The sequence below is a fragment of the Thalia democratica genome, chromosome 2 (genome assembly GCF_965202585.1).
Source record: "Thalia democratica chromosome 2, ktThaDemo2.hap1.1, whole genome shotgun sequence".
Classification (NCBI taxonomy): Eukaryota; Metazoa; Chordata; class Thaliacea; order Salpida; family Salpidae; genus Thalia; species Thalia democratica.
This window is the reverse complement of record NC_139166.1, coordinates 67285006-67357094: the sequence shown is the minus strand read 5'-3', so window position 1 is coordinate 67357094 and position 72089 is coordinate 67285006. Positions and strand designations below refer to the sequence as shown.

General features: G+C 26.6%; 1 protein-coding gene across 1 annotated transcript; it reads right to left on the bottom strand.

Annotated features, from left to right (window-relative positions):
* Window positions 1-20315: 20315 nt before the first annotated feature.
* On the bottom strand, window positions 20316-56642 carry LOC145849738 (sarcoplasmic/endoplasmic reticulum calcium ATPase 2-like). Its single transcript, XM_082954780.1, has 23 exons — window positions 56460-56642; window positions 55969-55986; window positions 55396-55478; window positions 53042-53143; window positions 52281-52419; window positions 49290-49370; window positions 47335-47420; window positions 46481-46636; window positions 45616-45720; window positions 45188-45391; window positions 42616-42801; window positions 41243-41374; window positions 38965-39097; window positions 36635-36840; window positions 35979-36162; window positions 32352-32503; window positions 28522-28742; window positions 27884-28086; window positions 25205-25290; window positions 24685-24818; window positions 23511-23628; window positions 22730-22847; window positions 20316-21524 (listed from the first exon to the last, which is right to left on the bottom strand). Exons 1-23 carry the CDS (start codon window positions 56575-56577, stop codon window positions 21484-21486), a joined length of 3006 nt encoding a protein of 1001 aa, XP_082810906.1. The 5' UTR covers window positions 56578-56642; the 3' UTR covers window positions 20316-21483.
* Between the last annotated feature and the right edge of the window lie 15447 nt (window positions 56643-72089).

Below are 72089 nucleotides of genomic sequence, written 5' to 3'. Positions count from 1 at the left end.
AGTATGCGCAGAAAATTTTATTTTTTCTAAATTACATGATCGTATTGTTCACGGTTGTTGGTGAACCGCTTTAAATTTTGGCACAAAGACCTGAGTTTATAACTGAAATTGCGTCGTTATATTGCAGTCTGAAACTATATATAGCGTTTTTTTGCGCATATTCTGTGTCAAAACTTATGTTGCGTCACTAGGTGATTTTGAAGTCGCTTATCAATTGGGTGTTATTGTTATACTTTGTAATCGGTAGGTTGTAAGTTTAAGTCTCAATGGGAGCATATTTTTTACAGCCAGATTCTAAAGTTTTGTGTTTGATTTTTTTAGAAGTGCTTTAAAACTAGTGATGTACCGGAAAAAAGTCCGGATCCGGTTCCGGCCGGATCCTAACAGATATCCGGCCGGACCCAGATCTAGTTAGTAAAAAAGAGCATACTGAAAAGTATTTTTTCAAAAACAAACCCTGTGTAAATTAATAAGAGTCATTTTCATCAGTTAAAATTAAACACCTACCGTGATTGGCTCATTTTGTACACGTGACTAATTTACATTTGTTTACATTTAAACTATGAAATAAACAATTCAGAAGTGCAACTCTTTACATATGTTGTAAAATGAAAACTTTGGACTGAATACTTGCATTATTTACTGTTTAAAGTTGAGCTCAGAGAATATTTAGAGTTAATACGGTTGAATGTACGAGCCAATGAGAATCATATGACGAAATGTTTCAAACTAAATACTGATGCAACAAAACATCAGAACATGACAGGCAGTTTATATGTAAGCAGTTAGTTAGTTTGGTGTGCAGCTTGAAGCAACAAAATATCTTGAACTTTTTTTTGAATGCTTATTGTAAGTAGTGTTTTGTTTTAAAAGTGAATATTTCAACGGGTGTTTAATTGTTTAAATATTTAAGCCAGGTTTATAGTTTGATGGTTTATTAAAAATTTTACAGTTTCTTTTTTACTAAAAGTTTTATTTAATTTTTAGTTTATTGTTTTAAGTCTTTTGATATACATTTAAATAGCTTCCAGTTTTTAAAGTGTTACCAAAGTAATTAATAATTTTGTATATGCTAGTATTTCTTGTTGTGTTTTATATAAAAGATTCATCACTCAAAACTGTCGTGTCTGATTTTAGAAAGTAGTCTCAGTTAGAATATAGTATTTGTTAGATATTAATTAAATAAGGTAGGATTTGATTATGATGGGTAGTACTAATAAGTTTAGTGTACCACAATCAGTCCACAACTTTACTACCAAATTGTCAATCTTTGCTAGCTGTTCTACTGATTATTAGATTAAAGTAATTTATTCAGTTTTTAAAAACCTCATTCTGACTGAGGCTTTTTTATACTCACTCTAGCTAGTTTTATTGACTTAAACAGTGGAAACCCTGCTAGTTAGAAAATTTTTGGGAATTTTAGAAAATATTGGACTGCCTCAGGCTAGTTTAGTTTTTTATAAAAACTCAGGCTAGTTTTCTTTTAGATTTTGAATGAGTTTGAGCTGATCCAGTTTTCAATATTTTGTAACTTTCTAGTGTATTTTCTTCAAAAACTTGATTTCAGATTTTTACTTGGAAATAACACCTAAATTTGTAAACCTTGTGGCTAGCTGTTCTACTTATTATTAGATTAAAGTTCTTTTTTTTCAGATTAAAAAACCTCATTCTGACTCAGGCTAGTTTATACTAGTGATGTACCGGACTCACTATCTGGGTCCGGGTCCGGCCGGATATTGCATTTTTGTCTGATATCCGGATCCGGCCGGAATCTAGTTTGAAAAAAAAGTCCGGATCCGGTTCCGGCCGGATTCTAATTTGAAAAAAAAGTCCGGATCCGGTTCCGGCCGGATTCCAATTTGAAAAAAAAAGTCCGGATCCGGTTCCGGCCGGATTCTAATTTGAAAAAAAAGTCCGGATCCGGGTCCGGTACATCACTATTTAAAACTTAAACATTAGATAATTCGTTTGATATATCAGCTTGTATTTTAATATTTAGTTTAACTAGTTTTAAAAAATTTCTGACTTAATGTTTAAAATTTTTCTACTTTATAACTTGTTCTTAAACATTGATTTACGTTTTACAATATACTGAGATTGCTTATAAAAAAATTTTAAAAATTTATTCTGTTTTTTTTACTTACTTTACTTTAACTTTTAAAGTCACAATAACAGTACTTTTCCAATGCTTTATTTTAAACTATAAAACAATCAAGGTATATTTTTTGAATATATATATATATATATATATATCTTAGTAGGAACGTAGTAGGAATTATATTTTAATATCAAAGTAAGTTTGTAATTTAGACGAATCAATAAATTTTTAAAACAAAAAATGGTGTTTTTATAACTACTAGCCAACAAAGTTTTATATTTAAGTAAATCTAAAGCGTTTTACTTAATGTTTTTGTAACATAATTAAAAGATTTATAACAAGTTTTGAAATGTAAAGTTAATATCAAAGTTTCTGTACTTTTGTCTTAGCTAGATAAAAGTGTTAATTTATGTAATTATAAACAAAACTGCAGGCAAATTTACATTGAAATACAGATATAGAACTAAAAATTAGTTTTGAAAACTAATTTGGTTTAATTCGGTCTCAGTTTAGTGAAAGTTTAAGTTAAGTCTTTAAACTTAGATGTTTTAAAATAAAACGTAAGTAATGTTAAGAACTTTTATTGAAGTAACTTCTTAAATATCAGTTATAACTATCTTATTCTTAAAAGTATACTTTACAACTAAACATTTGAAACATGAGTTCTTATAAGGTAAAAATAAAAGAAAAGTCTAATTATGTTTAAAGTTTTATTTACCACATCGTAACAGGCTCTATAGAAATATATACAAGTAGTTACAGTAGATCAAACAACAAAAATTAGATTTATAATAAAACTTATAAATCAATTAATAACAAAATTAAAATTTGAAAGTAACTCAACGCAATATAAAGTTTTTATTTTTTTTAAAGTATACTTTACTATTCAAAAACCAAAACAAACTGAAAACAAAGTACCTATAAAACGAAATTTTAACATTTATTACTTTTAACAAATTTCTAATAGCGTGACATTATCAGAAAAAAAAATTTTAGCTTTCCTTAAACTTTTTTTTACGATAATGAAAATAGATTATAAATAAGGTAAAGTGTTTCCAGATATATTGAAACTTTTATAAAGAGTTTTATAAAGAGCATCAAAGTCGAAACGAAAGTTCTACAAATCTAATAACAGCCATTACAAACAATGCAACCAAGATCATATCTTCTACGCATATAGCATAGCATTATCGATAAAAGCAAAAAATTTTGAACTTAATTGTATATAAATTAGATTTTTATATCATAAAAGTGTAATCTAAAATAACAGTATCTAACAAATTTTGTTTTTGTTTTAGTTTTAAACAAATTCGAAAAAATGTTCGCTCTAGTTAAACAATACCAGCCAAGCTAAAGTATTACAAACAGTAACAACGAAGCTCACTCCCTTTATGACGTCATAGCCGTTGAAAAAACTCCCTTCGCAGCACTCAATTTCGCGCGTTTCAAAATCTGGTAAAAACTCGAAATATTTTTTCAAAGTGGGGCTGGGAAGCATTGGAAGATAAGCGGAAAATTCTTACTGTTCAGTGATGTGCCGCATAATATCTTTGAAAAATACCCGTAAACGATAAAGTTTAGACCGTTTGAATTATTTAGAACGCTTTGTCAAATCAAAAATTTACTATTTGAGGTCTGCTTAAAAGACCCGAAATTTTCGAAAGAAACTGTTTCATTGCCCTGTTTGATTCGCAAGAGACAGTTTAGGGTGGAAGCTCTTTTTATCAGGAACAACATATTAGTCTCTCATAAATTGGTGTTGAAAGCTTTATTATAAACGCTGTTTTATGCTGAATTCATATATGTATTTTAGAAGTGAAAAAAAATTTCCCAATTTTTAATTTTCTATATCTTTCCAAATTTTATAACTCACACGGTGGTAAAAAAACCGGGAAAACCTTGTGTTCAAAACGAAAAAAGCCGGGAAAACAGAAAGCAAAATGTTCAAAACGAAAACCGTCACGTTTCAGAAACACTTCATCCATTTCTTTTGCAAAGTAAGGTATATTTGTTGAAAATTCGCTAGCTTACACATTAACTTTACAAACCTTGAACTTTAGCATGTGTTTTGGTGAATTAAATGGTTTCAAATTTAATGGCATTATTACTTTGATTTTTTTTGCTTTTTAATTGTTTATAGTTTTAAACAAAGTTTTCACCAAAAGAACTTTTTGCCTTAAGGCATCTGGTAATTACACTAAACTATATAACGAAAAAAATCCTACGTGTTAAATAAATGGTTTATAAGTTTAAAATTTGGTAAATTACTGATAGTTTCTAATAAAAGTATCTTATCTTAATCAAGTAAACTTAAATCAAAGTTTTTCAATTTTTTGCAAAGATTAGTATAGTTTGAAAGCTAATTTTACATTTAAACTTAAAGATAATTATGACTGCATGTACTCTTTTAAAAGTTATAGGTTTCCAAAAACACAAAATCTTTAAACAATTTAGCGATCATTAAATATGAGTTATAAATATAAGTTATTAGCTTAATTTATATAACTTACATAAAAACAATAAAACCTATAATAAAATAATAAAAATGGTTTGTATAGTAAAACCTACTATATAGGTTTAAGTTTCTAAAGAAGAAAAAACTCAAACATTTATAGAAATTTAGAGGTGTAAAAAACACCGAGAATAAAGTCAAAAGACTTCAAGCTGGCTTTACTGTAATGTATAAAAAGTAAATATGTTGCGAGTAATAATCGTTTAAAAAAATAGTTGATTAAAGGAAACAAAGAACTTAATGGAGTTTTTATAAGTTCTACTCCTAGATATACTCAATTTAACTATAAATAAATTATTTTTCTATTTCAAAATGATTTTTTTTTAGTTTTTTTTTTGTTTTTACTTACGTTGTTTCAACTCTTCATAATACAGTAAATTTTAAAGAAATATTTGTTAACTAAAGTACTAATTTAAGTCGTAATTGAAAAATTTTACATAATATATAAATTTAAATGAAAGTTTTAACGAAGATTACCTAGGCGAGATTTAATTACCTTCGGACTTGTTATACAAATTAACATGTCTTTTTAATTACAAGTGACTTTTTTTACTCTAAGACTATGTAGGGAATTTATTAATGATATGAAATCAAGACGGTCAATCGACGTAACATACTTTTGCGGTTTGATATATGACATAATTGTTGTAATAGCTAGGTTATATTTAAAATCCTGTTTTTCTACTTAATACAATAAAAATATTTAAATTCTTCTAATATTTATTTGAATTCCATTGTCTTGATAGGCCTATGCAAGTTCTAGAACAACTTGTATAAGTTATTAAGATAAAAATTAAAACTAACCTTCTATAAAACGTTAATATATTAGTCAGCAATAATACAACATTTACGTCAGACTAACAATATATTTTTTAGACCGCAATGTAAAAGTTTTCGGTAATATAAAAGTTTTGTATCTAAATATTACAACTGTAATGTTTACTTTTTAAAGTTTGCCTATGTTAAAAATATTATAATTACGTGGATTACAATAAAATCCAATTTTTACATAACTATAACTGCTAACTTTAAAATCCTACAAAAAATAGTTCAAAGTATTGTAAAGTAAACACTTTAGTGTATTGTATATGATTAATGATAACCGTCTGTTAAAGCAGGTTGAAAAACCAAAAATATGATAATAATGAAAACAAATTGAAATTATTGGTAGGATAAAAAATCAAAAAATGAGGTTATAAAAATAAACTAAAATTATATTAAGTTAATACTAAAACTAAAATTTTTACTAATAATATTTTTTACGTAACACATTAAAACCATAATGTTTTATAGTAACTAAAAATTTAAAATTCTTTTATTATTTTAGTAACTTTATTAAGACTAGTTTGTTTTTGCGAGAAATCCAGATTAAAATATAAAAATAAAATAAACAAGTAAAATGAGTCAGAAACGATCAGGCTAGAAGTGATTGGGTTAGAAATGATCGGGTTAGAAGGGTTCGGGTTAGAAATGATCGGGTTAGAAGTTATTGGGTTAGAAAATATTGGTTTAGAAGTGATCGGGTTAGAAATGATCGGGTTAGAATGATAGCGGACTAAAATTAATCTGTTTAGAAGTGATCTGGTTAAGTGATCGGCTTAGAAATGATCGTGTTAGAAGTGATCGGGTTAGAAATGATCGGATTAAAAGTGATCGGGATAGAAATGATCGGTTAGAAAATAGCGGGTTAGAAATAATCGAGTTAGAAATGATTGGGGTAGATGTGATTGGGTTATAAATGATCGGGTTAGAAATGATTGAGTTAGAAGTGGTCGGGTTAGAATTTAGAAATGATAGCGGGTTAGAAATAATCGGGTTAGAAATGATCGGGGTAGAAGTGATGGGTTAGAAATGATCGGGTTAGAAATGATTGAGTTAGAAATGATCGGGTTAGAAATGATCGGGTTAGAAATGATTGCAAATTAAAAATGATCGGCTCCCTTTATTTTTACTTGTCTACAGTTAATTTTATCAGCGAAAGAAGAATAGATAATGACAAATCTCATGAATATTTATTAAAAACGTTATACAAAAACTTTATTGCTACAGAAAAGAACAACACTAAGTCATCTAAAAGACCAATCTAAACTTAAGTTGTTTGCTAAGCTGAATGATTTATTTGAAGCACTTGTCAAAGTCAAACAAAAGAAATAAAACTTTCACGCATGTTCCTGAACAAATAGTACGTTCAAAATTTCCAGTTAAAGTAAACAACAAGGAAAACAAAAACGAAAGCAGATATCTTAAAGCTTGAGAACTTTATAAAATGAAAATAAGTTTTGTGCATAAAAGTAAAATTAATTTTTTTTTTTTCTTATGTATTTGATATAGTTACTTATAATTACTATTTACCAATTCAAGATTGCTACTTGTTTTATATGATTTTGCTTGACTACTGATTACATTAATTTTTACTGAAAATATTATCTTAAAAACATGATGAAAGTCTGTTGTTTTTTATAAAATTTTTAAAATTGAAGTTTATAGTTTTTTCAAATAAAGGCAAGACTTTATTTAGTTGTTTATCTAATGTTATTAAAGACTATTTAACACACATGCTTTATTTTTACTCGTTTCTTGTTGATTTTATTAGCGGATCAAGAATATCAAAATTTAAAGCACATATATGAATACTTATTACAAACATTATACAGAAAGTTTTCAAATACATAAAAGGAGAACACTAAGTCATATAAAAGACCAATCTAAACTGAGTTGTTTGCTAAGCTAAATGATGTATTTGAGACATTTTTTAAAGTTAAACAAAATAAAGTTGATAAAATTTTCACTTATTTTCTTAAACAAATAGTAAGTTCAAAATTTTTAGCTAAAGTAAACATCAAAGAAAAAGAAATCGAAAGTAGATATCATAAAGCTAAAAAAATTATAAAATAGAAAGAAGTTTTAAAACTGAAAAACGCTTCGCGGGCCGCATTTTCAGCTTTGAGGGAAGCATTTTTTCAACAAGCTGTCCTAAAGCTAGAAAATGTAGTGGTGTTGACTATCCAGTATAAAATTTTTCTTTAGACTCTATTTTTCGCCTGCAAAAGGGACAATCGTTGAAATTTTCTGCGCACTCTGCGCAGGAAACAGCGTGCCAGCAAGGTAAAAATACAATTTCGACCTCGGCGCACATGCATATCTTGCACTCTTTCTGCTTTTCGAATTCGCGAATCGTTTTTTCCGATTCGCGAATTTTATTTCGAAGCTCACAAAGTTTGTTTTCGTATTCGAGAATATTGCTTTCGCACTCGCGAATTTTACTTTCGCATTCGCGAATTCTGGTGTTGGCGTCACTGATTTTGTTTTCGTATACACGAGTTTTGGTCTTGCATTCACAAGTTTTATTTTCCGGTTCGGTAAGTTTATTTTCACGAAGTTTGTTTTCAAGCTCACAGATTTTATTTTCGTATTCAATAATTTTAAAAGTGGCTTGACATATTTTGTTTTCGTATTCATGAGTTTTATTTTCGTACTCGCCAATTTTGTTTTGGTACTCACGGACTTTGATGTCTGATTCACGAAGTTTGTTTTCATATTCGAAAATTTCATTTTCCTGCTTTTTAATTATCAACAAGTTTTCTATTTGTCTCCTCTCAGCTTCTTCAACTTTTTTCTGCATCCTTCTTTTTTCCTTTTCAAACTTTTCTGTTAACTCAGCAATATTCATTACGTCTATCTGTTCTGAGTTTGTACTGCTTTGTTGTTGTATTGAGTTTGTACTGTTTTGTTGTTGACTCGAGTTTCTACTGTTTTGTTGTTGTCTCGAGTTTGTACTGCTTAGTTGTTGACTCGAGTTTGTACTGTTTTGTTGTTGACTTGAGTTTGTACTGTTTTGTTGTTGTATTGAGTTTGTACTGTTTTGTTGTTGACTCGAGTTTGTACTGTTTTGTTGTTGACTTGAGTTTGTACTGTTTTGCTGTTGTATTGAGTTTCTACTGTTTTGTTGTTGTCTCGAGTTTGTACTGCTTAGTTGTTGACTCGAGTTTGTACTGTTTTGTTGTTGACTTGAGTTTGTACTGTTTTGCTGTTGTATTGAGTTTCTACTGTTTTGTTGTTGTCTCGAGTTTGTACTGCTTAGTTGTTGACTCGAGTTTGTACTGCTTAGTTGTTGTATTGAGTTTGTAATGTTTTGCCGTTGTATTGAGTTTGTAATGTTTTGCCGTTGTATTGAGTTTGTAATGTTTTGCCGTTGTATTGAGTTTGTAATGTTTTGCCGAGACACATTTATTTTATTTTTTTTAAACTTTGTGCAAACTTCATAAAATAAATCCTTCATTCCTATACACGATTGTTCATCTTTTAAGTCGGAAAAAAGTATCAACAAACCGTTAAAAATGAGGTAAATGATGGCAAAAGGCAACAAATATAATGATATTATTGAAACAACAACAACATAAATTATACCTACCATTGCATAACAGAAAAAGTCTAACACAAGCTTAAAAAAGTCCTTCACTGGGTTACAGTTATTTTTCTGTAAATATTGGCAACCGTTCAAGCAAGAACCAATTATTATTACGTAAATAATCAGCGTACCAACAAAAATAAATAAAGTTTCCCACCATGAAAGACCTTCTGTAAAAAAAAAACTCTATTAGCGGTAAGATACTGAGTTTACATTAAAAAACTTAATCTTAGCCAAACGACAAAAGTATTATTTAAAAAAAAACAAATTATATGCACATTTAAACGTTTTTTAGAACGAATTGTTTTATCAATTTAATATTCAAAAAAGTAAAGTTAGAAATTAAATACCTATAAAACAGTTGTAACTAAAAGAAAAACTACATAACATTTTAAGTAGTTAAAAGTTAAACTTTTGTTGTTTACTAGAAACTTTAGTATAAGAAAATTATCGTCTAAGTATTTATTATTAAAAAACAAAAAAAAATTCACCTTTTTCGTCTTCTGAATAAAAGGGTACTTGCATGGGATAGTCAGCAGATGACAGTTTAAGCTCGTTTTTTCCAACTTCATCTTCTATTTAATTTTTTTTTTATCATTGTTTTATTGTTTAAGTAATTTTTATATACCTTCGCCCGCGGTAGCTTTTCTGTATTTCTTCTTTTTATTTGCTGTTGTTGTATACAAGATAAATTGATTTAGTTTTTCTGATTCGGGGATTTTAATATAAACCTTAGTTGGAGTAGTAAAGGGACTAATGTGGTATTTTTTGTAAATGTCTCCCGGATTTTCTGTGACGAACACCCGTTCAATGTTGAAACATTGGCAGGTTTCTGTTAAAAAGAAGGTTAGATTAAGTTATTTTGTTTGTAAAGTTGAAACGGTACTTTTGCTTTGAAAAAAACATGTGAACGAAGTTTACATGAAAGTAATAAGTTTGTTTAAAAAAATAAAGTTTAGACTTAGCCGGCTCTCTTTGATTAGAAAAAAAAATTAAGTTAGTAGTTACTTTTATTTTACAGTATTAACTAAATAAAGTAATTTAGGTCATTGTAATCAAAAAAAAAAACTCAATTCGTGTATAAGGTTTAATAAGATTGTGAGTCTAAGATTTTTTTTGACATGACAATACTATTTTTTGAATTGAAATTACTACTATCTGTACAAAAGTATAACTAATTTAATTTAGACGCATCAAGCTATAGCTTACAATATGTTTAATAAACTAGCCGTACAATATACTTAACTTAGTTACTTTAAAAAAAATAATTTGTAGTCTGGTAGTTACGAGAAATAGTTTATTACATTTGTAAAATAAAATTTTAAACTAATTAGCACAAGTGTTTAAACAGAGATATAAAATCCTTTAGCTAAAGTCTTTAAACAAAATATTGAGATGTTTTTTTTTTATTTGCATTTATATAAAGTTATAAAATTATAAAAACAAAATAAAAGTTACTCTATAATATTTAACCTAATCTTTTAAAAAATGCTAGTTTCACAAAAGTCAGCTATTTTAAGCAACTTGAAAAAACAAATTAACCAAAAGAAATCATTAATCTACATTATCATTTTCGATAGATACCTTGTTCAAGATATACTCAATATTATTTGTTTAAGATGTGTTTAGATATATTTATTTTAAATTTATCGAACTAAAGCTTACAAACGTCAAATTTTGAACATTGTATTTACAAAGCACTCGATCAAAGTAAAGATAAGAATAAAAGGTTGAAAAATTCTTTTCATTTCTTTCAATCAAAAATCATTTCTTTTAAGTAATTTAAAATCGATATTTACAATAAATTTGGTTTTTTAGATCTAAGTTGTGAAAGTTTTGTATATTTTTTTTCATAAATGTATTAAATCTTGGAATTTCTAACTACTTATTTGATGAAATTCTTTAACTATTGCACAATTAAGTACCAATGTATTTTAGCTTTTATGTAAAAATTTCGATAATTTTTTTAAATGAATTTGCTTAAGTATTTGCTTCTAAACATAAAAAAAAGACTCTTAAAACAGTTCTTGTTTAAATGCTTCGTCCTTAAACGTTCAGGCATCTAAAATATTTAATTAGAATAAAACGTTTAAGTATTGTTTCAAAAATTTATTTACTAAAATTCGCTTCATTTATTAATGTTATATAGTTTAAATTAAAGGTAATTAATTTAAGGGATTACATAAAATAAGCTGTTAATATTAACATTTTATACAAGTTAAACTACAGTCTAAGCAATAAACAAATTTGTTTAGCGTTTATAAGATGCATGTTAAAAACATTTACTCACCTGAAATAAAAAAAGTTGCTGGTATAATGAAATAGTACAGCTTCATGAATCAAATCACTTTATTATCTTAAATATTATTAAAAAAATTGCAATACTTAAATCAACTGTAAGCATTTAGAACTTTTTTATAAACATATAGAACAAATAAAAGTATAGTACTAATAGCATAATCTTAAGATTTTTATTTAAAAAAATCTGAAAAATTCTTGTTATTGTTTAGGATGTTTTCAACAGTTTTAAAAATTATTTAAAATTTTACTAATGAACTAAAAGTAATTTTTAAATATTTAGACCTTATTTATTTTAACTATAAAATGTGTTAGCAATTCTCTTATAGTATTGTATATATATCCAAAAGTATAAAAATTAACATAGTTGTTTAAAATTAGATTTTTGCAAAAATGGAATAGTTTGTTGTAAAAAGTTATACGCTAGTTTTTATTTGCTGAAAATAAAAACAGGTATCAACCTAATAATAATAATCTAGTAGTTTAGGCAACTCTTCGAAAAAACATAAAAGTTTTTTGATTATGAAAATAAGTTAGCAAATGTAACAAAATTATTAACAAGTTACCTCTACTGACTATATTTTGGTAGATTTAAATTATGATATTATTGAAAAAAAGTTTCTAAGCTTCACAAAATAAAACTACTTAGCTGAAGATATACTAGTAATGTAAAAAAAATTCAAGTTAGTGTTTTATAACACTTAAGTAAACTGTTTCAAATGTAAAATAATTTAGCTAAAAAATATTTTGTTTTAAGTTTTTGAACACAAAAGTAACAGTTAAAATTTTTCTACATAACCAAGCATATTCAAATTTCCAATGAGTTTAAAATGTTTTCAATCATCTTAGTTATTTTAAAACCTTTACATAAATATCTATCGAACCTACATAACTGTAAAAATTATAACTAATAGTGAAAAAGTTTTTAAACTGAGATTAAAAAGATTAAAGTTGTTGGTGTTTTTTCCTTGATTGGTTTATCTAAATTACTTCTTTAGAAATGTTCAGTATTTACAAAAATACAAAAAATCTCGTCTAATAAATATTTGTTTTAAACTCTATCTTCTGAATTCGAGAGTTAAACAAATAAAGGAAAGTATAAGTTTATTTTAAGTACTTAGATATTAAAAAAATGACGGTAATACAAATATTAAACAAGTATAGTTAAGGTAACAAAATTGCTGTCACATAATAAGTTTTGTTATGACTTTATAATCAAATATTGTATTTTTTGTTAGATAAAAATAAAACATTTTTCTAATAATATATAGCTGCTGTAATAGCGATGAGATTATCGCTATTTAGAAAATAAATTTTCGTAGCAGTGCCGATATAAGCAAGGTTTTCTTAAATCTAGCGTTTGTGAAACTCAGTTTTTCGCACTTACTTGGTTAACGCTGAATGCTCAACAGTCTAAGTGTAAGCAAGTGAATTGATACAACCGCTAGATTTATAATAACTCTGATCATGGCATCCCTGCCAAAAGGTAGTTGCTCCCCAACCTACACATTGCTATTCAGGTTTACAGTAGAGGTAAAAACATCACCTTAGATTATTTGTAGTTTAGTTTAAGATATATTTTATAATTGAAAATAACTTTAAACTTTCAATGTTCTAGATTTCTTATTACTTTATTTGTCACCTCATTAAACGCTTTAACACAACCAAAGCAAACAATGTTTATCTAGTTTATTCATATCATAAAAGTAATGTAACTTTTAATTTATTGAATTATGCTTCAAGTTTGAAAACATTACTTTTTGCATTATCTTAATTAAAATTCTATTCTATGTAACAGCTCATAGTTAAAAACTAATTCTTACTAACCAAGTTTTAGTACTAAATTAAGTATTTAAAATTTACCTGCTTTTTATAAACATATACATGTTTTTCCATAAAATTAAAAATATTAAAATTTTTACCAGTTTTTAGAATATTTTTTTTCCATTTTTTCCTTATGCTACGTTACATAATTCAACTGATTGTGTTATAAACTAAACTGATTTTGTTTTACTTTTTTTTCATATAAAGCATAAAAAAAGACACACGATTTTACACATAGATTTATTCAACTGTAACACCAGCAAAAGTTAACAGACATCAGCTACCAGCTCGCAAAGAGCATAGTAACCGTAGTCGCAAGGCCAATCATCAATAGTTTCACCGTTAGTTATAGCAGCGCAATTGTATGTCCCTGCTCCAACCACACTACCCGATCTCCAAGCTGCTTATGCACTCTCATAGTCCTCATGACCAGTATTTGAATTGTCCATCAGTATATAGTCCATTTGAATTGTCCATCAGTATACAAGTCTGTCAAACCCACCCAGACATTACCGAGTCCACTGTTGTATGCTGACGTGGCAGTTTGCTGTGAAAATAATACAATTAAGACAAACACAACTGCTTACAATTAAAATAGAAACTTGAAATTCTCTTGAAAGTAAATTTTACTTTCTCATCTAAATTCCAATGACTAAAACTGCTTAAATCTCAATTTAACTAAAAATTTTAGATGACATTCAAGCTTTATATACCTAAAATTAATATAAAAAAACTTTAACAAAAGTGTTGTTAAAAAGTTTTAATTTTTAGATTAAGCAAACTGTTTAACATTTAGGCTTATGCTGTTGTGGACTAGCTAATAAAAAAATTCGTTTTCAAACTGTAAAAATACTTTTTAAACGTTTTTCAAATAATTAAGTAAATTATAAGACTTTTTTTTATGAAACTTCACATCTTAATATACATATTTGTAATAAACGAGAAGCTAAAATTTGCAAGTTGCAATCACAAAGTAAGAAGTTTCTTTTCGTGAAACCTCAAGTAACAAAAAGAATTTTGATGAAGTTAACAGCAAATTAACAAATTTCTTACCTGTGAAACTTGACATCGGTCTGCCCAATCACTTCCTGTACCACGTCCCCGCCCAGGGCCAGGCAGAGACCGCGCACCTCGAAAAACGGGGCCTTGTAGGGCGTCAAGATGAACATCTTGCCGACGCAGTTTTCTGTTGCAAGTATTTTTATTTTACTTTGAAAAAAAAAAAAATTTAAAAAAAACTGTCTCATTTCTACTCATCACAGTCAAAGATTTTGTTTCATTTAACACAACAAATTTTTTGGTCAAAGGTCCTGGTGTACAAAAAGACCTTTCGGTCATCAAGCTACACACAAATTTTTTTTGGGCTATAAAACAACTATCTGCAGCAAGTAATTTTAAAATTTTGAGAATTTTCATACAGCTCTAACGATTAGGGATTGTACTCTCTCTGTGTTTGAAGAGTAAAACTTAATGTCTTTTTTCTCAGTTCTTATTATCAAGTATGTATACTTTTCAAGTATTTGCAATAACAGTTTCTACTCTTTGAAGTAAAAATCACGAAACCTAATTCTACTACTTAAAGAATTGAAAGTTGTAAATATTCAAAATAAATTAACGTTTTTTGAAGGTTACTCAAATTAAAATTAGATTATTTTAACTTTGTTACTAACTTTACTTTAAAACAAAAATGAAACAAAACAATAATCACTTTGAACACATGATTCGGTGCAAACACCCAAACCAAAAGTTGAAGCTGCACTAATTGCAACACAAAAATTGAAATAAGTAAAATTTGACATAGTATAGCTTAACTATTATTATCTGTAATATATTTTTTGTTAAGATTTGCTAACTTAATTGAAACTATTGAGTCTAAGCTATATTAATTTCAAACTTTGAATTGTTTCAAATTATCACTTCTATCAATGAAAAAATAACTCAAATTTACTTGCAAATTTACAAAATCTACATAAATTTATTATTTTAGAAAAATCATAAACAGTTGTTTATATTTACAAATTTTCAAATTTTAAACTAAGTTATTTTTAGCCTACAAAATCTTGACTGTGCAACTAAAGTTGTGAAAAACTTTATTTTAACTAAATATATACGTTTAAGATTACTTATGGGAAAATAGCATATGTTGTATTTTAACTCAAACAAACGATAAATTTAGCTACAATTATTGCAAAAACATAAAATTTTGAAATACAACTTCTGTCGTTTGAGTTTTATTATTTAACAGAGTTAAATTTAGATAAAACAAACAAAAAATTATCGCAAGCGAATTGTTTTTCAAGGCTTAACACTTTGTTTGTTTAACGCGCGATACATTTTATTTACTTCTTAGTTTCAATAACTTCTTATGTTTCGATGATCTAAACGACTTAATAGCTTTGAACAATTATAATTTTATGTTTTTAATTGCTTTGTTTATATATTAATAAACTACAGTCTGTTTAGAAAATGTTTTTACCAAAGATTTAGTTAGGTTATTTATACTAATACCTAAAGTTTTATTTCACAGTGGAAGAAAGTTTGCTTTATTTATTATTTGTCATACTTAAGTTTAAAAACATACAACGTATAAAAAATATATTGAATATACAATTTTTTTTTATTTACTTTTTTTATGTTCACAAACCAAGTTTGAAGTTTTAATGTTTAATTGTTTTTTTTAAATAAGATTAAACGCTTAAATTTCAAACAACTCTATACTGTACTTTATAATATTAAAATTGTTTATATTTAAAAAGTGAACCTTATGTTAACACATAGAAATAAAATGAATGAGTACATGAAATGTTTAAAACTATAGCTTGATATGATTCACAGTAATTCATACCTTAATAATTTTCTTACTTTATCAGTAATGAATTAACTTATATGCGCCTATATTACGGACCTGGAAACGAAAATAAACTGTATCAGTGGAATATGTCTCGAAAACAAAAAGTTTATTTCGTACACTAGGTCCTTTGACCAAACTTTTTTATTTAGTTTTTGTCATTCAATAAACATTCAAAAACCAGTAAGTTTTGTTTTAATCTTTAAAAACATAAAAAGAAAAAATACGTTGTATATTATTTTGTTAGCACAATATGTTAATAATTTTTAAAGGAAAAAAAAGTGGTTGCTTATTTTTTTTAGTTGTTAAAATTGTGTCAAGTTATCTAAAGCTTTTGATAAACTTATTAACTTTTAAAATTTTGTTTTTTAATGACTTGAAACAAAATTATCTTTGTATAATTCTTAAGTACTGAATAGTTTTAAGTCAAAAAGTATATATAAAACTTTGATATGTTTAGTGTTTGTTTTTAATAATTTAATATGAATTTTATTCTCTAGTTTTAACTTCGTAACAAAAGTTCTGACCAATTTTAACTTTGAGTTGGTAACATTTACTTCAGAGAAATTTTAAAACAAAATTTTTTATATGCGTTTTGCTGTAATAAAATTTTCGTTCTTTTTATATATGCAAGAGTTTACTTTTAATTTTCGATAAATTTCCAAAACAAAATAAGTTTTCTTTTTAAACTCCCTTTTTAACTTCAATGTTTTTTTCTTTGTTAGTTTTTGTTAGATATATGGTATTATACATGCCATATTAGCTGTATAAAATTATCTTAGACTTTTGACTCAAAATATTTGTTTAACAAAACCATTAATAGAAATATAAATTATGTCTTAAATAAAAAGTATGATTGTATATTTTATACTTGTGGTTGATATAAACTAGTAATAACTGTAGTCGGTACAAAGTTTTTGTAATTAAACTTGAAATATTTTTATCTCAACTATTAACAGGTATTTGTTTTTTCTTTAAATGTATTTTTTGTTATAAACGTTTTACTTTATCTTGTTTTCTTAACTTTTCATAAAAATTATAACTTTTATTAGATTCTTAACATTTTTAAGACGCGGTCTAGAAAAAATTAGAACTAATATCAGCTCAAATACAAAACTGACTTCCCAAAGTGGAAAAACTACCACCCGAAAAGTTTTTTTTTTGCAAATGTGTCTTTTTTTTTTGCAGCTTATGAAAATTAATACTTACAGCAGGGTTTCCAAAAGTGGGTTTCCCTTTGGGTGGTTCATATAGCATTGACAATATTTAGTGATGAGTAAATATAAATGAGTAAATAACTAGTAAAAAATACTCAAAAACGGATTGGAGGCAATTATTTTTGAAATTTTGATTAGTAAGCGATTATAATTATAATAATTATTATTATTGTCCTGGACATGACATTAAACTGTATCCTGGTGTGTGATTCGATAACAAAAAGGTTTTTTCGTAAACCAGGTCCTTGAACCAAATTTTTGTGCGCTTTTTTTCGTTCAATAAACAATATTATTATTATTGTGCGAAGATATACTCTGGCATTAAAAGCTGAGCCGCTTGAAGAATACAAACGAAAAAAGAAACAAGCAAATTACATTCCATGAAAATTAAAAAGCTAAACATAACATAGTAAAAAGATACAAACAAATAGACCTGTGTGATCAAATATAACTTATTATGCACAAAAACAAAAGAAAATATACTGCAATATATAAACTTATGTATTAACTATAAAAGATTTTACATTTACAAAAGTTATACACAACAATTTATGATCTGTAGGGGGAAGGCGTAGGGAAGAAAAAATATTCTTAGTGATACTAATACTTAAAAATAAGTAAACATAAATTACTTCAAACCATCATTATAACGAATTTTTAATCGATAATCACTGTATTTTACTGCTTTTTATATTATTTAAATCTATTTTTTTAGTTTTTATCGAAAATGTTCCACTCTCCCACACGAAACCACATCATGTGGTAGCTTATTCCACATATTTATTGTTCTGCAGAAAAAAAGAATTTTGCCATTGACTGTTATTAAAACTATATTTACATTTTATTTCTTTTGTCATTTCCTCTCGAGTTATAATTGGTCTGAGAAAATAAAAAAACTGATTAATTTTTTTTATATTTACCATTAATAATTTTAAAAAGTGTTTTCAAATCAAACTATTATCTTCTATATTCTAGAGACTCCAATCCGAGCTCTACCAATCTATCTATGTATGAGGTTTTTGAAATATTGCATCTATTACAAACAAATCGGGTAAAATTTCTCTGCACAGACTTAATTTTAATATCTATTTTTTAAATAGGGCATGATATTGGGGTAATCAAAATATTAAGAAAACAAATTTGGGAAAACATAAATATGTTTTATAGATGTAGGTTGTTTTACTTTGTAAATGAAAATGACTCAGAACTTTATAAATATAAAAACCTTTTTTTTTTATTTGCAAGCTGAAACTTATACTATTAAGTGCAAAAGCTTTTTTTTCTTTTTCTTTTTTTTACAATTAAACGTTTTGTTGGAGTGTTTTAGGTATAATTTTTAATTGTTTTTAAATGAATTTTGGTTTATCAGTTTAAAAAATTTATCAACTGCTCTTAAAAAAAATATTTATATTTGTGCTTTCATTTTAAACTTTGTGTGGATAGTTCTACTAAACATAAAATATTTTCTAAACTATTTTTTTCAACTATTTCAACATCAATCACTTGAGTTTATTTTTAAATTTTTTATAAAAACACCTCTGCGGTTTTACCATAAAATACATGATCGCTTAATTCACATCGCGTATAAAGGTAATGTCTTTATAAAACAGTTTCAAATTAACGGTTTTTAGTATTAGTCTTACAACACAAGTGTCTTGGAAAAGACTTTGAAATGTATCCAAGTGGTGTGCGACTCGGTAACTAAAGGGTTTTTCGTGCACCAGGATCTATGACCAAATACTTTGAGCGCTTTTTTTTTTTCGTTCACTATTAGTCACTATTAGAGCTTCGATATCCTAGTAAAACTATTTCTTATTACAGATTTGTTGTTAAAAATAACATGCTTTTGTAGTTTAAATTGCGCAGATATAAAATACTTTTAATAGCACTGTTAGAAGTTTAGCTTTTAGTTGTGTTTCGATTTGTATAAAAATATTTAAGTCAAAAAGTGAATAGCTTAAGAATATCTTAAATTAAACTATTAGTAGAAAAGTAATAAAGTATAAAACATTTTTCTAGTTTTAAAATTTAACCAAAACTGTTTTTTACTATCTAAACATATTTGTAAGTTTTTATCACAACATTATTGATCAGAACGCTTTAAAAAGTATTAAACAAGATTTGTTGTGCAGTGTGTATTAATTAAAAAAACTTATCGGTTTTTCTACTTCTGGGATTTTAAAAGTTGGCCAATGAAAAGTGAAGAGCCCATAATTTAAAACTTATACTAGATATTCTGAAGTTGAATGTGATGAGCAAAAAAAAGAGTAATTAAAAGTAATTTTTCAACTTAAACTAAACCTGGGCTTATGGAGGCCATAGCTTTTTTTCTTCAAAGGGGGCCTAATCAAAACAAGTTTATGAAAATTGAGATCTTTTCTATTCGTGTAGAATACTAGTGTTGAACATAAATATAAGCAAATACATTAGTTTATTGTCTTCACCAGGGACCTTTCTATATGAAACTTCCTAGAAAAAGTTGCCGGCGGATCACAATGCATAGAAAATTTATCAAGAGCACTTGGTTAATGAATAAAATTCTGTTTTAAACCACAACTTTGATAAGAAATGCAATAATAAAGTTTTATTAAATATTAATTATCAGGTTAGCAGCCTAATTGTAGGTTTATAACCAGTTGTTCAATAGCTGATAAATACATAGCGGGCCGCAGTTTGCTACAGTTATTGGTTTCAAGTGTAACAGTTATAGTTCTCAAATTGGGTGTAATTATAATATTTATCAAACAATATTATATATATTGTAGTTCCATCATAGGACTGTTATTAAACCTAGTTTTTGGTTTGATTTTTGAAGTATGGATAATTAAATTTTTTTGGGATCTAAAAAAATATTATATCTTATCAAATTAATGTGGAAAATTTTAAATGCCATTTTAACTGACTACTGTTTGAGTTAAACTAGAATTACAAAAACAAAACTTTTAAAAGATATTTACAAAAATGTTTTTTGGAAGGATAGATTTACAAATAACGTTTTCTCAATTAAAATAATTTAATTTATAGTATCTAGGATTAACTTATACTTTAAAATAAACTAATATATATTATTATAAAATAATGAAATGTCATCAAATGCGTTCGTAGAAAGTTTATTGTTTGCGAGCAATATATAAACAGAACGCAGAAAAATTAATAATAATAACCACACAAATATATAAAACAAAAATCATAATACAACAAGCGAAAATAGTTTAATATTTTTTTAATCCATAATAATAGTAGTATGTGCATTACAAAAAAAAAGAGGGGATTTTATAAGGAAATAAAGAAAAATATTTAATAAAAAAAAAACTGGGGCTTAAGAAAACAAAATGGACCCCATAGAATTTCCTAACAACTCAAAAAAATGTTAACTTTCATTCAAAAACGCTTTTTATTTATATCAAATTACTTACGTTAATTCTTAGAAAGCAGCAAATTATTTGGGTGGATATTTATATTTTTTCAGGGTGAATATTTTGTTAAAACTTGCGTATAAATAATAACATGCATAAAACAGTGACAAAATTAGTTTTTTTTTACTGCAGAACTACCTATATATTTATTTTGAAAGCATCTTTAGTGTTAAAATTAAATTAAAATTTGCTTCTAATACTACTTATACTAAATTATAATACTTTAAAATATATTAAAAAATAGTAATTAAAACAGCGCTTAGTGTTGTCGATATTTAAATACCGGATAGAAAGTTCAAATAAATAATAGAAATAAATTTAGTATTTGTACAAAATATATAAAAACATTGAAGTACGCTCCAATTAAGATGAGAAATTTTAAAAGCAAATCCAAAAGAGTAAAACTTCTTAACCGAATAAAAAGTTTTTACTTCCCTTAAAACCGACTTGAAAAAATTCAACTTAAAAACGAGCCAACCCTGAATAAAAAAACCTACTTTTTTTACAAAAGTTCCCTTCAGATAAAAAATATTCGCACTTAGAACAGCGATCAAAAAAAAAGTAAAAAAAAAAATTTGGGGCACAGAGTGATATTAGTCCGATGAAAAACTTCTCGCCCCCTGAAGAAACTCGCTATATTTTCATTTAAGGGGATTTTTTGCGGTCGTGAACCCCCCAAAACTACAACGTAAAAGCAAGGCAGCAAACACCGGCCAAAGTTTATTACATTTAAAACTAAATTAAATTATGTGTGGACTATATTTTTAAACTTAGATACAAAGTATGTTTATTATTAATTAATTATTTATTTATTTAGCCGGCCGGTTATCAATTCTGCTTGCTTCACTTTTCTGCCTCCTTTTTATTTTGTTTTCTTGTCGGCGTCCATAACTGCATCGCCGACTGTTTGAAATAATAATTATTTAAATTATAATCATTTTAAAAAACATAATAAATATTTAATATTATTTGTTATACTTATTTATTATCTACATCACTGACAATTTGCAGGGTTGCCACTCATTTTTTCAAATTTTTTTCCAGGTTTTCCAAATTTCTTCCAGGTATTTAAAAGTACACATTTTTGGGTCTATTTTTAGTTTTAAGTTAATTTCTATTAAAGAAACTGTGTTAAATAGAACAAAAGCATTGAAAAGATACTTATAAGTTATTTTAAATGTGTTTTTTAATAAAAAAATTTTTGATGATGACAAAAATTCTTAATTATATGATAGATTTTTTGTGTCAAATCAAAATTTTACAACTGACAATGTTAAAGTTATTTAAAATTCCAGGTTTTTTCAGGATTTTTGATCAAATTTCCAGGTTTTTTGATCAAATTTCCAAGTTTTTTCCATAATTTCTCAAATTCCAGGTTTTTCCAGGTTATTTTAGCCTAAATTGTCAAATTCCAGGTTTCCAGGTAAGTGGCAACCCTGTATTTGGAAAAAGTTTATACATGAAAAATATTGTTTACAAGTTTTATCTCTTATAATTCAATTTAAAAAACCATTGAATTCGTTACATATTTGAAAATAATGTTAATGTAGTTATAATATTTACTTATATTAAACCTCTTCAACAAAAAACTAACTACTTCTGCTCCTGAAGGTTTTGAAACTCGGATGTTTGAAACTGCAACTTTGGTTATCTGCGCTATCTTGATTTTCTGAACTATTTTCAACTATATCATTTAAATTTTGTTCTACTTTATCTGTATCTTGCACCGGTAAACTCTCAATTTTGACTTTGTTGTTATCTAACTCTGAATTAGTTGAAAGCTCTGGATTTGACTGGCTATTTGATGCAGCTGAATTTTCTAAAACATTTAAACTTTTAACTGCACTGAAAACAAGAAAAACTATTTATACAACTAAACTTGTACTTGATGTGATACAACTAAAAGCTGAGAAAAAATATATTAGTACTGGCTTTTTTTACCATTTATTGAATTCATACATTTTTCAAATGCTTGGCTAATAAACTAAGGTTTTTCTTAAGTTATTCAAGTATTTATCATAACTAAACACCGTTTATCTTTGCTTTTTGTAACTTTTGTTATATATAACATTTCTTCAAAATAAAACTAAATAACTAAAATAATCAACCTTCAATGTAGTTTCTGGCGATGTATTTCAATCCCTCGTCAATGAAAATGACCGGTATCGAAATCTTCATTACCATCATCCATTCCGAGAAGGAAAGCGGGCAGATTTGGAAGATCATCTGTTGAATATTCAAATTATTATTCCAATTGTCAGATTGTATTTTATTTTTAGATAAAAAATTAAATTTGTACTAATCATTATCATAAATAGTATAATTATTAATAGTTTTCTTAATATATTTATCATTTGCTGCGCCTACAAGTCTATTCCATACCTGGAGGTTTTAAAACCTAACTATACCATAAGTTTAATTAAATAGACATTTTAAATATTTAGCTGTTACACAATAAATTGTATTCACCAAATACACTTGATTAAGACTAGCAGGCATGTATATAATAATTTATTAAAACTAACTGGCAGCTAGCTGTACATTAAACTTTATTAAATTAAAACTAACAGGCAATTATATAATCTTCTTTTTTACTAAAATTAACAGCTATATATTAATTTTATCTAATTAAATCTAACAGGCAACGGTTACAGCAACTTTGTTCAAACATGAAGGTTTTTAAAGCCTTCCCATACCAATAGTCTACTCAAACAGAAATAAATTTTAAATAATTATCTGATTCACAAACAATAAATTGAATTCACCAAATACACTTGATTAAAACGAACAGGCATGTATATAATAATTTAATCAAAACTAACAGGCAATTATATTTTTATCTTATTAAAACTAACAGGCAATTATTTTTTTTATTTTGTTAAAACTAACAGGCAACGGTTCAACGTGGAGGATCATGAAATGGAGGCTCATTGAAAGCATGATGGCACCGAGCAACCAAGGATTCTGCCATGGCGGCATTCTGTACAACGACTGGTTCTCCGATACACTGTATGAAAGAATTAATTTAATATATATATATATAACATGATTATTATGGTGGCAATTTGTACAATGATTGTTTCTCAGATAATACTAGGAAATTATTAATAATAGACATATATATACATATATATATATAATCATTTTTATGGAGGTGTTATGTACAGGGACTGGTTCTCTGATACACTGTAGAGATAATTAATTTGATATTTAAATAAAAAAATATACAACTTTTTATGGTGACATTCTGTGCAACGACTGATTCTCTGATACGTTGTTGAAAAAGTATTATTTTAATTATGATATTTATTTAAATAATATTATATCAAGGACTGATTCTCTGATACACTGTAGAAACAATTAATTCAATATATATATTTTTTTTTTTTTATTATGATGGCATTTTGTACAAGGACTGATTCTCTGATACATTGCAGGAAAGTATTAATCATGTTAACAAACACATTTATAATATTTTTTAATAGTGAAGGCATTTCGTTAAAGCTACTGAATAAGTAAACAACTTAAATACTATGGAACTATAAATCAGATCATTCGATTAAAAGTCAAATGTAATTAAGATTAGTTAAGAGTTAATAAAACCACAACATATATTAAAAAGAATTAAAAAGTATTTCCTTTCAAATTAAATTTAGTTTGAAATACTTAAGTACTTAATTGTGTGGGCTAATTCTGATTAACTTTAAGTTTAAGATCAGCAAAAATCAAAATTAACTTCATAAACTGGTTTAAGTTGTTATCTATAAATTTTATTTAAATTTTTTATCACAGATGGTAAAACTTTAAACTAACCAAATTTTAGTTATTAAGATCTAATACTAATGGAAGCAATTTAAAAACACTTAATCAATTAAAATTTTATCAATAGTAAAATACTCAACTACTTAAAGATTTTTATAACGACAAATATTTTTTTTTATAACTTACCTGTTCAATGCATTCAACATTTAAATAGCGAAAATCCAACTTAAATTAATTTTAGGGTGTTTGAATTTTTTTTACCTGCTACTAAAGGCATTTAATATTTTTTTTTATATGTTACCTGTTCAAAGCGTTCAACATTTCAATGGTGACGAGCACACTCAGCGCCATGGTCATGGGGTGGGGGTCTTCGAATATCTTGCAAGACAATCCCTCGAACATCTCCGGTTGGGTGGTGCATTGCATGTAGTGGGTCTATCAATATTTGTTAGTTTTTTCTTCATTTGTAAAAATAATTGTAAATATTCTTAGATACAAATATTTTTTTAACTAGTTTCAGTTTTTGAAAGAGTGTTTGACTTTTAACAACTAATATGATTGGTAATTTAAACTGCTAATCAAAAATTAAATCTAAATTTCGCAAACTCTAAGCTTGCTCATACAAAAACTTGAAAAACAAATTTAATGTTTTAGTTAAGACTTAAACACACCCTTTTAGTATAAAAAAAATAATTTAAACATACTTGACTTTTAAAACTAAAATTTAAACCAAGTCAGCTCAGCAAAATTTCATTCAACTAAACCACACAAGTAGCATACATACAAAACATGTAAATAAAAATAAATAAAATGAAACATACCAACTGCCACCAGGACATTTCAGGGCCTCCCTGCGCGTACAGGAACCACCAGGATGCTGCGAGGACGGTGGCGACGCCGACATAAGCTAAATAATAAATAAATTGAAAAAAAAATTATAAGTTCATTCAGGTCGCAGCAAGTTGGGTTTGATCAATTAGTAATTGCCAGATATGTGCAAGAAAATTATCATGTTTCTCTCGGATTAGTGGTATACAAACTTTTGCATAAATCTTTTTGTATCAAAATGTTTTTTTAAATAAAGTTTTTATTGATACAAGGGAGAAATATGACACAACTAGAGACCAACAACTCTAAAAAAATCTGAAAAAAAAAAATAAGTACAATTGTTCTGTGTTTGAAGTACACTCTTTTACAAACTATATTGGCTCAATTAAGAGTCAGACAAATATAAACATTAATTAACAATTTTGGAAAAATCCCAACAAGTCTGTACGAATAAATTAGAGCCGACATAAAATATCAATTAACATGATTTTTAGAGTGATTTAATTCTAACTGATAATTCTATTTTTATAAATTGCTTAACTTTATTATGTGATAATTTTTAAGTAAACATTTTAGTGTGTACTATTTACTTTGTAATTGAAACCATGACTAGCCAAAAATTAATTGGTTTTTAAAAATAAATTTGTTATCGAAATTGCACATAATTTTTAACTTAGACTGACATTACAACAAAGAAGAATTTCGTCAATATTTTATGTATGTTTTTCATTAATCCTAAAAATAGATGCATACAAGATACATTAGTGGAAAACAGCTTATTCTGTAGTTAATATAGTTAACATAAACAAATTAAATAAACCGCTTAAAACACCAACGCCAACGGAAAATTGAATTAATTAAGGAGATAAACAACTAAGACGCAAATTTGCATCGAGAATGAGCAAGATGGGGTTTTGCAAAGTATATGTAAAATATATCTGTTTTTATGTTTAAAATTATTTATTTCAGGAAAATTTTTCAAATGCTCAAATTAGCATTAAATAAACTTTTCATTCAAATTTCATTAAAGACAATTAAATTAGAATTCTTTTAAAAACGAAAAATAAAAAACAGAAAAGCTAAATATACAGAAAACGGTTTAGAAAAAGTATTCTAAATAAAATTACATCAAAACTTTTCACTGAAATATTTAGAATTCGGCAAGAAAAGTCTATATAGAGTTTAAATAGAACATTGACTGCTCCGATGAATAAATGTAAAATGACAAACAAGAATAGAGATTAATTCAAAACGACAACGATTAATGATTCAGACTGGAAGATGAATCACATTTTGAATAGAAAAAATTTCGCAAAACATTAATGTCACGACATTAATAAAAACATGCATTAATGTATGCATTGAATATTCATAAATATTAAAAATTCACACAAATTGAATTAGTCATTGCAGACATTTCATTGTTCTAATAATTTCAATGCAATCCGGTGCAACAATAGAACATTTTGAATGCAAATAAAAGCATAACGTATAACGTATTATAAACAATAGAAATCAAAGTAAAGAAAATAATGCATTCATGGTCAAGCATGCACATTTTCTTTGCTTATAAACAAATAACAAAAATCAATTTAATGCATTTTTTTTTCATATTCAAAGAAGGAAATACAAAAGTTTTGCAAATCAGATCAAAGAAAGTAGCAAAAATAAACCATGTCAAAATAATTGATCCAATGCAAGGCTAATACGGCATAACTGATTCATTCAATGGCCCAATAAATCCATTCATGTTTAAAATAAACCATTGGGGCTTAAAAGAAAACATACAGTTTGAAACCATTTTAATTGAAATAAACCATTCTTGTTGGTCAAAATAAACCATTTCAATTGAAATAAACCATTTTAATTGAAATAAACCATTCTTGTTTCTTACCACTTGCCAAAACGTGACTTGAGGACCGTTAGGGGCGAACATGATCCACCAAATAGATGCCCCGCATACAGCGACGCCAACGTACACTAATTTTTTAATAATAATAATAATTATACTGGTTTAATTGATGGTAAATAAATATTTCAAAGTTATTTTGTACTACGTTTGAAACTTTGTTCAATTTGAAACATGGTTTATTTGATGTCTTACATTATTTTCTTTGTAAGTACAGGGAGATTATAGAATGTTCTAAATGACTTTTTTTAATTTTAACTTTTTAGGCAGTTTAAAAAAAAACTTGTTAATTAAAACCTTTCTTTTTGTATCCATTTAAAAAAGCACCGAAAAATTATAAATGTATGTCAGCTAAAAATCATCAAACCAAACTTGCTGCAACTCGAGTTATTAATAAAACTGTTAATAATTCATACTTTACCAATGAACGACTTATTATACATGTATTTGCTATGAATTTAAATATTGCTTGTATTCAAATGTAATTCAAAATATTTGTTTTGTTTACAATCTTTAAATCTCAACTTATTCTCAAAATACATCAGATTATTATTTTTTAATTTGAATTGTTGTTAATACCTTTATTTTCATTTAACTTTTTTATAGTGTCATACTAAAGACTATTAAATAAATTATAAATATGTTTTATAATAAGTTTGAAAAGCAACCAAATCACTTATATTTTCATTCCAAACCTTAAAAAATATTTGACCAACTAGTAATTTTTAATAACTATTTTATAATTTTTTTATAATTGACAAACCTCCGACGACGCAGTATCTGAACATCAACCACGGGCTGATCAGGGTTTCCTTGGGCGACCTGGGGGTCTTTTCCATGACGTCGAGGTCGGCGGGGTTGAAGGAGAGGGCGGTTGCCGGGAGACCGTCGGTTACCAGGTTGACCCACAACAGCTGCACGGGGATGAGCGCTTCGGGGACGCCCAAGGCGGCGGCAAGGAAAATACTGTTGATGGGTAAAAAAAAGAGTTGAAATTAGCACTAAACTAAATAATATGTTTCATATAACTACAATGTTAATTAATTCAAAATTAAAACTTTTTCAATAAAGTTTTAGTTAACTGTTATGCTTTTGTATGAAACCAAGGCAAAGAAAACTTATAACAACTTATAACAATAATAATAAATTCAAACTTTCGGATAACATTTTATTTATTTGTTAGGCTTATATTTTAGCTATTATGAGGTTCTGTGTAAAACCAAAGCAAACAAAATACTGCAAGAGAATATAAGTTTAAAAACAGATTTAAGCTTTAAAGTTTAATTACCTTTTCTTAAACTTGTAATATAAATGGATTATGCATACATTAAATAATAAGCTACTACTTCTTTTTTTTTAAATACCTGAAACAAAATAAATAAATGCAAACAAAGTACTAACCAGACGACTTCACCGATGTTGGAAGATATGAGGTACCTGATGAACTGCTTCATGTTGTTGTAGATGGCCCTGCCCTCCTCAACCGCTGCCACGATCGAGGTGAAGTTGTCGTCAGCGAGCACCATGTCGCTAGCTGATTTCGCCACTGCGGTACCGCTTCCCATGGCGATTCCGATCTCCGCTTTCTTCAATGCTGGCGCATCGTTAACACCGTCTCCAGTCTGATTTTATTATATTATTATTTTACTTACTATATATGTTTTTTTTATTTATACAATGCGGGTGCATCGTTAACACCGTCTCCAGTCTGTATATCAGTAAATATAAGATAAAATATTAGATTGGAAATAGTATTAATTGCAAACGATTTAAGTATTCTATTTGTATGGAAAAAATAAATCAAACGGCAAACTTTAATATTATCACCAAAGGTTTAGATCTTTAGTTTGAAATTAAAAAGAATAAGTTTATATAATTTTTGATTTATTTGGTCGATGGATTTTAATTTGGTCAACATTGTTAAAAAGAAAACCCTTACAAACTTATAACTGTTCCGGTTTCATACAATACTGAAATACTCAACTTTGAATCAATAAATTTTTATCCAGCAAAATACTCCCTAATCTTTTTTAGAAATGTTTTCAATGGTACTCAAACATGCTCTGACAAAATAAAACTTATAATTGTCAATTTTTCGGTGGTTAAACCAAGTACTTTCAGAATAAACTATAAGTTGTTGTTGCGTTGGTCAAACTACTAGAAAAAACTATAATATTTCAAACTGATTAAAGGTTTTTATAAAAACGTTACAACAGAGACTGAAATACTATTCAAACTCTTATTACATACACACTTCGAAACTTACTTAATCTCTATGCAGATGCATGTATCGTTAAGTCAGGGATAATGCTGTATGACGTTCAATATGACGTAGTTAATGATATCATATTTAAAAAGTTAAACTGAATTTAAAGTAGCAACTCTTATTTATATAACAATTTAAATCTTTCAAACGTCACACACTGTCAATATTGACCCAGCTATGCGGCTCATATTAACATAAAATTAACCTTTTTATAAGCACATATGACGTCATAGTATCAGAAAAGAACACTATTTTTGTAGTTTATCAATACATACTAATATAGAGACCTATATTAAACTGTTATCCAGACAAGCATTTCAATATTATCCCAATTGTGACTACATTCACGTAAACTAAGCCATTTGACGTTACAAACTGACATAATTAGAAGGTTTACTGCAAATTTAAGTCGAATTGTATAATTAATAACTCATGTCCAATACTGTTTAGTTGGATTGTGTTCAGAAGATTTAATAGAAAAAAGCTGCGAAGTTTTAAAATTCTAATAAAACTAAAGCTTATGACGCACAAGAATAAAAATACCATGATGTCATACTTAGGGCAAAGTACAATTTTGTATATAAAATTCCACTAAAACTAATATTATATTTATACTCATTTTTTAAACAGTTTTCAAAACAATTTAGTGTTATTAAAATCAAGTAACTTTTACCAAACTTGATATAAATAATTGCCAACTTAAAATATAATTTTACCTATTAAATTGGGAGTTGATTAACCCGATTATATGTCAACTTTTGTTCAATATTTTTGGCTAGATTTCAACATTTTAAATAAAGAAGACTAATACAAAATTAACCACAGTGACTTAATTGAAATTAAAATAATGAAGTCACCTTTTCAGGGAAAAACAGAGTGAAATGTATTTAAAACTTAAGACCAAAACAAATATAACTTATCTACCAGACAAGGTTACTAAAAAAATTATAAATTCTGGAAAACTTGACCAAACCACACAATTAATGATCGAAGTTTCAAAGACACCACCAATAATTGTACATCCAGACAAAAACCAACGTGTTATTAAATCATTCTAAATATAACCGAATTATATAATAACTTTTGTCCGATGCAACTTATTTGGCGTGCATCCAGCATTTTAAATAGAAATTGATGTGATATAACTACCGCTAATAACCGTCGAGCTAATCAACAACATGTAACTTTGGAAAGCGCGATCCTTTACGACACGATGTTTCAACGGCCGTTGTAACATCACTTGCGATCTTGAGAGGGTTGAAAATATTCAACTTTGTCATCGTACGGGAATTTTGTTTGTTGGGTTTTGACGAGTCTGTCAACAAAGTTCTGGAGGCTTCAAAGCGCAATTAGCGCATGTTTAACTGGTTGGATTAAAATTTCATTGAGTGGGAACCCATTTGACTTTAGACATTGTGTTTCAGTAAGCATGTATTACTGTAGTTTGTGTTGTTTAAATCAATCGGTGACTTAACAAAAGCAGCACTACAGCTTTTTGATTGGAAAGAAATATAAAGAAAACAAACCCTTATGTAGTTTGTGTTCAAACGGTGACTTTACGAAAGCAACAACGCTTATTGATTAAAAAGAATTATAACACAAACAATAATTAGTTGGTTTGTTTAATTCAAACTGACTTTCAAAAGACTTGAGGAAACATAAACGTTGAATTGACGAAAGTTGTTATAAGTCATAGAGAAAACCAAACTAAAAAGTGGCTCAAAATATATTATTTTCTTTTATGTTGAGAACAGTAAATTAAAAATGATTTCGATGTTAATCGTGACTTTAATTATGAAATAGAAAAGCTTTAGGTTGAATGATAGGTCAAAACTTCAACACTTTAGAAGTAAATTGATTGTTTGAAACTGTAAAATTTATATAACGTGCTGGGTTAATTTATAAAACCGTTGATTACGAATTAATACGAAATTGGAAAATGAAATCATCTGTGTAATTACTAAGAAATTAAAGTGGCAAAAGATCAAAATATGACAATTTTATCTTATTAGTTTTAATCAGTTCGGGTAACCAAAATTAATCAATTTATTGAAATTTGCATATTAAACTCATAGGATAAACTTTACTCATTTAAACTTTGCCTGTTGTTTTTCTTTTAATATTTCCCAAAACTAATTAATTTTTATTGAACTTTTATAAATTCAGAATTAAAATGAATAAAAAAATATTTTGAACGACTATACAAAATAAATTATCACGGACGAACAAAAGTTTTGCAGAATAGGAAACTGTAAAGGTCACGTTTGTTTATAAAAACAAAAACATGCTATTTATTTTGTTTTATAACAACAAAATATGCGCCGAGATAATTGTTGATATTTTGTATCGTTGATGGTATTCTTTGCTTGAGATGGGTTGCCTTAAATTTTCATTTTCTTATTGTACAGAACAGTTTGCATCACTTAGAAAATGTTGCCATAAAACTAAAGACTATATTTGATTTACACGTTCTAATCTTAAAAAAGACAATATGAAAATACATTCAATAGCAGTGTTATGCATTGTATTTTTTTATAACAATAAAAATTAAATACACGAACCACGGCAGAGACATGCATATATTTTCTATATTGTAGTTTAATTTATTTTGTAACATTAAAAATCAAATGCTCGAACCATGGCAGTGATATGTATTTTTAAATTAGTAAGTATTTATAAGTATTTACAAACAGTAGCAGAGATATGCATTGTATTTTTTACTTATAAAAATACAATACAAAATACTCGAACCATGGCAGCGATATGTATTTTAAAAGTCTTATGTTTTTTTTTCCTAAACAAAAATAACAATCAAACAAACCATGGCGGTGATGTCGCCGTTTCTCTGAAAATACTCAATGATTTTCAATTTTAAAGGCAATAAATTGCACTTAAAAATGGAATTTTCGCCATAGCAGTAATTAGATTTTTTTCCTTGTAACAACTAATTAACTAATAAACGAACCATGGCGGTGATGTCTCCGTTTCTCTGCAAGTACTCGACGATTCTGCTCTTGTGGGCCGGCTCCACCCTGGCGAACAACCTGGCTCTCAAGCACGCCGCCATCTGCTCGGAAGGCTCTAGTTTGTCAAACTCCTTACCGGTGTAAGACAGTCCTGATTAAATTATAAGTATTAAATTTTTATATTAAGACATAAGTTTAATTTTATTTTTAAAAGGAAAACTGTATGACATTTCTGTTTGTGAGACACTCAAAGTTAGAGGTTAAAGTCTAGTTTGAGTTAAGAACTCCTTACCAGTGTAAGACAATCCTGTGTTAGTGATTAATTTTGAATCATAATTTTACATTTAGACATGATTTTAATTTATTATTTGAATATTAAAAAAATAAATAAAGCAAAACAATTTAAAAACCCAATTACTACGTATTCAGTACAAATTTTTATTACGTTTGTGAAATATTATAACTATTATGTTTGTTGTCATAAGTTTAAAGTTTATGTGGAATGTAGTCAGTTAAATCTCAGCGTTTGAAACTATTTTCAATAAAAATGGTAAACACGGTTTCGACGAACCCCTTATTCAGTGTATGACATTCTTGATTGAGTGATTGATAATTATTATGGTAATAGTGAATTAAATCTAAAAAATTGTGAAACATCGCTAGTGTACCTTATTGGTTTATGACAATCCTGTTTATGGAATATAACTTTTAAATGAATTTTTAAACTGTAAAATAATTTATAAAATAAGCATTCACAAGTTAGTAGTAATAGTTGTAACAATTTTTAAGTAAAACCAAATTAAGTCATTCAACTATTTATTGATTAACTTGCTTCAAGACATTTTTTACTCAGTCTAAAGCTAAATTACCCATTTGAAATAGAAAAAAAACATCAAAAAGGGAAAAGTACATATAGAGAAAACATCAAGGCAAATCAGATAGATTTAAAATTAGCAAAATACTCAATTAAATCTATCAAAATAGGGAAATAAAGTAGGCTAATTTTAGATTAAAAGAGAAAAGTATTAATTAGTCAGTCAATAAAATCTATATACTGAAAATATATACTGAAACCGAAATAATACTATTTAAAACCACTTCAAAAAAAATCAAAGAAAACCGTCGCATTAAAAACACCACATCATATTGATGAGATAAAAAACATTTAGAGAGTGACCTTGCGAATATCAAATATATATTAAGCCGGTCAATTAGGCAGTGGTCATTCGCGCGATATATAGGTCGCTGTGACGTCATAATGAAATTAACTGTTGCGCAACACAAAAGTCGGTGCTTCTGCTGTTTGTTGGGGTTTTTTTAACAAGTGGCTTTTTTTTTGGTATTCTACTTTTTTTTAAATAGAAATACTCAAAACCTTATATAGCTGATAACATTTTTTTCAAGGTTTTAACATAATTGATTCAACTAGTTTAGTATTTTTACTTTAAAAGTTTTAAATTACATTTACGATTATCAAATCGCTTTTATAAAACCACTTATAATAAATAAGAATTGTTACAAAATACATTTAAATAATTTTCTGTTGCATAAAAATCGACATCAGGAGTTGATAAAACAAAAGGTGGGAACTTCCAAAGCTTATGATAAATTAAAATTGAATTAATTTTATTGAATAAATATATTGGTTCGTTTATTTCTGTTATCTAACTGCTTAAAATAAAAAATAATTTTGTTTATATATTGGAATAATAATTCAACAACCGCCGGATGGCATGCTAAAATTATCTTCTATTTTTAGCAAGTTTCCGTAAATAGTATGTTTCTTTAAATTTTTTTTTTCTTCAAACAAAAATAGACTAACAAAAATAAAATTATTAGTAAATTTTCGACTTAATTGTTGGGTTTGGATATATGTAAACAAACAATTTCGCTCAGATTATTCATATCGATTAAGTATGTTGTATTGTTTGCTCAGAAAATACAGGAAATAAAAAATTGAGACAACAGGCGAAATTTAATGTAAACAAAAAAGTTTCAATTTTCCACTCGAGACGGGATGAGATACAGAAATATTTGTTATTTAAAATTTAAGACAAACAATAACGTGCGTCACAAAATCATATGCATGGAAAATTGAAACGATATTTCTCTTTTGTTGTCTCAAATAAAATACTTGTTTTCCAATAAACGTATATGAGTAATATTTTTCTTAAATTTCTAAATAAACTATGCATTTGATTTTGACTGTTATAGCTACGTCCAAATGTTAAACAGGCTACTTTGATTTTAATACACTTAACTAATTTAATTAAAATATTTTTTAGCCTCTAAAACTTATATAAAAACCGACCAAGTTAAATTGTTACATCAATTTTTAAATCATATTAAACAAACATATTAAATAAAAATAACTAATAACAAACTTGGTTGGAAACTGAGAAGAAAAAAAATCAGACTTTTTCCTTGCGGTTTATAGTAAGCAACCGGCAGAATGTGTAGGAAATTAACCGCAAATTTGCCGTAATTACTACAAAAATACCGCAGGCTATCCTATGTTAGTTTACTACAAAAAGTAGTTCAAACTACCCTGTAGCAATAACTAGCTAATAGGGTCAAATGTTCAGCTATTAGATCGAGTTTATCAACTGTTCAAATTAAACCTGCCCTATATGAAATCCACAACTAAAAATACTACAACTTGTCCAATGCAATGAAAAACCACAAATTACATCACTACATGGGATCAAACGGTCAGTTATTCTATTGCTACAGGATATCTTATATGGGAGTTCCATTAGAAAAATACTACAGAATACAAATTCTACTACAAAACAATTATAATGTCGGGTGGTCATTTATTGTTCTTAGTTAATCTACTATTGTGCTTTAAAGTCTATTGTAATGATTTAATGAGGAAATCTGCTATTGTTTGATGATCTAAGGGATTTTTTTACACTGGCCAAATTTAATCAACTACAACGATCAATAAAACCACACAACAATAAAGAAATGGTCAGTTAGCTAATTGAATTTATCTTTCAAATACTAAATCTAATTCTGCTTATTGTGTTTAAATTTAGGAAATCTATTCACTTTTCATCCTACTAGTATTTAGTTACAAACTTATTTAACATTGTTATTTATTGTTCGATAGTTAATTATTAACTTTGTATTTAATGCCACTCTCGTAATGCAAATAACTTTATTCACATAATCAGAAGCTTTAATACGTAATATAATATAACCACACAACATTCATTTATAATAGTATTGTTTTTATGACTTGTTTAATTTGCTGTTTGGAGACTTAAATTCTTTACAGTGTAAAATAGGTTTTAATTATTTGTTTATTTAAATCTGATACTGTTTTCTTTAAAAATGGAAAAATTTTACACTAACAAAATGTGTTTAAATTGTAAGTCATTGATTTTAATGCACTTACTCTATAATCAAACCCAAACAAAACAATTTCATTAGTTTCTTACAAGTTCATGATATAAATAAAATACAACAAACAACTATTATAATTATCAATTATAAAAAAACATCAACAACAAATCAGTACAGTCCTCATCTTCAACGAAAAGTGTAAGAAATAATTTTTTTATATAAATAATACAACAAATATTATTAAATATAGAAACAAATCTTAATATCAAACGAACCGGTGCAATCCTCATCTTCTCCGAAAACTCCGATCCTCCTGCATATGGCCTCGGCTGTTGCCTTGTTGTCTCCGGTGATGACAATCACCCTGATGCCGGCCTGCCTGCACGCCTCGATGGCCGGCTTCACCTCCGTACGGGGTGGGTCAAGCATTCCCACGCATCCCACGAACGTTATGTCCGACTGTTTTGGGTAAATAGTTTATCAAAATTAACATCACAAATTAAAGTTGATCTGTTTGAGGGAAAATTGGTTTACAATGACAAAACTTAATAACTATAAGACCTTTTCCACAACGAAATTTATTTTAATATAATCAATGCATCCGACGAACGTTATGTCGAACTGTGTTGGTGAAGGGGTTTAATTTTTGATTTAATTGCTTTTTTAGTTATTTTTAATTTAGTGTGAGGTATACTTTTGAGAGTTGAAAACTATCATTTAATTTTTATCTTAATAATTTCTGTGATTAAATTTATTGGAGTTTTAAATTTATTAGATATAAACGTTTTAATTGAAAACTTGTTTAGTCAAAAAAGCATTATATTAATGTAATTTAAATTTATGTAATTTAAGTAAATTAACTTTAAAAAACTTATGACATGATTTCCATTTAGTTAACAGTAAAAAATTATCAGCTATCAACTTAACAAACCTCGTATTTGAAGAAGTTGGCGGAGTCCTTTAGGTCCATTTCGTCCTGGGGCACGGGCGAGTCGACGGTGCCGAGGGCGAGGCACCTCAGAGTGTCCCTGCCGGTGCCGTACACCTTCACCTTGTCCAAGATCAATTTCCTCAGCGCTGTGGTGAGCGGCACCCTGTTGGACCCGATGCGAACGTGGGTCGACCTCTCCAGGATTCCTGGGTGGAGAAAATGTTTTTTAATTAGTTATCGTTCTAGCTTTTTTTTTGTAAAAAATTCGGCATTTTACTTAAAAAAATAGTATTTTTAAGAATTTTTGCGGTTGTACCCACATATTCAAATGATATTTTGAAAAATTGTTGATGAATTTGTGGGTCGACCTCTCCAAGATTCCTGGGTGAATGAAGGTTTTTAATTACAAATAACAACGTTTTCGAAATTAAAATGATTTTTTAAATGTAAAACTTTTTCAATTGGTATTTTGTGTTTTTTGTGTTTTTATACAAGTAATTAACTGCTTGTTTTTTAAACATTGTCTTCGATTTATAGTACTAACATTTTAAAATTATTTTTCTTTTAATTCAGATGTGGGTGGATCTTCACAAGTTTTCTGATAACAAAGAAATTATATTTTTCTGTAAATTATTTGGGAGAATTTGATCAAAAAGCGCACTTTTTAACACGGTTTTACAGTTCTGACATCAACTGTCTGTACTTTAAGAACTTGGAAAACACTTTACAAGTGAATACGAGAAATTATTGTATGTTCTAATTTTAAGAACTATTAATTGTTTACTTCAGATAAACCATTAACTTGAAAAGTTATATTATATGTTGACAGGTCAATTTTCTGACACTTTCAATCCCAGGTAAGACTGCCAACAATGACTTGAAAGAAATTTAATTGTCCATTAACCAATTAAATTAATTGCATCTGTCAGCACGGGATATTAACAATTTAAAAAAATATTAAAACAATTACGTCGATTGAAAGGTGTAAGTGAAAATAAAACCGTTTGATTTTAAAAATTGACTTGTTTTCTTTTACTTACCTTTTTAAATAACAAGCTTGAAATATCGTCTGAATTTTTTATAATTCAATTTAAAGGACACTAAATGTTTAATTTGAATGCCCTTTATGATCTCCAAGAATTTTTGTAACTTTCCCTATATCATAACGATTTATTTCATTTTTTGTTCAACTCATTTCAGCAACAGTTATTATTTTTATACAACACATATTATTTATTTGTTTTATTGACCAGCAGCTGTATTTAAATTTTATAACATTTTAAAAGCACAAATTTGCATATAACTATATTACTTTAAAACATTCTGTTTTTCAATTTCCAGAAAGCATTACGTAAAATCTTATACTGAAATAAAAGGATTGACGATTCTTGGGGGAATATTGATTAAATATTAATGGAAATTCTGAGAAATTGAGAGTTTTCAACAGAACTTTTGCTTTCATTTGTTCGGATTAATCAAATTGCAAAATGCTCGACGAAGGTTGAATACCAACAACACTAAAAGCTACTTTTGATTAATTCAATTAAGCTTTATCAGGTAATTGATTTTGTTTAAATTTTTCTAAAGTTTTTTTTTTTTCACAACAAAAAAATATTCAAACTTATGTTTTCTGAAAAAATGATGGTTTGAAGTTAGTTAAGATAAACATTCTTTTACTTGCAAATTGTAACAAATAACAAAGCAATAAAAATTAAAATTCAGTAGTTTTAAAACTTATAAAATTTTTTCTTCCTAAAGTCAATATTTTTTACCTATATTGTACTGCTATATATAAATGTATATAGCTAGCTAGAGATAGTTTTAAAATAACAATTTTGTTAGAAACATTTGGGACACTTAAACTAGCCGAATATTTAACATAGTCAGTCTCTGCAACTATTCGAGATGTTAAAAATATATATAGGCTCTTGTTGAACCTGCAAATTAAAGTTTATTTGGAAAAATATAACCATGTAGAGTTTCACGTGCATATATAACGACTTTTGGAACAGGAAACTTGTGGGATAATAAAAATGACGTCACTATTGTTTTTAAATATTTTTTTAACACACAACAGCTGAATTAATTGTCAAACTCAACAGATTAAAACTTTTAGAATATTAATTTTTGGTTTTGTTGAACATGTCAAATAAAGCTACTGTTACACAACTTCCGTGAGATCTCCTAAAATATATATATATAAAATAAATTGGATAAATTGTAGGATTTTTAAAAAAAACTTCAGTAACTGTTTCAAAATTCAAAAGTTTTAAAAATATCGACAAATGTTATATTTTGCCATAGCAGAAAATATTTCAACAACTATTTACCTTCAGGGGCACCCTTTACGTACATGGATGGTTCCTCTACACCGGACTGGGGTACGCAGTAAACGCTCATGGATTTCCTGTCTCTGCTGAACTCAAGTGTGAACAACTTCTTCACTTTGCTGGTCATTATTTCCTGTTATATTATTTTTGTTTATGATGTTGTTGAAAAAATAGTCAAAATTACTAATTTTTGTGATATAAAATTTATCAACTTTTATTTAATTTTTCATATTATATATTACTGCAGCATACATTCTGTTTGGATACACTACTGAAAAACTAAAAAATATTTTGAGCAACTTATTGTATGCAAAAAAACTACCAACTTGAAATATTAATCACAACAACACAATTAGGAAATTGTCTAAATCTTAAAAAAGCCTTTGAATCTAAAGGATTCATACTGTAAGAACATTATTAGTGCTCAAACATATGTGTTGATTGTAAATGGGTTTCTATGGGTCTTTGACTGCTTGAGCTGTTAGGAGTCAATAAAATTATATATACAAATTTGAGCTCAGAATGAGCTTTTAAAAATTTGAGGTTCTGAAGTCAATTGAAAATATTAGTTTAGGAAAAGTATTAAGTAAGTAACAATTTTAAAACAAAACAAATATGGGGTTTCAACAATGAAGTCATGAATAAGTAAGTTATGAATAATAATGTATTTAAAGCTAAATCATCAATTTTTTTCTACAAAATACAAGTTCTTCAATAAATTCACACTTTACTTGTAATACCATTGAGTAATGTGGACTGTATTAACTTTTATAAAAGTTTCAAGTATATTTTTATTTTAAAAAACCTTAAAACATAAACTTGTTTAAATAAGGTTATTCAATAAAACTTAAATCTTCTTTTCTAACATTAAACATTTTAGAAATTAATCTTCAAGGTTTATTTTACAGTGGTCTAGAGATGATTTAAATGATGTGTTAAAGAAACGCACAAATTTAATCTTACAAATTTCAAATATAGTGTTTTATAGTACATTACATACACAATTTTGAAATATTTTTGCAGTTGTTTAAGAAATGTTGAAGAAAATGTTAACATGCCTATTGAAAAGGTTAGACCGGATTACAATTAATTAAATAAATCAAATGAACACATTACTTATACCACCACAAATACGTAACTTTTTGGATGTCATCTCAGTAAAATCACAGAATGATATATAACAATATGGTCAGAATATGATATAACAAATGTGTATTTGTCAATTATAGCCGGATAACAATTAATTAAAATGAACACATTATATAACCACAAGAATACGTATTTTATTAGAAGTCGTTTCAGCAAAACATATAACAACTTCATAATTTTATAATATGTATATTATATTATGATATACTTTTGTTAGTAGCCGCACACAAGGAGTGCTTGAGACTTTCGGCTATGACGTCAATGACTGTTACGTAATAATGACTGGTGACGTCATAATAGACACAGCTGTCGCATAGCTTCGGCGGTGAGATAACGTTGAAATACTTTTATTATATTATATTTATTATGTGTTTATTTTCTTATTTGATTTAGAAACTTAATACATTTTGAAAATTTTGATTGTTTGTTAATAAATATTGGCACTTGAAGTATCTTTTGACTGTTTTTATTAACTATTATGAAACTTGTTTTATCTCAAACTTGAACAAAAACTGCCTGGTCATTGTGAATAGTTGTACGAGTACTTTAAAGTTTTCACTTTGAATGATATTGTATTAAACACCAAGTCTAATAACAACTAAATCACAAATCAATTTTTTATAATACCTGATATTTATAGTAGTAATATAAGAATTTTTTAATTAATTTTTATAATATTAAACAACAAACCTTGCAACAAGAATTGGATTTAGAATTTGCTTATTCAAGTTAAGTATTAACACCAAATCATGTTGTTGCAATATACATTTTTTAAATAATATCAAGCTAGACCTTATATTTATTTTTATTTGAATTACTTTTTATAAATTAAATATAACTATATTTAATCAATAAATTTTTAATTAATTGGTTGCTTTTTACTTATTTTAAATTGATTTATAAACAATTTTAATAATAAAAATTTCAAACTAACAAACCTTGCAGCAAGCTAGGCCTTATATTTATTTTTATTTAAATTAGTTTTCATAATGTTAAATCAACAAACCTTGCAGCAAATTGAATCGTTAACTTTTTTATTTCTCAATTTAATTGGTTGCTTTTTACTTATTTTAAATTGATTTATAATCAATTTTAATAATAAAAATTTCAAATCAACTAATAAACGAACCTTGCAGCAAGCTGTGGCGAGGGCGTCCTTGGCCAAGCCGCTCAAGTTTTGCTTCAAAACGTTCATCTTTTCAACCAGGACGCTCAGCGCGGTCTCGGTGGCTTCACCCACCTTTTCGTACACGTTCTTTGCCTGGAAAAATGTTAATATTTATACTGCATTATAAGTTATTTGACTAGAGATTAAAACAATTATATCTTATTATACCTTAATAAATTAAATTCAAACAATTAGTACAGTTCTAATACTATGAGGTGGCTAATAAATTTTATTATAACCTTTTCATACACGTTCTTTGCCTGGAAAAAAAAATTTTAATATTAATTATTAAAAAACCTTTGGTTGATCAACATTGTTAGCTTTTATAAAGGATTTTTAAATCCAGTATTTTTCTTCAATGAATCAATATTTTATCTTTTATTGAAAATTTTTTTATTGAGTATTGAAATCTTTAAAAAATAAGCATTTCATTAGAACTTGCAATAAACCACTGAAATTTAACTCGTATAACTTTGAAACAAACAAACACTTTCAGACCAAATAAAAGAAAAGAGTTTTAATTTCAGTTTGGAACAAATCAATAAATTTGAAGTGGATTACACAACTATTTCAATTTATCTAGGATGCAGTAGCTTGGAATTGATAAGAAAAAAAAATTGTCAACAGAAGTTGTCAGCATCAGTTGGAAAAAACATTTAATTTAACTACTTGAGTTAAGAAATTGTATTATCATTTTTAAACCTATCTTATGAACACAACTTTTGTGTGGTAATTAACAGATATTCATTTTATCAAAACTATTTTTGAGCCACTTTGAAATTAATTAAAAACAAATACCAACATCAAGATATAAGTAAGACAATAAAATTTAAAGATATGTATAAATTTAGTTGATTAAAATATACGTTACAAAAATATTCTCAACATATTTGTTGTGGTAAAATAATATTCTAAAACATTATTCACAACCTTTAAAAGTTATATAAACAAGCTTGAAATAACCTGGTCGCCATATGGTTGTTTTTAATTAATTATTTATTCAACTGTTTGAGAAAACAAACAACAGAACTTAACTAATAATAAGAAGTTTTGTTTAAATTTATTTTTTCAAAAACTCTTTTTCTATTAAAAAGCTGTTAGTATTAACTAACATATAAGTATTTTCCGTAAAAAAAACACCAATAATATTTCAATGACTACAAACCTACTTTACAAGTTTAAAGTACAAAACTTAAAAAGCATAACTTAATTGTAGTTTAAGTATACAATTTTATTTCAACACTATAGAAACTTAGTATAAATAATTGCATACAATAAATAGATACAAGAGAAGCTAGATCTAACAGCGTGTAAATATTATAAGTACAACAAACCTTGTTATAATCAAGCGAAGAGTCGTTGCAAGCGGCGCAGATGGTGGCGAGTTCAACGAGTGTGGGATCCTCACCGCAGTTTACCTTGGTACCGCTGGCATCCTTGATAGCTCCCACGGGATCGTACGTTGATCCGTCGATGGCGTACTCGTTCAACGACCTCTCAGTTACGTTCACTGTGAACATCTGTAAGTGAATTTTTTTATTAATTTCCTTTGTTTTATTATACTACTTATATTTATTTAATATTCGTTCAATGATCTTTCGTTTACGTTCACTGTGAACATTTGAAAATGTTTTTTTTTTAATTTCCTTTGTTTTATTATACTATTTCTATTTATTTAATTTTCGTTCAATGATCTCTCAGTCACATTCACTGTGAACATCTGTTTAGAATATTTTATATTTATTAAGTATATTAATATTTATTTACACATATACATGGGGTTGTTTATTATATTACTTATATTTATTTAATATTATTTCAATGATCTCTCAGTCACGTTGACTGCGATCATCTATTTTATTTTTATATCTATTAATTATATTACTATTCACTTAATACATATATATGGGGTTGTTTAATATATTACTTATATTTATTTATTACTCGTTCAATGATCTTTCGTTTACGTTCACTGTGAACATCTGTGAATGAAAAAAAATTTGTCATGAACCGTTTTTAATTTTATTTTTATAACGTTTTTTATAGTTTTTCCTATCATTTTTCACAAAAAAAAATGAAGCATTTAATTCCATTAATATTTAATATTGATATTTGTATTTTGTGAGAATTTAATTTAGTGATTTTATTTCTAAATTTTTTGTACACTGCTGATATATGTGAAGGTTTTTGTTGAATAAATAGTCCACTTAAGTTTATTCAAAAATTACTTAAACATTATTTTATTCATTGTTTTTATTCTATAATTCTTAAAATAATCAAGTCGTGTTAAAATTAAACCAATAATTAACCTATTGAATAATTTATTGAGAATGTTTAATATTTGTTTTCTTACGTAATTGTTTTCGACAAATAATTGAAAGAATTTTGTTAGATTTTAAAGAAAAATATTGTTGCAAGCTAAAATTGTTTTCAATATAGAATTTAATTTTAAACTTTATTTTTAGACTTCGAGCTATTTTTACCAAGTGAAAAATATTTTATTTGTTATTCAAAAATAACAATCACATGTTTAGGTGGGTGGCAAAATTTAAAGTCTAACGTTGGTTTGTCAGCAAAGTATTTTAATAAAAATAAATAACAATTATCACAACTTTTTGTTTTCATTTTGTTAAAAAGTTAAATCTAGCTTTCATTATTTTTTTTATATCACAAAATTGTCAAAAAAATTTTCAACCAACGTTCAGACTCTGCTTTAAAATGTTCATAATTTAAAATTAAAATTAATAAAACATTTTGTTGATTTTTATTTAATAAATGTTCCTTTAAACAATCTTCATAAACATTATTTTTTTAACAAGCTGACTTGTTACAGAAAAGTTTCAAAGTTTAACGGGCTAGTCAGGAAAAAACTGCCATAAATAATAAATCATTAAACTTTCGAAACAAACGTTCTCTTGTATAATCAGGTTGCTGACAAAAAGTATAAAACAATTTCAACTGTTTGACTACCTTTTGTTGTAAGAGACTAAGTTTTATATCAAAAAAATTATAAGCTCCAGCATAAATATTGGCTATCAAGTATGAAACTATTGTATTATACCTTTTGTAACATATTTACTTACAGTTTTAATCCATTCAAATTTTTCTACCATGAAGTTTCATCTAAACTTAAGCTATTGAAGTTCTTATACTACAAAAAGTTAAGTAACACATCATATTAAGTTACAGATCTATTTACCTTTAAAGATCTATTTTTAATTATAAAATAATTTATACTTTAGCTTTTAAGTGAGAAGTCGGGTTTTATTAAATTATACTATATCAGAAAAAACTATAAAACTTTTTCAAAATTCTTATCAACCATTTATGTATTAAAAAGTAAAACAACATTTTAGTTTAACTTAACTAAATCTTATCATAACTATAAATATTTTACAAACCTAGTTACCGAACATGTATTTTTTTATCATACCTCAAAAAACTTCTATTTTGCTTGACCAAACAGAAAAACTTAACTAATCCCAACAAAATAAAACACATGTTCATAAGAATTATGTGCATGAATTACTTAGTTCATTGATTCTAACAAGATACCATGTATAACTTATAGACAACTAATTACTTGTTCGAGTGTAAAATATACCAACAATTTATATAAGACCCTATAAAAAACAAAAGAAATTCTCACCTTGCTTATTTTTCATACTTTAAAAAGTTATTTTTTGCTTGACCAAACTTAACTTATGCAAACAAAATATAAACCATATTTTTAAGACTTATACACATAAATATTCACTCATTTTATGAAAAAACCGTACACTGCTAACAGACTTTTAATGTCAACTTTACCTGTTACTAATGTAAAGCATCCAAAAATCTATTATTTTCTAAATTCTATAAAAAAAACAGCTTACACAGAAATTTTGAATAATAAAAATTTCTCACCTTGCTAACGGACATCTGGTTGGTGGTCAAGGTGCCGGTCTTGTCGGAGCAGATGACCGAAGTGCACCCCAAAGTTTGCACTGAGGGCAGCGACCTGACGATGGAGTTCTTCTTGGCCATTCTCCTTGTTCCGAGCGCCAGGCACGTTGTGATGACGGCCGGCAATCCTTCGGGGATGGCTGCTACTGCCAAGGCTACTGCAATCTGTGAAGAAAATTTATTTTTAGAATACTTATTTCAATAATCTCTATACATTTATCAATATACATAAAAAAAAATTATATAAGGTTACCTAAACTCTACCTGAAATTATATTAGAAAAAATTAACATTTTGACTCACGGAACAACCTTTTTTTTTTTATTATAGCTGAAGTTTTTTCAATTATAAGTATATAACAAGCTTTATTACAATAAAATTAAAACAAACTTTGAAGTAGTAGATGGCACCCTTGAACCAGGAACCGCCGTGAACTGGATCGTTGAAATGACCGATGTTGATCGCCCACACAGCTACACAGATGATTGAGATGATCTATGGATTTTTTTTTTTCAAATAGTAATTAAAATAAAGGTACACAGATGATATAGATAATCTTATAAAAATATTAAATACTTTAATTAATAGTAATTATAAAAATATTAAATATCAACATTAATATTAGTTACACAGAAATTGAGATAATCTGGAAAAATATACACAATATCAAAATAATATACAGATACTCAAACGTTTGAGATGATCTGAAATTAGCTGTACAAAATTAAGTACAATGTACAGCTATGTGGACAGCTGAAGGGACACATAGAAGTTTAATAAAAATGAACAGAAGTTGTATGGAAATATACTAACTAAAAATAATATTACAGTAAAATACTCAAATGAGCATTGAAGGTTAATAAATTTCTCTGAAGTTATTTAAGATCAGACGGCTTTAAATAAAACCACAGTTATGCTTGAAACTTGTTAAAAATAAATATCAAACATGTACTAATTAAAACAAAGGAGTGCTGAAAAATAAGTCGTTGTCAATTTGCTTTCAAGTTTCAAATGCTGTAATCTGTGCTAATAACTGCTATCAAACAATAAAAAAATAACCTTGAAAAATTTTGGAAATTAAATTGAATGTTACAAAACAATGAAAGTTGCTGTTGGTAAAATAATTAATGACTTACTTAACTAACTTTTCTTAAGTGTTTTTTTACTAATATTTAAAACTGAAACTTGATATCAATTATCTTATTTGATATCTTAAAGAGATTATATTGTTATTGCAACTTTTATAACAAAAAACCTTGGAAAGCTGTTCGCTGAATTCGTCGAGTTTGACCTGGAGAGGCATCTTTTCAGCTTCGGTGTCGGCCATCTGATCTCTGATCTTACCGATTTCAGTTGAGCTACCGGTCGACACGACAACACCTACGGCTTTACCGAGGGCAATGTTGGTACCCTGGAAATATTGTATAATTAATAATTTAATTATTTTCTATTTTACTAAAACTTAATTTTAAGAAGGATAATTTTACTCCCAATCAACATATTGTATTTTAAAAGTGGTAGCTTTAAAAATTTTCATGCCAAATTTAGTTTTGAACTTTGTATTGACGCATTCAGAAATCATACTGACAGTTTTTTTATACGCATTAAATTGAATGATTATTTTCCTATGAGATTATTTAGATCCAATTCTTTTTGTGACCGATTTATAAACAGCTCTATTTTTCAAGGTACTTTCATGCTATTTTACCAAAGTTTGTTTTGCTTACTATTTATATACATACCAACTTCTGAAGTTTTAAATCCATAAAAAAATCAATTTTAAAATGAAAATATATTTTCAGTATTTTTTAAGCTATGGTATACACCAGTGTGGCATGAAAAGTATTTTGAACCTATTTTAAAAACAGTCGTTATACCACTATTTTCAGTCGATTTATAAAAACTGTTCAGTAAAAGTTGTATAATCTAAATGTATTTTAAAATTAAAACATCTTTCCAGTTTTGTATTTCGAGTATTTCTTTTACTTAAAAATAACAAACTACCAGATGATAGGAATTATTTTACTCAAATAGTATTCAGTTAAATTTCACGTTAAAAATTATATTTTATACTCAATCATGATTAGTCCAATAGGAAATAAAACTAACAGAGAAAAGCATGTTTTTCTTGTCCTGGTTGACCGCATCCCTGTCTTTGACCGCATCGGTGTGCTTGATCACACTGACAGACTCACCTGTTTGATTGTGACGTCATTATAACAACACAATATAAAAAATTACAAACAAAATTAACCATTTCATGAGTTTTTGATCTTAACACAATATACTTGTATTAAAAAATAAACTACAAGTTTAATCAAAACTTTTTGTATAAAGATATTTTCAAGTGTGAGGAATGATTGCGTTGTAAACCTTAAGAGAACACTTAAATGACCACACAACTAGAAGTTTCAATATACATACAAAGCAACTGGCTTCTAGAAAGTTTCTATAGAGTTCTTACTAGTTAGAGGGTTATACAATAACGTTAGAGTGATAAGTAAGGAAATTAAAAGTAATCAAAATTGATTTGTGTGTTGCAATAAAACTCATGTATCAATTTTAGAAATAAATAACATCTTTAAGCCCACACAGCTAGAAATTTCCATCTACAAGAAACAACTGGCTACTAGAAAGTTTCTAAAAACTGACTACAGTTAAAAGTGGAATTTATACATTAACGTTAGAGTGACAAGTAAGGAAATTAAAAGTAATTAAAACTGATTTGTGTACTGCATCTAAACAGCTGCCGTCTGGTGTTTCAGTTACTAACTGCAATCGTTGACTTAAGATTTAAAGTTTAGAAAGAATGAAACTTGAAAGCTAGTAATTAAAATTGATACTTTCAATTCTAATCAATACTTTCAGTTTTAGTTAAACCCAAAAAACTTTTTATATTTAAAAATTTTCAAAAGTTTAATCTGTTGAAGTAGTAATAATAACTACATATTTTGTTCAATAGCTTTTAAGCAAATTGATTGTTTTGTTACAACAACTGTGTGATTTTCTCTTAAAAAAAATAGTAGAATGCTTAAACACTGAGCAGACCTCATTTATTGATTAGCTAACTGAATTATCGGACGAAAAAATTAAGCGGGGAGAAAAGCTGGCTTTAAAGAGAATACCCAAAATAAACATTTGCATTCATCTTCAAATGAAAACATATGGTCTGTCATGGGAAGTGAAACAATGTAAAAAAAATTGTATATTATTTGTTTAATTGTCTTACAAATGTTTGCTTCAAGACTTGTATCTTAAATTTATTTATTATCAACTAAAAAAAATACTAATTTCAAGATATTTTTACTTAAAATAATTGGTTATAATTTTTCAACTAAATCAAATTGTTCATTTTTACAAATATTTTTGATAAGCAATAAATTTATGCACCAACAAATAGTTTCCACAAAATATTCTTATGGCCTTAATTAGCCTTTCGAGCGAACGAAACTCGACTGCTGCACGAAAAAGCCGAATTTCCATATAAACTATCACACGCTAATGAGACTGCTAAATGCCAAATAAAGTGCACAGAATTGTATTTAATTTTTATTCGTATTGATTCGCCGGGTTAATTAGGTTGATTGTCTATTAACCTTTCGTTTCCAATCGCTTTCTAATTTGGTGCTCATTCACAATTGTGGGGAAATAAATATTTAATTAAGAACTTATTGAGCAATATGATTGTTGCTGTTTTGTGTTGTATATCGTAACAGTTTTAGCGAAAGCATCTGCTTCAGTTAATTTGCAAAACAATTCTCTTTTTGATTTTTATTAATCTTTTCATCTTTAAGGGAAAGCGAAGTATTGCCTTTCGCCCTAATGCACTAATCTATAATGATGGAAAAAAGGAGATTTTTTCATGGGAAAGAACAACAAGCGTTCAAATGGAAATTTGATTTTTTAACAACTTAGTTGGTTTGAAACAAAATGTTGTAATCGTACGCAAAATAGACTTTTTTTCTAAATATTAAGATCATTTTTTCGACAAAATGTACAATATTTAATCTTTGCATTAACAATTACAATTTTAACTGATAGAATATTTTTTATTAAAAACTTACCAGTCAAGATTGCCTGGTCAACACGAAGGGTCGTGGAGAAAATTTCAATCAATCTGATATCAGCTGGTACTTTGTCTCCGACTGTGTTTAATAAATAATTAATTAGTAATATCATAACAATTCAGTACTTTATCATAAACATCTGATTTAAGACTTTGTTTAACATTTCTTACAAACCATGTAAATTAATTGTTAATATGTATTAATCAATGCATTTATTTAACACTCCTACTGTATTAATGAATATATATAATTAGTTAAAAACTAAATGTTTTCCTTGATACTTAAAGGTTTATTTACTGTGGCTAAGTATGGTAACTTAATAACTTGCTTTAGCAGTACTGTATACAATTTTTAATAGCTAAATTGTTTACGGATACAATAAATCAGTATTAGTTTATAATAATATCACTTACAATATAATTATAACCTACTCAAAACTTGACCACAACATTTATTTCTATAAATTTGATTTATATCTACATAAAAATACTGTTCATTTTTTATATAACATGCTTAAGGCAACGTGTAAATTATTAATCTCAATAAATAATACAACAGCTACAGAAAAATAATAACTTTACAAAAAAAAAATTGTGGTAATAATTTTGTTTAACATTATAACAAATATTAATTTATCCACAACAGCAAAACACTAATCATACAAAAACTTTCAAGGAAATGAATGGCCTATGCAACTTGCAAACCGCACAAAAACCAAGCTTTTCCTGTAATATTTATAAAAAACGCATTGATCAAAGTTTTCTTCTTGCTACGTTGCAAGCTCAAACAAAAAATTAAACTTTCAAAACCAGCTCTCTACCGAAACGCAAAACAAACACCGATGTTTGCTTGAGAGCTTTGGCAAATATCAAAGCGGATTGTTTTTGGCATTTCGGAGCGAAATCAACAATAAAAAGTTTCGTGTTTTTCCGTTGGTGTAAATGAATTTATCGTAATTTTTTTTTGTCGAAAAAAAGTTTAAATGTTTAAAATATTAAGATTTCAACTATATATGATTATGTAAGATTTCAACATAACATAAAATTACATAAACAATGTTTTATAATTATCTTTTAATAAACATAAAATTTTCTTACATACATGTTATATTTTTTCATCAAAAAATTTATATTTTAACTGTAAATGGTTTTAAGTCAGCTACGCTTTTCCTGGATGTGGTGGTTTTTTTAATAAACAAAAAGTTTTATATACGTACATGAAATAATTGATTTTACGGATTCGTTACGTTACACTTTGATTTATTTTCAGTGTCTGCAGAGTCTATATTAATTTTAAACTTTTTTGAGTTTGTAAAAGCTTGCTCAAAAACAAAATCATATAACGAACTTAAATTTTAAATGGATTTTATGAATACTAGTATTTAAATTGAAAAGTTTAACAACTCTGTTACATAACTTCGTAATACAAAATATACAAATCAAATATTAATTAAAATTACATAACACTAAATAAATATATAAAGCTAACTCCCTAAAAGCAGCTAATTAACACTTTTTACCCACAAATTTATGTCTTTAATGCTGTTTAACTACAAAACAGCACTTAACTCATATATTTTCATAATGCATCACGTACTGGCAGACTAAGAATTTATTTTTTTAAACTCAATTTTACTGGTTTTTTTATATCAGTTTTACAGTGAGTTTAAAATGTAGCAAAAAAGAAGCGCCAACATAAATCTTAAAAATTTTTAAGCTTCCGGCCTTTCTTGCCATAGTGCTACATGATTTGTTAATTTTAACTAATTTTAAACAATTTATAATTTAAACATAGCTATTCATTCTTAAGCCAATCAAGTTTTGAAGCACTTTATGGTTAATATATAGTTTGTTTTTTTGTCTTGGACAATATTTTTTTAATGAAACAGATAACGGTAGTTTAAAATTTAGTTGCCAATAAAGTTAATAATTTAACTTTAATCACGTACACGTTGAATATTATCAGCAAGTCTGCGTTCACATTATATCTAGTAGACGAGGAAGCGGAGATAAGAGTCAAGTTGTCGACAAAATGGATGGTTAATGACAGTAAACAGATGTCATATGTGTGTACAATAGTATAATACTGTGCTGTATTTGAGGCTACCTTATGCGATTATTTTTTAGCTTGTAAATTTAAAGTGTCTTTGTATTGTTGATTTTTAAAAAGATGAAACTTTGTTTTGCACGAGGTAAATATTTTTTTTTAATAACCACCAAGCTATACTTTGTGCGATAAATTGTTAACTTGTGAATTTATTGTGTCTTTCGTATTGTTGATATTTAAAAAATGAACTGATTTTTTTAGGTGAACAACTTATTTTGTGCTATAACCATCAAGTTGTATTGACTACTTTATGTATTGTAAAAAAATGCTATTTAGTTAGTACTGTTGTTGCTACGAGTAATCTTTTTAATGGAATTATGATATTGGAAAACAACTTTGATATTGCTATTATAACTTAGCTTGTCAAATATGCATTTCAATGACAACTTTAATTACTTATCAACAATGAGAACATTATTACCACATGCAATTTGTTTAAATGCATTTTAAATCAATAATATTAAAACTCTGTCAATACAAAACATTATTGATGAGCTAAGAAAAGCTTTCTACCCATAATATGAACAAAGTCACCATAACAGGGTTGCCACTTGTTTTTTCAAAATATTTTCCAGGTTTTTCCAGGTTATTTTTGCCAAAATTGTCAAATTCCGGGTTTTTCAAGGTTTTTCCAGGTAAAGTGGCAACCCTGCCATAAACAATATATCCCATACAAGTTTGATCATAAATAAATAAAAAATTTAATTATCATTTTTACATATACAGGAACAGCTGCAAAGTTAGCAAAACAACTTTAATTTTTATAATAACTAATTTTTAACTTTTTACGTGCAATATGCACAATATCGTCATAACAATATCAAAACAATATCAAGTACAAATTTTTACATAAATTGACTAAATATTTTATTTTTCACCAACCTGCGATGTGCACGATGTCGCCGGGGACGATTTCCTTGGCCAGCACTTTCTGAATGGACGACTTGTTCTGCCTGACCACCTTGCCCATCTCGGGCTCGTACTCCTTCAGCGCTTCAATGGCGCTTTCCGCGTTCCTTTCCTTTAAATAATAATATGAATTCTTAATTTGGGTACTTAAACTTTATTAGTTTATTAGTACTCCTGGTGTTTATTCAAGTGTTTCAGCGTTCCTTTCCTGGTGTTTGTTTTAAGTTCAAATAAATAAATTTTTAATAGGTAAAAAATAAAAAGTTAATTTTTGATTAGGTAAAATTGAGTTCATAGTTTAAAATAATAAATAGATACAAAATATTTATTAGTAAAAAAGAAACAGCATTTTCAATTTACAGCATTCCTTTCCTGGTATTTACAATTATTCTTTTATTGAAGCAATTAACTAAAATGCTGAAACTCGTTTGAAGAAGTTTTACTAAATATCATACTGTTATTTATTACTAGAATTATTAAAAGAGATCAAAAATAGCAAATTATACTGCTTTAATTATATTTTTTAAATTTTAGAGTAATAAAAAATAGGAAGTACATTTTTGATTGGGTAAATAAATTGTTTTAAAACATTTAAATGGTAAAAAAAGTAATATCATTTTTATTTAGACTCTGACAGCAATTTACAACAAATTCACAGTCCAAGTGTATTAGAAGGCATATTATTGGTTAATAAACTTGAGACTTTATTTGAGAATATAAAACAAATTAAATACCTGCCAGATACCAACAACACCGTTGGCAATGAGAATCAACAAAATAACGAGGGGTTCAACGTAAGCGGTGATCGAGTCTTCTTCTTCAAAGTACGCCAGCACCTGTGTGTGGCAAAAATTAATTAGTATTTATAGACACTGTATTAAATCATACAAATACGGAAGTCTTAATAGCTTAGCATGAACTTTAGGGCTAATCTTAATTGACATTCAAACTAAAACTTCAGTTCAAACTTTTAAAGCAATCAAGTGTTAAACTGTTCTAATGCTTAGGAAAAGTAAAGGAAATAAACTTTCTAAAGTCATCTAGTCTTGTGACCTCAATATTACAGTTTTAATTGAAATTTAATGATAATAGTTACAAAGAGAAAATAAATTTATTTAATATAAGTTCATCAAAAACACTGAGTTAGAGTAGTTAGAAACAGAAAACAAGTTTATTTTACATTATCAAAAACACTGAGTGTGCTTAAAACTTTTTCTTGCTTTATAGTATATTCATTTGATCTTTAATAAATAATTTGTGTAACAATTGGGTAATACTATCCGAATTACTTTTTGTAATCACAAAAACAACTCAATAGCCTTTTTTTGTTTTTTTTAACTTTTATCAATATTTTTTTCATAACTATTGCTGATAAAAAACACTGCAACATGTTATGTATTTACAAAATCTTCACATGCCCATGACGCTCAAGGATATGAATCATACAACACAATTTTGTATGCAAATATCAATGCGTCAATGTATTCCTAATATATACTGAATTTTTAATTTGAGTCGGTTTTAAAACGAATTCTTAGCATCATTTGCATAGAAAACAGGCATAATAAAAATAACTGCTGGATATTTTCCCTGAAAAACTTAAAGGAGTAATTGGAAACTAGCAAATATAGCTATAACAATTCTAGTAAATTAGTTTTTTGAATTGGAAATCAGAGCTTTTTTAGTTCGAACTAAAACTTAAGGACAAAAATTATGTTGCTGAAAGCATTTAAATGTGGGCAGCATTAGAAATAATCTGAAACAATCAAATACAGTTATAATAATTATAGTAAACTTTTTTTTAATTGGAAACCATGGCTTTTTTTATTGAATAAGGAAAAAATAAACATTTTTAAAGCCTTAGGCTTGACCCGTGGGCAACATTTGAAATAATCAGAATATAATCAAATATAGTTATAATATGCTGGCTTCCTCTGCGCAGCTTAATGCTTGCAGGTTAACATGATGCGAGCTTAGTGCAGCGGTGTGTCACGGTTATTTATATACATTTGCAACTTTGTAACGCATTTGCAGGGATTAAAATGAACAAACACCGTCAGTATTCTCAGAAATCAAGTGTTTTCAATTAGTTGTAGTTTTTATCAATTTGTATGTTACTCATAAATATTGAAACTTTCACTAACTGTTGGCCAGTTTTAACTAGATTTAATTTAACAAACCTTATCAGAATTCTCAGAAATCAAGTGTTTTCAATTAGTTGTAATTTTTCAATCGATTTATATAATACTCATAAATGTTGAAACTTTCACAAACTGTTAGCCAGTTTTAACCAGATTTAATTGAACAAACACCTTATCAGAATTCTCAGAAATCAAGTGTTTCTAATTAGTTGTAATTTTCTTATCAATTTATATATAACTCATAGTTTTGAAACTTTCACAAACTCTTGGCCAGTTTTAACTAGATTTAATTGAACAAATACCATCAGTCTTCTCAGAAATCAAGTGTTTCTAATTAGTTGTGACTTTTTACTAACTATTTTTAGATTAATGTAATTTGGACAAAGTGTTATTTTTAACTGTCTTAAATTGATCAATCACTTAAAATTAACTAATTTCAAAAGTTCAAAAGTTTTAACTTAATTCTATATTACAAATTCTTAGAAATTTAAAGCTTTCATTTAGTTTTAAATTTTAATCAATATTTTTTATAATTTTCATAACTTGTTATAACTGTTTGAAATTGAACCAAATCCAGTATTGAATATAATCTAAGTCTTCTATAATAAATAAAACTTCTATAAAGTTTTTTGTATATTTTAGCTAGCTTAAAAATTGAAGCAATGCCTTATAACTTGCTTTTATTTGCTAGTGTTTAAACTAAATTTAAAATAGTTGTGTTGTACAGTTTCACTATAAACATGCTTACAAGTTATAATGTGATGGACTTATGACTGAATACAGATCAAAACCTTATATTTATAAAAAAAGACCATAACTAAAACATTTCTTAAACCTAGAGAGAAAAACTACTTTTACATACTAAAAATATTATTCAAGCCTAATATATCTTTTAAACTTTGAAACTTACAGTAAATAAGCCTTTTAAAAGTTATACAAGAACTAACAAATGAAATCATGGCTGCCAACAGAAGAATTCTGACGAGCAGATCTTCCAATTGTTCCTGGATCATTTCCCATAGCGATTTTCCTGTTTACAAACTCAATCAAACACTCGACTAGTTTAAATTATCAGCTCAATGTGATTGCATGCAAGTTCAATTGGTTTTGCTGATCAATACGAGCTTTTGTTTGTGTTTTGTTAATGCAAATGTCAATGTGACAATTGTGAAGAGTAATTACATTTTATTTTATATTGAAATCAAAATTCAATAAAAAAAAAAGATTTAAATGTTGCTAAAAAAAATTCTAAGTTAAAAATTTGTTTAAATTGTTTTTTACATTGACTGGTAAATTTTAAAAAACTAAAATTATCTTTTCAATATATAAAAACTAAATAGTTCTTTGCATAATATTATTTTTTTTAAAGAAGTTAGTTAAGTTTATCAAAATTTGTTCAAATTATTTTTCAACACTGATTGTTAAATTTTAAAAAATAAAATTGTCTTTTCAATATATAAAAACTAAATAGCTCATAAAATTAATTATTTTTGCAATGCAAACAAATTAACAATACTAACCCTCTTCAGCTGGAAGTTCTGTTAAAAAAATATATTTATCGTTATTTATTATAATCTTTTTTATAAAGTTGTAACCAATGAATGAAATACAAGTTTCTTAAATTTATTAATAAATTTTAGTACACTTCAACAATTATAGTATCCATATATTTTTAACTTAAACTTCAACAATATTTACAATACATAACTAGCTTTTTATACATCAATTAATATCTAATATTAATATATACAAATATCAAAAAAAAATTCTTAATTACTTATTTGCAGAAATTATATTCAAAAATAAATAAAAAACATAAGATGCTACTTTATATCTTTAAATTTACAACATCAAAAACTCTTGATAGCTAGTTGGATAATATTTAAAGCAATTACATTAGATTATTTATTAGAAGCAATAAAAATAAAATAAAACCATTGGGTCCTTTTCAAAGTACTTATCAATTATTTTCTTATTTAATAACAACACTTAAAAATAAATCAAATCAAACCATTGGGTCCGTATTTCTCAAGGTTTTCCTTGACGGCTCTGAGGCTCAACCCCGTTTCCTTGGAAACCTGGAAGCCTTCCAAAACTTCCTCCTTAGATTTAAAGAAGGCGTCTTCCATACTTAACAAGATTCAGTAAATATATGTGTATGAAAATATTTACTAAAATCTATCGTAAACTTAAACAAACTGTAGAAATAAAATTGTTAAACTTTTTGTGCAAGGTGTATAAAAATAAATTTTCAAACATTTGGAGAAAAAAACTTAATGTGCAAATATTTTTTGTAACATTTATCAAAAAAATTAGAAAAATTATTGATACATAACTGTAATATTTATGCACTTAGATAAATAATCTAGGTACAAAACTTTTAAAATTTTTACCGACTATTTTTAAATGTGAGTTTCACCAAATTAATTTGTAAACTTCATTCAAGTAATACATTAATTTTATTATATGATTTTTACATTCAATTAAACTTAGATAAAAGTAAAAATTGAATAAGCAAACTAGTAATTAAATTGTATACAGGTTAGGTTCTAATTAGCTAATTATCAAATTATTATTGCTAACTTCATAAAAACTGTAGAAAGACTATTTAACAACTTTTTAACAATGTATAATTCAGTTTTGCAACAACTATTTAATAACACAATAAAATAATGTTTACTAAAAGATTAATAATAACTATATAATTTTTATACCTATTACTATTTTTGAGATAGTTATGCAGCAAAACATTTTTTCTGTACTATAAAATTATATAAAAATCAATTTCAACTGCAAACTTGTTAGTTTATCTTTGAACTATACATAATTTGTATTAAAAACAATGTCCACCTAATATTTTACTAAACTTGTACAAGAACAATTTTATACAATATTCACATGCCATACCCTACCAGTATTTTTTGCACATACGCCTATGTTCAAGTTAAAATAAAAGCTCTCAGAAAACTATTCAACTTCTGCTTCTGTGAACTATTTCAATAACTAACTTTAAATGAGTTTTTTTATTTAACTTAAACATGCTAAAACTAACAAACTGTCTCAACAGAAAAACTTGTTTCTAATAGCGTTAGTCAGGAAACTAACAAAAATTTGTTTAATACAGAGTGAATGTAAAATACTAGTTAGTAACAGCTAATATTTTCACTCTGGTTAACTATATGCTTAAACAATGCATCATCAAGTAATTTGCATACAACAAAAGCTACCCTGCAAAATAGTGGCAACTGCACATGGCTGAAATCCAATCGATTACAATTAAACTTTAAAATAAATTGAATTGTATAACTGGTGGTTTTGAGTTGAAATGTCAGGAGAGTTTTTTAACCACAGATTGAATATAAATGTTGAAATACTAATTTGTATGCCGTGACTTTTTAATGGCCCATAATAAGAATAAAGAAGGATATTTCAAAGTTAACATGAATAGCTAAAAAATAATCATTTAATCATACTTAATACTAGTAAGACAACTTTGTTTATTACCTTTATATGCAAAATATTGTAAATATTTTTTGCATGTAAAATATTTTTGCTAAAATTGCTAAAATAAGCTACTTTTTATACTAGTTTGAACATAACATAAACTACATATTGAAACCTTGGTTCACTAAGATAATATTTCAAATAATGAACAATTTTTTATTACATTTAAAATGTGCCCAAAAAAATAATATTTTCTATTTCCTTTTTTTATAATTATTATTTAGATTGTTAAACTCCAAGTAAAAGAATAAAATTTAAAACCAAAAACTTTTCTTAAAGTTTAACATTTTTTGTTGTCTAAAAAACTTAAAAATACTAACATGGAATCAAATTTAAAAATATTTAAATATTTTTACATAATATCAAATACAGAAATAGCATATTTAAGGGTGTATAATTCATAACAACAAATTTGTATAAAATTTATTTTAGATAACAAACGTAAGTTATTAAAAAACAAGACTTCATATTGATTATTATTGTCAAAGGTTGAACAACAGTAGAGTTGAAAATAAACCTTTTTTACAAACAAAAGTTGAGCTAAGGTAAATACAATTATTTATTGTTTCAAATTTAAGTGAAAAAACAGACTAAAGATAAAAAATATGTTTGTAGTTATTTATCACAATCTTCAATATATTACAATAGTGTGTGAGCATTTTGATAAAATATAAATTAAACAAATGGAAACAACTAAACACTGAGCTCAAGTTATTAAAAAAAAACAATTTGAGTTTAGACTGCTTTTTGAACTTAAGCTAACACTGGTGAAGCTGCAACTATTTGTGTCAAGGCATCATCTGCCAAATTTCTAAACTTCAGCTTTAAACAGCAGTTTGAAGTTCTGACAGAGAGAAATTAGAGGAATTAAATTTTAACCTTTTGCCCTGCCTAACCCATTGAAACCGCTTTGTAAAACTGCTAAGCAATGTATTGCACAATACTGCTGAGAACATAAAAAAAGTTATTTCATCTAAAAATACTACTTTAATTAGATATCAATATGACTTTTGAATTTTTATATATGGCCCATGTGTTTATCTTAAATAGATTGCTTTTGATGCAAATATTTATTAATGAAGTTTCTAGCTTTTACGAAATACTTGTTTAGCCAAATGTAATAATGAGCTCATTTGTTCTGATTTTGGAACTTCCTTACCTCCTGTAATTTTTCATAAATAAATTGATTGTTTACATTTTCTTACAAATATTTAAAAGACTAATAATTTTTCTTTTTAATTCCTGGTTGCCAAAGGTTTTCAAGAGATTTCTTCCAAGTTTTCTGATTTTTTTTAGGTTTTCTAAAGTAGTTTTATTAGTTTATTGAGGTAAAAAGCTGTCTGAAACACCATAAAAGCATTAAAAAGACACTGTTTAGCTACTTGTGTTTTTTGATAAGAAATTATTTTAGGGCGACAAATAAAAAACATCTAAAATTTAGACTTTTTGTGACAAACTTAAATTAAAGCTCTCTAATAACAGTTTAAATTTTTTAGTGAAATTTAAATAATTTTTAATAACTTTTGACTTTTGTGCTAACTTTTTCAAATTCCAGGTTTATTTCAGGACGGTTTTAAGAGAACAAACTTTACTACTTGGAATATTCAAACTAGTCTGAGTTTTGTTCAAAATTTTAAACAGGCATTAGTCAGCTTGAGTTTTTCAAACAAGTATGAGTCAGCATGTATTTTTCAAATGTTTTAAAAATAAAATTATTTTGAGTGTGTGACAATAATGAACCAAATTCAATTGATAAGCTAGATCTTAATTTGATTTTTGATTTCAACATTTTTACTTATAGACTTTTGGTTGTACAACAACTTAAAAAATAACTATTTAAATTGATACAACAGAAAATCTTTATTCAACACTTTATTGTTAACAAGCACAAAATATCAGTCAACAAGACTATTTGTAATTAAAGAATGGTGACAACGTCTCATTAAATTAGTATATTTAACTTTAAATCCAAGGTAAAAAGTGCTTGAAAATTAATTGTAAGCTGAAAACAAATTTAATACGAAAAACAAATTAAAATTTAATTTATACAACTTATTCAAATTGAACTTGTTACAAAACTTATACCTTAAAAAAGTTCAAACCCTATTTTATTTCAATAAAGAAAAAATAATAATACTTTAATATCTAGTTAGCAGTGAAGAAAATAAAACAGTAATAATTGGTGTTTCTCTTAGCATACAAAAATATTTAAATGAATCAAGAGTACATTCGATAATACAATGAGTTCTAGAGAAAAGTTGACAAGTTTTAACTGCAAGACCAATAAGCATTTTTTTGCAAAATAAACAATTGCTTTTTTATAAAACCCTAAAATATGAACTATAAATCAATTTTTTTAAAAACTTAAAAACTTTTATTGTTTTGCCAAATGATTTTGGTAAATCTTTGCCAGGTTTTATAGGTTTTTAAAAGTACACATTTTTCAGTCTATTTTTAGTTTAAATTTAACTTTAAGGTAAGAAACTGTGTACAATAGTAAAAAAACACTGAAAAAATACTGTAAAGCTACTTTAAACAGGTTTTTTTAATTATGATGATAAGAAAAAAAATTTTATCTATATGATAGATTTTCTGTGTAAAATCAAAATTTTACTACTTAACATGTTAAAATTGTTAAAAATTCCAGGTTTTTATCAAAATTTCTCAATTTACATGTTTTTCCAGGTTTTAAGGTTTTTTGGCAACCTTTACCTTAATTATGAGATATAATTCTGTAATAAAAATTTTAACACAATTGTATAGGCTAAACTTTATCATTTGACAAATTTTTTTTGGAAATATAAATTTTATTAAAAAGTTAACTACTTTTTATTTTTCAAGCTGAGATATGGAATATTCAGGAAATGTAATCAAAATAGTTTAACAGATATGACAAATTGGTTTTAGTAATCATAATATATAAAATAATAGCTTTTGAAATTGATGGTTATCTTTTTATAATCGAAAATTTATACTGTGTTTATTAGCTGAAGAACTGCCACTCTTTGAGGCAAAAGAAAGCCAGCCATGGCTTTTGTGACAAAAACTAGTCCATGTTTGTGAGGAAAGTGATAAAATAAGAACAAAACTGAACAAAATATTTTTTCAAGCTTATATGCCTTGAGCATCTAAATAATTTGATAAAAACACAATTTAAAAGAATAAGTCAAAAAAAATAGCTTAAAAGTATAGAAAAATATCAAAACTAGTCTGATTTTTCCAAAAAAAAGTTCAAACTAGCCTAAATTGGACTGAGTTAGCTCAAGGTTTTTTAAAATTTCATCTAGTTTGAGTATCTTGATTGTCAAGCAACTGTGTAATACTAGTTAAGGACTATTTGGAATAATTTAAACAGCATTGGTTGAAAAATGAAGCGTATATATTTTTTTATATAGAAACAAATAGGGTTTAAACTTATCTAAGGTATGAGTTTTGAAATAAATTCAATTTGATTAAGTTGTACACATTAAATTTTATTATTTGCTATTTCCATTTTATTGCCTTTTTGGTTTTTGCCTTCCGTATTGGAAACAAAAAAAACTCATTGACTTGGTTTACATAAATATTTCAAAAGTTACTTCAAATTTGTTAAGTCGTAAAAAGTGTGTGCAACTTCAATAAAACTTGACAAAATAATATCAATTATAAAAAACTATTTGAAATTTTATTAATTAACAAGTAAAAATTGTTTAAAACTATGTTTTTTTTAGGTTTTTTTTGTTATTTTTGTTCAAAATTCCAGGTTAATTAGTGATTTTTGTTCAAAATTCCAGATTTTTGTCAAAAACTCTCAAACTCTAGGTTTTTTAACCTAAATTATCAATACCAGGTTTTCCAGGATTCCAGGTTTTTTGGCAAACCTTTCTTAACAATCATAATTAGTGTAATCAGGGTTGCAAAATACTATTGGCAAATTTTCTCCAGGTTTCAAATTTCCTCCAGGTTTTACAAAAGTACATATTTTTGGGTCTCATTTTAGTTGAAAGTTTGGTTTAAGGTAAAGAAACTATGTTAATAGTATAAAAACATTGAAAAGATGCTGTAAAGCTACTTAAATAGTGTTTTCTAAAAAAAAAAATTTGAAGACAAAAAACTTTTATCTATATTATGGTAAATTTTTTGTGTCAAAACCAAATTTTTCTACTTAATGACATAGGGGGGTTAAAATCTTTTTTTCACAATTTAGTCTTATTTTATAAAGTTTTAAAAAAGCTACAAGTTGCTTTTTTTAGATTTTTAAAACTCAAAATAACTTTTGAGGTATAGCCATTTAAAGTCGGAGGCAGCAATAGGATCCTTAAGGGAGGCACAAACTAAAACAGCAAATAACTAGAATTCACTAAAAATCTATCTTCTCCTACATTTTTTGAGATAACAACCTCTAACTTTCAGGATATGTTTCTTGCAATATTTAAAGATTCTGTTGGAACAGATTTTAAAAAAATAGTATAAAACTTTTATCACAAAAAACAAAAAAAAACTATTTTTGATTTTTTTTGTAATTTATTATTTTAGTTTTTTTAATTCCTTCTGATAAACTTCTTTACCTTGCAAGGAACATTTCCTAAAAGTTTGAGGTATCTATCTCATAAAACATAAGAGAAAATACATTTTTAGTGAAATAGTCTTTTATTGCCTTTTTAGTTTGTGCCTTGTATAAGGGTTGCCTTTAACTTTGACCCACTAAATCTTAAACTATTTTGAAATTTTTGAAATGGTAAAAGGCATCTTGCAGCTTAGCTAAAGCTCTATAAAATAAGATCACATTGACAAAAATCAAATTCCATGACTTACTAGGATTCAAGGTTTAATGCCATTATAAATAAAAGCAGTAAAAGAGTTAGGGTTGAATATATTACTGAAATCACATTTGTCATTTAAACTTGGGTTAGGCATTAATTAAATGATATATTTTATTATTTATCGAATGATATATGTGTTTTACACAATGTGAACAGATTTTTGAGGTCCTGATGAAATTTAAAAACTTTTCAAAAAAAAAGTTGAATATTACAAGATTAAAACCCAGTGAATGACACATATGCAAAAATAAACTAATGAACACTTTATGGACATCATGTATGACTTTTTATGATGTTTAGAACTAATTAATTTAATACTCAGTGTTGATTTTTCCTGATTTTCCTGACTTTATGGCAATCCTGAATACTTTAACTTTGGTAGTTACCTAGCATAATGTCACACCAATATAAAGCTGAAATTATATTACCATTCATTTATCTATCTACTTTAAGCATAATTTTTGCCTAAAAGTCAATATTATATATATTCAGGGTTGCCACTCGTTTTTTCAAATTTTTTTCCAGGTTTTCCTAATTTCTTCCAGGTTTTTTAAAGTACACATTTTTGGGTTTATTTTTAGTTTTAGGTTAATTTCTATATAAGAAACTGTATTAGATAGTATAAAAACATTGAAAAGACATTGTGAAATTACTTTAATTGTGTTTTTTAATAAAAAAATCTTTTGATATGACAAAAGATCTTATTTATATGATAGATTTTTTGTGTCAAATCGAAATTTTTTTACTGATAATGTTAAAATTATTAAAAATTCCAGGTTTTTCCAGATTTTATGATCAAATTTCCAGGTTTTTCCATGTTTTTTCAAAATTTCTCAAATTCCAGGTTTTTCCAGGTTTTTATTTTTGCCTAAATTGTCGAATTCCAGGTTTTTCCAGGTTTCCAGGTAAAGTGGCAACCCTGTATATACAAAAAATAAATAAACCAAATTATCATTAACTAATGAACTTAGAGAACTAATCAGTTTATTTTACAATATAAAGCAATTATATCAATACAATAGTTTAGAATTATATAACATTGAAAAATTAAAGCAATCATCTATATAAGTTTTATTGGATTAAGATAAACAAATTTAATTCTAGATATATATTTATATAGCTTGTTAAAACATAGAATATCTTTAGACTAGACATATTAGACTTACAACATTGATGTTTAGTCTAAAATATTGATAAAAAAGACATGAAATACAAAATAATTCCAGCTTGATTATGGTGCAACATCATTACTTATATTTCTTATATTATACTTTTTTTGTAAAAAAACATAAGTCTCATGTTTAGTTTCATTTGAACATAAAATTTACAATTGTAAGTAGTTCAAATGACAGATATATCAACAATAAACTTTCAATCTAAAAATTTGGATTATTGTTAACTGAATAACCATATTACAAAAATAAAGCAGTTCAACTTTTGTCTGCATACACTTACACTAAGCTTCAAGTACATTTTACTAGATACTAGAAGGTTAAAATTCACAGGCTTAATGCTGACTCATGACTTAGCTCTACTGTGTAGCTTCTAGATGGCTTTGGAAGTTCTACTGCCTTCGAATTCGTTCATATTTTGCAATAGTGACTCAATAGAATTCAATTTAGAAAACGTAAGCAAAAGTCTTTGCAAGTGCCAAATTGCACTTTTACAAAATGTATCAGCAGCGCCTGTTGTATATTTTGCTAACTTTATTAGTGTGTTTCAGTTAGAAAGTAACAAATCTTAGGCTAAAATGCTTAATAAGTAGTTTTATTTACATTGGTGTCTTTAAAGATCATTTATAGCTTTAGAAAATTAAAAAGAAATTAAACAAGTATGAATGCTTATCACACAGAAAAAAAATGACAAATGACACTTTAATAACTAAACATATCATGAATATTTGGTAGTATAAAACGTTTTTTACTCGTAATAAGAATATTTAAAAAAGAAATTAAAATCATATCGAAAAACCTATGACTAATCAAATATAAAGATAACGTGTCTTTGTACAACATAGTTTTAGTTTGAATATTTTCTAAGTATTTAGATTATTTTTTAGCTTTTTAAACAACTATACTGTGAGCCAAGGGATCCAAGAATTCTAATGAGCTTTTATTCTAACTGACCATGAGTGCTTTATAAGTATTAGTTTGTTTTAACATAAATATGGCGTGTTGAAGTAATTTTTGTAACTTTGTTGGGTTAAGAAGTGGCATGCCTGTTATGAGCGTTAGTTTAAAATGTATAAACCTTATATTTAAAATAAAATGTCTTACTTACAAAACGTCTCCATAAAGAACAAATGTTGATAACTGGTTTTAAAGGCAGACCGTTAAAATATTCTATTACAATCAGGAGTTCAATTTTGTGCAGTCACTTGCCACAGGTTTTCCGAAATTCTAACGCTGCTCTTTTAATTGAACACTTAATAAGCTTTTTATTTGTTTTAAATTAAAATGTCACGTCTAACTAATTCAATGCACAGTTTTAAGACTGTTGGGTTGGTTTCTTTGCTGTATTTCTTAAAACTGGTTAATAATTAGTTACTGGTAGGTTTTTCTCATTTTTTTGTTATTCATTTAATTTCAAGGTCAAACTTTGATGTTTTTGTTTTAACAGTTTATGTAAGTTATTCTCCGGACAAAATTCTAAAAGTAAAAGTTTTCATGTTAATTTTACAACATTTTAAAGTAAATAAACAAAAATTTATAAAAAAAATCGTAAGTAATAGACTGTTTTTTAACTTTTTTATAAATTATTGTCATTTTGTTATTTATCTATAATTTTTAATACTTAAAATGTATCACATGATTTAATACTCTAAATAATTTTTAAACACTTCAATTTAAAGTTCTGATATTAAATAGTTGTTTTTGCATCCTAAACGTTATAAAAGGAAAGTTAATGATAAAGAACTAAAAGTAAACTAAAAGCTTGTTGTAATAATTAACTGAACTTTTTATTGCTAGATAGCAAATATATAACTTAATTTTGTTAAGGAATATGAAGAGTGTAAAACGTAAAACAACACTAAATAGAAAAAACTTAGTCTTAAATATTAAATAAAACTTGCTGACTTTTATGTAAGTAAAATAGGCTTAATAAGACGAGTACAAAACGGCTGTAAAAGTTTGTTTAGATGCGTATTTAGTTTTGAGTACAAAATTGCAATTAGCAAGTTTAACGAACAGCAGAGTGGCGCAGCGGAAGCGTGCTGGGCTCATAACCCAGAGATCGATGGATCGAAATCATCCTCTGCTACATTTTTCTATTGATGTTATTTCCTTTTTCAGTTAGTATAGTTTTAGTAAGCTGTTCAGATAAAAACTTTTAAAAAATGTTATAGATAAATTGGTTAGAGAGAGTATACTTTTTAACTGGTAATTTATATCACATTATATTATGATGCTTAATTTTATATTCTAGATTTCAAGACTATTTTTTGTCCATTTTAATACGAAAACAAAACCATTCGCCTGTTATAAACTTGTTTATTTATAAAATGTTTTCTGGAACATTTGTAGTGATTATAAAACCTAATAACTAATATTTTTTTAAAGTTTACTGGTAATTTACAGTACAAATATTTTTCAGCAGAAAATTTCTTCTTAAATTTTTTTATCTTTAGTCAATTAAACCAAGTAAGGGCCGAATGCAGCCCCAAAAACAAAAAACATCAGAATTTCCACAAATTTATCACATTTGTAAAACTTGTAACCGTATTTTGTACTTATTTAATACTTTACATCACTAAATTTTTACATCATATTTATGAAAAAAAATATTTTGAGTTGGAAAATTTTTTTTTTGTTCGTAGCTAACATGGCATGTATGGTATTGAGCATCAAATCTAAAATAATGACAAAAATACTTTAAGGCAAAAACAATAAAATTGAAAGAGTGAATCTGAAAAAAAAAGGTTAATAAAAAAAAGTTATATAAAAATAGAAAAATAAACAGCGTATATAAAACAAATAAACATTTTACTATAGCAAAAAAAATAAAAAAAGCTTTTATTTTTTCTTAATTTAATATTAAAAACTTCTAAACAAAAACTAAATTTGGCAGATTTTAATGTATTATGGTTAAAACAGATAATAAAAGAGTTTTAGTTATACTTTTATATCAAGTGTTTTGTTAAAAGAATGTTTTGAGTTGGAAATAAAGTGTTTTATGCTCGTAACTAATATGACATGTATAGTATTTAGCATAAAACACAAACTAATTAAAAAATTATTCTATTGGAAAACATTGAAATTTAAAGATCAAAGACATAAAAAACTAGACTACTTAAGAAAACATCTAACTAAAAGCTCTTTCAATTTTCATTATACATCTAAAGTAGTTTGTAGCAACTTAAAGGCTTAACCTAGCAGAAATTTTGGTACTCAGCTTAAAAAAAGTAATAAAAGAATCTATTAGTTAAAATTACTAAAAATTATATAAAAGTAGTTTTGTAAATTTTTCTCACTACTTTTGTTCATGTTACAAAACAAGTTGTAATTTTTTCAGGGTGTTCAAATAACTTACAGTTTAAGTTCAATACTGACCACTTATTTGTTGATTATAACATCATAATAAAAGTTTTCATGGTTGTTTTGTTTCAAATTTTCTAAAGCTTACAATACTTTTGGTCTAGCTCCCTTATTACTTCTTAGTAAACAACTAAGCTTCAAAAAACGGAAATAAAGTTTCTAAAAGTCAAAAATGTTTTGCTAAAAAAGTCGTGTTTTAACTAACAAAAGATCTGATCACTATACGTGTTAAAAGAAACAAGTACTTAATCGTTTAAAAAAATCTATTTGATTAGAATAAATTAAATTTATGTTTTAAAGAGTATTAAAAAAAATTAAAAGTTTCAGATTTAAATAAAACAATTAGAATATCAAAAACAATTTTTTTTCAACTGTAAGTATTATAATATAGTTCTTTTTTAAACTAAAAGTAAATTTGTCTTACATAAAGTTTTACAGAAAACTTTTTTTTTTTAATTTCGCGTTTTTATGAAGATGATGAAATTAACATTATAATGAGCATATTTATTAAAACATTTGAACTTACTTTGTAGCTTCACCAGCTTAAAAAAAAACGATTAATATGGTATATTAGGTATATTGTATTAGATTTGGGTGTACTTATACTACTGTGAATCAAATTCAAACTTTATAAAACGGTTAACTTGGAAAATCCAAGCCACAAAGAAAAAATTGTTATTAAAAATATTTAGACTGTTTGAGCAGACATGGTTTCGATACTAAAGAATTATTAGCTGTATATTTAGAACAGAAACTTTAGAAACGTTAAAACATTTTACTTGTTTGTATGGTGAAATTAAACTGTTTTTCTTTAAATCTAGCTGATCTAATTAAGTCTTGTATTGAAACTATATATAATACTAGAATAAAGTTTATATTAGATATTAATTATATATGATTTTTATGAGTGTTAGATTTACTTACACCACTGTAAACTAAATGTAAACTTTTAAAAAAGATTAATGTTGCGGACTCCAATCGAAATGTTTTGGTCACTAGAAAATGAAAAAAAATATACTAGCGAATTGTTTTGATAGAAAAACTGTTAATTCTTTTTTTTCTGTAACTAACAAAAAATTATACGGTGAAATAAAACTGTAAGTTTTAAGTGCAGTTGATTTAATTACGTCTTGTACTAAAAACATCTTCAGATACTAGACTATAATTATAACTAATACAGTAAAAAAATATAACTAATTATAAATTATAAAACAATATTATAATATTAATAATAATATTAAAAAATATTATAATTATAAAATTAACTAATGCAGTAAGAGCAATATAAATAATCATCAAGTCGTTTGAACTAAACGCTAAACAAATAGTAAGGAAAGTTTCAGTTAAGAAGTAAAATAGAAGCATAGCGAAAAACAAACAAAACACTTCAGCAATACAGATAAGTCAATTGTGATATGTTTTTGTTTGTTTTATGTAGATTTAGCTCTGTTCAATGATACGACACAGACAACAGAAGTTGTATTTCGAAACTTTAGATTATCGCAGCTAAAAGATCTTTAATTCTAGTTGAGATACAACATATGTGGTTTTCACGCTATTTTAAAAAATAATTGAAACCGAATCGTAACTTTTACTTTAATTGAAATGGTACACCATGACAAAAAATCCAATTAAAAGTTTTCAAAATGACAATTTTCAGCTCTGCAGCTTTTAAAGAACTAAAAATTTTCAAACTATAAGAAAGTCTTAGTACAGTTTTGTAAAGTTTCAAAGCACAAGTATTTTGCTTAAAGTGCTAATAATTTTGAGTTGGACAGCATTGAAATTTCAAAACTCAAGTTCAATTTAGGTATTTTTTCTTCATGTTGTATTAGCAAAGCTAAATAATGAATACTTTTATGAAATATTTATACTTCAGCAAATTGTACACCGACGCCCCTGATTGTAATCCAGGTAATTTTTAGTTATTGAAAACATGTTTATTATTTGTTTTATATTATAAAAAACACTTCAGATGTTCAAGCTCGATGCAAACTTGTACTTTTATTTTAATTTTTTAAAAACTTTTCTTTAAAATATCTCATGAAAACTATTTCTATCGCTAATGATTAACTTTTTCAGATCGAAAATACTTTTTTAAATAGTGTATGGTATTTTTTTTAATGCATATTTTACTAAATAAGCAAACGCAAGAAGAAATTTTTAAAACTTAGCATGAATATTATTTTATAAGCATGTATAAATAGTTGTCTAGTCCTGGACAAGACGTTATAACTGTACTCAACTGACGAACAAATCGTTAACCTAAAGGTTCTTCGTGCACAAGGTCTTTCGACGAGTTGTTTTGAGCGTTTTTTTAGTCGTTCAATAAACAAACAACAAGCTCAGATTTACAACATTTTCTTCTTTTAAAAGTTTCACTTAATTTTTAGTTAATCATCCTTAGTTTAACAACATTTAATCTAAAACTACACTTGAATATAAACACCTTTAGTTCTAAATACATCAAAAGAGGCACACTTCACAAATTGTTTATTATCATCATATTTATTATGACACGCAGTCAAGCTCTAACAAACTGTGTGCCGCAATTCGCAGAGCGCATAGAAGCTTTTATCGCAATCTTCATCAGAAAGACCATCAACCGAATATACTATTATAGCACAGTCTTCTTGGCTATCACCATTAACTCCATCCAAGTCATATGTTCCCCATGCTGCACCTGTTTCTTTGTAGTCTTTCGCCGACGACCAGTACTTCTATTGGCCTTCCGCATCAGTGTCCGCATCAGCGTAATTCCCACCCAGATCAAATTGTACCCGTTATCGTTTGCTGATTGGACGATTGCCCGCATTGTGCTGTTGGAAAATTAAAAGTATAATATAATATATAATATAATATATAATATAATATATATTGTTTGTTACGATTTGTAATTTTTGTCTTACTTACACAAAGTATACCATTCTTTTCAATCTAGCTGTTTCAAGTAAAGTTGTTTTTACGTTGTGATAGAAGATTAAACCACTAGACTTGTTTTACTTTAATTTAAAAAGCACTTTGTGTCTTTAATTTAATGACTTAGTGTCTTTGATAACTTTAAGGTATTTTTCTAGAGCAAAAATTTTTGAACTAATAAGTATTCAACTACTTTAACTAATGTGTTTAACATGGTATTAACTATGTGCATAGACAACTTTTTTTTCTTCAACCAAAAACAGTTTCTAAGTTTTTTCCTTTGCAAATAACAATGCTTGAACACATGAATAACATAATGAAACATATACAAGTTAAATTAATGTGTCTCATTATCATTGGACTCAAATAACCTGTGATGCTGTGTTCAAGAGTACAAACAAAAGGTTCTGAATATATTCTCAATTTTCTTGGTACATTAAACAAATCAAGTATGTATGACACTGAGAAATTTATCAAATAAAAGTAATAAGTAGTAATATAATTCTACTCACCTGTGCACCGTCTGCACCGATCACCTCCTGGACTATGTCCCCGCCCAAGGCGACACAGAGTCCACGAGCTTTGTGGAATGTCGCCTTGTAAGGGGTGAGGATAAACGATGTGTAGATACAGCTCTCTGTTTGAAATCAAGACTATTTATAAACAAATTCTACGAAAGTTGTGGCTTTTTGTTAGTTTAAAACACAATGAACAATTAAATGACGTATTTTCTAAAACTTAGAGATAAGTTTACAAAAATTAACGCTAGCATTTAACTGAAAGTTTGCAGATTTATTTTATACTTTTCTAACATTAGAAAAGTTACAAACAAAAGTTTTAATTAATTAGAAAATACCTGGTAGACAATCAGGGGCATCAGAACAAATTTCAGCACAATTTACTAAAGTTGCAATAAATCCGATTAAAATTAATATTTTAGTGAAAGTAGTCATTATATAGCTTTGCTAATATAACCTGTACAAATATTCATCAAAATTGAGCTTAATTTTTAATAATTTAACTTAATTTTAAATGTCTAATTCAAACTTATTCTTTATAAAGTTTATCACAAAAGACCTTCACAAGTAGTTGCAAATGTTTGAACAAATACTAAATAAAAACACAACTAAAGTTTTAAAGCTCCACGATTAAAACTTTTTTAAGCATAAATTTTAATTAGCTTAATATAACTTACTATAGCACTAGCACTTTATAATACGGTTGATTTTCAACTTAATATATATGTTTGTAAAATTTAATGTGAAAACTACATATGTTGTTTTTCAATTGAAATAAATGGTATTTTTAGCTGAAATAATTGCAAAAACATGACATTTGGAAATAAAACTTCTGTTGCTTCTGTTTTACTACTTAACAGAGCTAAATTTAGACAAAACAAACAAAAACAAACAAGCAACTTATTTTTCAAGGCCTTATGTTTTGTTTGTTTAACGCGATGTATGTCTATGTTTTCTTTATTGCAATTTCCTTCTTATTAAACTTTAAATTTAACAGACTTGAAAACTTTAAAAACTACGAGCTTTTGTTGATCATCACTTATTTTTAGTTTAAACTTTGGTCTACTATTTCAAGACAGTTTTAGTACAAACAAAATACTTAATTAGATTAGCTTATCATAAAACTACTAACTTAAATTTCATTGCACAGCAATTTTGTCTAACATGATTTTTTTGTAATTTAGAAGTAGAAACAATCTACTTTAACTAACAAACTTCGATTATTAAAACAAAGTTAATACTTGTTAACACTGAAAAAAAAAATGTGTCAAATGGTAGAAATTAAATTTTTTATATTAAATGTATGTTAGACTTCTGTTTTGTATTTTTCTTTGTATTTCTATGTAAATATTTTAAATTAATG

Excerpts from the sequence above, each read along its gene's own strand:
- LOC145849738 (XM_082954780.1), bottom strand. The coding sequence starts at position 56,577 with ATGGAAGACGCCTTCTTTAAATCTAAGGAGGAAGTTTTGGAAGGCTTC. Across the intron at positions 45,721-46,480 it reads TCAGCGAACAGCTTTCCAAG|ATCATCTCAATCATCTGTGT; the intron begins GTTTTTTGTTAT and ends AAAAATCCATAG. Across the intron at positions 32,504-35,978 it reads AGAAGATGAGGATTGCACCG|GACTGTCTTACACCGGTAAG; the intron begins GTTCGTTTGATA and ends TAATTTAATCAG.